This window comes from Numenius arquata, chromosome 11 (assembly GCF_964106895.1).
Source record: "Numenius arquata chromosome 11, bNumArq3.hap1.1, whole genome shotgun sequence".
Taxonomy (NCBI): Eukaryota; Metazoa; Chordata; class Aves; order Charadriiformes; family Scolopacidae; genus Numenius; species Numenius arquata.
The window spans coordinates 45,428,752-45,498,612 of NC_133586.1; the positions used below are offsets into that span (position 1 = coordinate 45,428,752).

Here is a 69,861-nt window from a genome sequence, read left to right on the forward strand (position 1 = left end):
AGTGAGCCATAAATAAAGCGGGATATTGGGCAAATGTCTTTCTCTGCAATAAACAAAGCAGCTGTTCGACATCAGAGATTGGGATCCGGTCCCACAATATAAAAATCCTCAGCAGAAGACCCCCCGCAACAGTCATTCCAAGCACAGTGATTTCCTCCTTTAATGATAAGGCTATTGGTTTAGCTGGATGGCAGCACGGCTCACCTGGGGGTGAAAGAACAGAACAGATGGCAGCTTCCAGGAATTGTGACTAATTCGTCAGGAGTTTTTGGCCAGGTCATTGGTCTAATAAAGTTGAAGAAAAGCCCAGTTTTATCTCTGATAAAACTCAGGTTTTTTGCAAGAGCCCTGTAATGGCCTGTACCTTTCTTGTACCACTGCCAAGGGTTCTCGAGGGCAGTGCTAAAATGGGTGAGTTCTTGCCAATGCAGGGCACACGTGGCCCATTTGCTCACTAATCTCGGGTAAGAAAGTACGGCACAGTCTGTCCAAGAGCCTTCATGCTCCACAGCCCCTGATGCCTCCAGGTTCATATTCTTTAAAATGTTAGGTTGGATGGGCTTCGGGAAGGACGCGGTGTGGAGCACGGCTCTTTCCAAACCAGCTGCAGGTAGAGACACTGAGCAATCAGGAAAACACGAGCCTTAAAGCTTGACCCCAAAGCTCAGGAGCAGCTCCCAGCGCTTCCCTCGCGGTTATTGGGAGCTGCTGCCCTGGTCTCCCCCCCGGAGCACCTGCCTCGGCCTCCTTGGCCCAAGTTGGTAATTTCCGAAGTGGGCTAATTTGTAAAACTTGTGGTTTATTTGAAGTGAATCATTTAAAAGATGCATCCAGAGCATGGCATGTTTGTGCTTGGAATATCAAATTCTTAGTAAGTCTTTATGATTCATATTTATGAAAAGAGCTCCCTAGAAAGTGGGATGAGAGCTGGAGATGAAAGCAAAAACAATGCAAGGACATAGAGGACGCATCCAGACAAGGCAGTTGTATCTCATTCTTTTCTCTCAAGTACTCCCCGGCGATTTTGCCCGGTCTTTAGTGTGCAGACTGGGAGAGGGAGGGCTGGTGTGTAGCGCAGCGTGAGCAGCCGGGACACACACGTGCTCTTGGCGCATCGGTCGGGTCCCGTGTGGGGTGGGGGGAGCTCTGACCCCTCGCTGGCTCTCCCAGCGGTGCCCACCGCTCTCCAGAGGGACCTCAGGTTTTCCTTTCTTCCTTCAAGCCCAAGCCTGGCAAACACTGCGGATTTGGTGAGGAATCTGCCTGGGGTGCGCTTTGCACCGTGGCCACGGCAAATACGGGGTGCGGGCATGAGGCTCCTGTGCTTCACACACCGCGCTATCGTTGAGGAGACACAGGCAGGAATGTGCTTTTAGGTGAAATCACAAATTCTACTTTTATTCCCCAGATTTTCCCATCTAGATCAGATACTTGCAGCAGGTGAACTTTTAGCACTGTTCTCGTGTAACAGAGCTATAGGTGCAATTGTGAAGATTTACTTAAATATTTCACAGCATCCAGACAAGACAACAGTTCATTGCCAAAGCATCAACTTCTAGGCATATAAAGGTGATCTTACTCTAACTCCCCAGCTCAAGCAGCAGTGAATTTCTGGCTGTTGAAGCTGACGACTGAGGGAAGTATTGCCACAGCGTCCCCATCTGCAGAAGGCACTTTGGTTTGATCTCTGTAGTTAGAGGAGACAACAGCGACTCAGCCCCCTCTGTTCCTGCAGAGGAGGGTGATGAGTCTGCAAAACACAACATCCAAAACATCTGATGCCTTTGATAAGGAGCCCAGCTCTGTCAGGGCTGAGCAAGTTCAGCGCCGGAGGAGAGGACGCGTGAGGTCAGGAGAAGACAAGACGAAGGGCGTTGAACAGGAGAATGAGGCTGAACCAACCCACGAGTGTCAAAGAAATTCACTTGTGTTGGTCACCTGTAGGGCTGTACAGGGTTGGTCTGCTCCCTGACAGGAGTTTAGTGAGTAAGGAATAATAAATTAACTGCTTGGGAAAAAAAAAAGCACCAGTAAAAGAGCATGCAGGAGGCAGGTGGAGGCATTTCCTTTCTCATCCCTGCAAGTCGCATCCACCTCTTGTTTGCTGTTCATTTTTCAGGCAGCAGTTGTGTGTATTGTAGCACTGGGAGCAGACACCGTTCCTGCCCCACAAGGGTTTTCATGATGTTTTAATTCCTTGCGCAAGGCTCTTTTGGTTGCTGCCAAAGGTATTTTGTTCCATTCTAGAGACATCCTCTAAAGACGAAAATGGAGAGAGAGCTTGGTACCTGGGGACATCAAAGAGCAAGTAGCTAGAAAGCAAAAAATATCAAGGATTTTATTTTTTTCCCAAAAACATAGTGGATTTTTTTCTGTGCAAAAAGTTCAGTTCTCTTTCCCCCCAAATTTATAGACTCAAAACAATCATCATTAAATAACTTCTTGGAGACCTCCATTTTTTGCTCCCCAAAGGGTAAAAAAGGGGATATTTGATGTAATGAGAAATCTCTAAGCAGCCTGCGAGTTGAAACATTTTCTATCACTTCTGGCACCAGAATGTTTTTTTCCTGGAAACTCCTTTCCATAGAGTATTTTAAGTTTCTGATTCAAAGCTGTTTCTCATGTGAAATTTAAGCAAACCAGGTTACACATTAACCTCTGTCTTTCAGGACACGTGCACATCACGGATTTCAATATTGCCACGATGCTGACTAAAGAAACGCAGGTCACCACCATTGCCGGCACGAAGCCCTACATGGGTAAGAACCGATGACAATTGTGTAGTCTTGAATTGCCGTTTTTTGGGCTTGGTTTGACAGCCGTGGTGGGGTACAGATGAAGCCTTTTTTGATGAGAGTTTGGACTCTTTTCTTCCTGGTGTGTGACATACCGTGTGTCTGTCTGAGGCGCGGAACAGTCTCGAGGTGCTGTGGGGGAGCACGGGGGCAGCCCCCCCAGTGACGCCCTGACCCAGCTGGAAAATGCTCATCTCTCTACTGATTCCACACAACAAACAAAGCAAGCGTACTGTAAACACAGATTTTAGAGCCATTATGCCATGCTGTACAGCATGTTCTTGATTATAAAATGAGATAGTTGCACTCCTGAGAGCTCGGGGCGTTTCACAAGCAGCAGCCGAGCCGCGTGGCGGTGACAAAATGCTCCTGCAACCCTTGAGAGGGAAAGTGAAGCACAAAGTGTTGTATGTGGTCCCCCTGAGCATTAGCACAAGTCTTACACTGCTGCAACACGAGCAACAATTTGAATTTTTGTATAAACTGGCTGCTTTAAAAACGAGCTTTACTCTGCGTTTAAGCCAAGTGAGTGGACTTCAGACTCGCCGTGTTCCTGGGCTGCAGCCTCCGCTCGGGGTGTGGGGCAGAGCCCTACCCTGGTGTCCGGCTGACATGGTCGGGAGCGTTGCCGTGCTGATGCCAGATCTGCATCAGGAAGTGGCGAGCGAGGTGTTGGCTCCAGTGGCCACCGCTGGGGACAGGGTGCTGGGGACAGGATGCTGAGCACAGGGTGCTGGGGACAGGATGCTGTCCTCAGACGGCAGGAGAGAGGGCAGTTGTGCACAGTGGTCATGGGTCTGCATTGCCCCAGGGAAAGGGAGGCACAGCTGGTGCAGAAGTGGCCACGCAGCCACTCGCTTACTCCCCCAATTGGGATGGGGAGAGAATTGGAAGAGTAAAAGTGAGAAAATTCATGGGTTGAGATAAAGACAGTTTAATAAGTGAATAAGTGAATTTAATAAGGGAAGCAGAAGCTGCGCACAAGCAAAGCGGAACAAGGAATTAATTCCCTGCTCCCCATGGCAGGCAGGGGTTCAGCATCCCCGGGAAAGCCAGGCTCCATCAGCGTAACTGTGACTTGGGAAGACAAAAGCCATCACTCTGAATGTCCCCCCTTCCTCCTTCTTCTAAATAATGCAGCCTCCCTACAGCTGCTGCATGGCCAAATGCCTTGGGGTGATCCCCTGGGAACCTCCTTTTTATCAAGATGACCAAACTGACCCTTCACCTTTGCACGACCGGTGCAATCCTTTTAAAAAGGAAAATATGCACAAAAAGAAGGCAATGCTCCCTGGTTTGGTTTTTTAGTGCAATTCTTGCCTCCCAGCTCACACAAAAATACTACAGTATTTTTTTTCCTTAATCTGAAAAGGGAAATTTCTTGGCTAAGAAAGAGCATTTCAGTCTGTGCCTCCACCCACTTCCTATTAGCCTGGAAACCTCCCCCTAAAAAGCTGTGTTTCTCAGGCTGCGTTCAGTTAAAATTTGCTTTTCCCTGCCAAGGGTGCAGTTGGCACTATATCTGCGTTTACACTCCATACTGATGTTCTCAAAAGCTGCTTTCATTCACTGTGTGAGGCTGGATTTAGGCTCTGCCAGATTGAAGTGCTTTAAATATGAACAGAGAGGTTTGAGTGGGACGGGAGCAGCTTTCTATGTGCAGATCTGCTGCGTCGAGGGCAGAGCGGTTTTTGGGGGAGGCGAGGAGATCTCGGGCCAATTTCACGCCCAGATTCAGTGAATTGGGGTTAGTCCTTGTTCTAAAGCTCATTTGCTGTGTGATAACAGGCAAGTCCTGCGTCAGCAAGAGGAGTTTATTCTTTTGTGGACAGAGCATCCCTGGGAGATCCTCTGGAGGGACCGTGGGGGTGCCGGTGCTGCAGGAGTGGAGCAGGGGGGGGCTCTCACCAGGACACTGGGGTTGGGGTGCTTTATACAGGGGAGGAGATTCACAGGGTCTGGGGAAGCTCTCAGTGATTATACAGAGCATTCTATAATCCAAATGAACTGGATTGTATCTACCGAACATTAAACATTCCGGTTACAAAGGTGATATCGCTCCTCTTTCTCAAGGCCATCCCATCATTTACACACTTTCATCAATTAAGTTTTGTAACTTTCTGCTCAAGTAGAAATGACTGACCGTCCCATGTCACCGGTGGGGAGAGTAAAGCACAGAGGAGCTGAAACAATTGTTTGGTCAGAAATCGTTTCATGCTGTGCTAATTGCACACGTTGTTACTCAGCAGGGTCAAGGCTTCAAGGTGTGTCTGTTCCGAGGGCAGGCAAATATCTGGGCTAAGCTTCGTGCTGGGAACTGGGTCAGCTCTGGCTCATACAGTGATGGTGCTCGGTGCCGAGTGGGACACGAGGGTGGACGGTGACAGAGCCTCCCCGCTGCGGGGTCTGCGCAGGGTCCTCCCTGCTGCGGGGTGTTTCTGCATCTCAAGGCGAGGAGCCTGACAGAGACCAAAAGATGAGTTGCTGCAGGGAAACCTGTGCGTTCCGATTCCTGTCTGCCTCAGCAGTGTTTTGGTAAAGGACCAGCCTACCAGCCATGTGCCATTGTTTCGAAGAAAAAAGCAGAAATTATCAAAAGATTGGTAATGGGTAATATGCTAATTCGTGTCGCCAGCAGAGCAGCAGGGATGCTCTCCGTGGCATGGATCAAGCACTCTGCGTTGCTCATTTCCACTTGAGATTGCAGCAAGGCAAACTTTCTTTTTTCTGTATTTTGCAGCACCTGAAATGTTTAACTCCACAAAACCCACCGCCTATTCCTTCGCTGTGGACTGGTGGTCACTGGGAATCACTGCCTACGAGCTGCTCAGGACACGGGTACTGCACAAGGGCTCTGGTCCCCGTCCCTCTCTTGCCTTAAACACACTGTTGGAAAGGTTACTGCTCTGTAGCAGGGGTGGAAGGGTCCAGCCAAATTCAAGGCCTTAAGGGTTATTCCAGCGTAGGAGGCAAAAACCTCATCTTCACCAGGGTTCTTGTGGTCACAGCTAAGAGCTCAAAGAGAAACCGTCGCGACACAGAACACGTTGCGACAGGTCCCCGCAGCGCCCTGGGCAGACGAAGGGTGGGGGAGGAAACAGGGCTGATGAACGAGTGGCAGCTCCTGAGCCTGGGCTGCAGCGTAGGTTACTTTCAGCTCCTGTCCTGCAAGGAGAAAAAGAAAACTTGAAAAAAAAATCTCATTGCTGTTGTAATAAGATTGAGCAGTTTGAGCAAAAGCAAATCGCAATGTGTAAATTATTAATAAAGCACAATCCCTGCCTCGCACGTCCGTGCTCTGCTGCTGACTCAGGTAAGGTTGGGGGCCTTGCAGACAGATGGTTAGATGAGTGGTTTGGAAGTGCTGTGCAAAAAAAGTGGGACAAAATTATTTAAATTACATTGTTCTAAGCAAAAGGTTGTTTAAAATCTTGTGAGTCTAGGAAACATCTTTCAGTACAAGCATGGGAAACACGGTTTTAAGAAAGTCATCATCAGTGTTTGCAGAATGCCTAAAAAAAATGTTTTCTTCAATATATTTTAAAGATCAGATTTTCTAGTGAATTTGAGTGTTTCAAATTGTGAGTGATCAAGTTAGTACACATTAAGGGAACCTGGTTGTGTGACCTGTTGGGAGACTGAAGCCATGTGCCTTCCATAAGCGTATTAATATCATATTTGAGTTTTCCATCTGTAATGTTAAACGAATTGCAGGACTGGTCATCACAGTGACTTTTGGCTTGATGGCACTCTGCTGCTGGGTGCTCAAACCCCAGGCTCAGCCACGGTGAGATGGTACCAGTGGTGGTACCGCATGGGGGAAGTGCAGGGAGACCTTGAGGTCCATCTAGTGTTGGTACACGTTAACCACAGCGCACCTGGCTGGATCTCACAATTTCTAGATATTATTTTTTAAATGTACCTCCCCCCCCAACGAAATACAGTAAAAATCTGGGAATCGAAAATCTTTCAAAATGGAAACACTCTACCATTGTCAATTCTCTTCCAAGGTAGGGCAGTGCTGCTGTGGGGAGTTAAAGGTGGAGGTGACTTTACCTGGTGGGTGACAGTGGCTGTGCGTGGCTCATCCTCTCAGGCTGCGTTCCAGGGCTCAGCTGGCGCCGTGCCCCCAGAACCGCTGAGAGATGGGACACGGGGGACGGGTCATCCTGAGCCTGATGTCACAGACAGGGCTTGTAACCCTTCCTGGACATCATTTTTTTCCATTTTTTCAGCCAATTTGTTAAGTGGGAGAAATCCTGCTCCTTTTTACTTTTGTTGTCTCCAACAGGAATGAAGAACTGAAAACAGCAGCACATTTTACAGCGATGCTCTAACCACGGCACTGTATAAAATCCTTTTTGATGGCCCTTTAAGATACAAATATTGAAATGTCTGGGCAAACACAGGCTGGCTAATTACTAGCTTTTGGGGTTTGCCTTCTATCTGTTATGCTGTTTAAATATCTAGTTACTACCGTTGTTCTTGCTGACATTATTATTTTGTTTATTTCAACTGAGCTCTGATTCCCAGGGAGAGGCTTTCAACGGGAGGCTTGGGGAGTGTACAAAGAGTCTTTCTTTGGAGCTTCTTTGCTCTAAAGATTTTTCACAAGGAGTAGATAAATCTGAAAGAGTAGATAAATTAAAATGCTTTCCTTGTGGCATTTTTCACAGAGGCCGTATCATATTCGCGCCAACACTTCCACAAATGAGATTGCTCACGTGTTCAGGACGGCCAGAGTGATGTACCCCGCCGCCTGGTCCACGGAGATGGTGTCGCTGATCAAGAAGGTGAGGGCAGGGTGGAAGCCATGGCCTGGGGTGGGATGTGTCGTGTCCAGCCCCCAGTCCTGCCACCCTGCCAGGTGGCATTCGCAGTACATTGTGGGGATTCGTTGCAAACGGTGTCCAGCCCTGGTGTGAGTGACCTTCAGGTGGCACCATACGACAGGCAGATTGTAACGCGGCAGCCGCAGTGATGTGGTGACCGATAGGACGCAGCTCCTGCTGGTGTGGAGCCAGCACAGCTCTGCCAAGGACACCTGCGGGCTCTGCTTCCAGAGTTTATCCCATAACTGTGTCTCTCTGGAGTGACACAACTTGGGAGTAGACATTAATATATGTGTTGGTAAATTTGGCCAAAAAACTGCATTTTTTTTTTTTTTTTAATTTTTAAAAAACATTATTCCCAATAATGAAAAGACATGCAAGAAGTGCTGACGCCGATGAAGTCCTTTGATGCCTGAGGTTTATGCACCACTGTAATTTTTTTTTTAACAAAGCTGTTTTCGAAATTGCTTCAGAATCATTGCTGGAATCATTCTGAAGCTGAAATCATGTTTGAAGTGAAGTCATAGCTTCAATAAACAAAACCATTGCCTGACAGTGTCAGACCCTGTTTGCGGCAGCGAAGCTGAAATGCTGAACCCTGCCAGCACCGGCTGCAAATTTTGAAAAGTGTGTAAGTTGTTTTCTCATTTTCAAATAAGTGTAGGCAACAAAGTAGTACTTAATGTAGCTTTCATCTATATATTTTTGTTACAAATACTATGTAGAAGTATTTTGTCCTCTCTAATGAAGCACTCTCAAACTTTTTAATGAAAATGAGACATCCCGGGCAGGGTGCCTGCGGCCCAGCCCAAACTGGAAACCATCACCGCAGCCCCCAGCGACCCCCGGCTCCTCTGACCGTCCCACCCGCCACGGGCACAACCGCCTCCTTCGCAAAGGGCAGCGGTGACAGATGCCCCCGTGTCCCTGCCCCAGCCGTCACCCACTGTAACGGCCACAGACACACTGGATGTTCCTCATCTCCTGTTTCGCATCTCGGGGTCTCCCTTTCTCACCCCCCCCCCCCCATTTAACTCTCGCTGCAGTTGCTTGAGCCAAATCCCGAGAAGCGTTTTTCTCAGCTGAAGGATATCCAGGGCTTTCCCTATCTGTCGGATGTGAACTGGGACGCTGTTCTGCAGAAGCGGATAATGCCGGAGTTCATCCCCACGGTAAGGCAGTTTGGTTTTAAAAGGCGCGTCCCGCGCGGCAGCCTGTCCCCGCGCCCGGCTCCAGATGAAGGGAGGTTCGGACGCATTTCCACAAGAGCATCAGCTGTCGTACGGGACAGGGGAAAGGGAGGCGAGGGCACAGTTTTCACTTTCCTGTGGGTGTAATAAAGAGTAGTGGGGGGTGGCTGCCCCAAAACTGATCTGCTGTGTTCATAGTATTCCCAGCATTTCTGGACGCAGGGCTGCTCTTACGCGCTCGGGGCTGTGTCACGCCGGATGCAGCCCGGGCGGACGGTGCCTGGAGCCCCCTGCGCTGAGCCCCCTTCTCCGCAGCCCTGGGCACGAGCTCCTCAAACGCAAAACCTAATGAACAGACAGAGGCTCATTAGCAGCCTGGAGATCACCTCCCATCTTACGATAATTGTTTCTTCCTGTAATGACTCTCTGTAACAAGCCCATTGTTCACAGTAAAATAACAAATACAGTAGGTTAGTGTTTCTGATCCTTTTTTAATTGGATTAAAGCAGCACAGAAGTAACGTAACCCTGACAGAAAATAGTCCAAGGGCTGTTGTGTGCGGTCTTACTCCAAATGTTTTTCAGCCAAATAAAAGTTGGGCTACACTATGAATATTTGTTAACTGTATGTATTTCCCTGCTCTGTTGCTGGTTTTCTCTGTGGTGGGTGTGTTGCTTGAAAACCAGTTTTGCAGGTTTCTGTGTGCCCCCCCCCCGGCAGAGGCACAGCCCAGCCAGACACACCATCCTCGCCGTCGCCGCGAAGCAGCCAAAGGGCTGAGTAGAAGCAGCGAGCACAAAAAGCGATTGTCACACCTTGGCAGCATCCCCTGGCTGCGGGCACTGATAGAATATGTAGAAGTACAGCAGGTGTTCTGGATCTGTGTGCAGGCATAATTATTTTTCACAAAATTCAGCTCCCAGATGCAGCCCAGTTTATGACAGACCCTTCAAGCTGGGCTCTGATCACTTACGGCCACCTCTCTCCCCTCCAGAAAGGCAGACTGAACTGTGACCCAACCTTTGAACTGGAAGAAATGATCCTAGAATCCAAACCTCTTCACAAGAAAAAAAAGCGCTTGGCAAAGAAGGAGAAAGACACCAGCAAAAGCAATTCCTCCCAGGTGAGAGCAAGCACAGCTTTCCCTTGGGACCAACTTATTCCCAGGACTCGGCATCTTCCCTTGGTGGAAGGAGCACATAAACACACCGGTTTTGTGTGAGAGGAGAGGAGAGTCTTAATGCCCTTCTCCCCACTGCAGTGCTAAAGATGCTCTGTAGCTAAAGACCTCTCTGTATCTCCTTGAAATTGTCCTTGTAATGTCTTTCTGTGTCAGCTGTGAAGGCTGGACTAGATGACCTTTAGAGGTCCCTTCCAACGCAAACTGTTCTATGATTCTATGGTTCTGTGATCTCTTTATTTTTCTATTCTAATGTGAAAGGCCTGCCACCTTCAAAAGCACCTAGAGATGCTCCAGAGGGACTTCATTGTTTTCAACAGAGAAAAGTAAGTACTGATGCCGAGGCAGCATGAGAGACCCTGGCCTTTGACAGAGGTGGGGGTCGGGCCATCTTGGCAAACGCTGCAGAGGGGGTTAGGAGCTGGTTGGGGTGAATGCCGGCCGAGCTGTCGTCTGCTGGGGACTGACGTGACGTTTCCGCTCCTGAGGTGCAGGGCTGGGCCCACAGCCACCAGCTGCATCCTCTGCCCCCTTTGTCCCCCACCCTGGTACTGTGGGGGCTCGGGGCTGCGGGGGCTCGTTGGACCCCTGTGGGGCAAGTGGCCACTCGTGCCAGGGATGGGGACACTCCCAGGCGGCCGTGTCACTGCGTGGGACACAGCACTGCCTGCGCTTCCTCTCACAGCTCGACCGTTCCTTTCTCTCCTGAAGGGTGAGGCATCGCCACAACGACACCCAGGAGACCATGGCACTGGCCAAAAGCAGAGGCACGTGCAAGGAGGACAACCAGAACAACAACCTCTGACAGCAGCACCTCCCCGGCTGGAGCGTCCTCGAGGGGCCAGCACTCACCCACCACCCACACACCGGCACAACACTGGCCCCCAGACTCGTCCCCCGCCGCCAGGACGCTGCCGACAGCCCGGGGCTGGGGCACCCCCTGCCTCTGCTCCCACCCCACCCCAGTGGGTCCTGGGCCTGGGGGTAGAGGCTGTGGGTCCTGCCCCCACAATTTGCCACAGCCAGTTGGACACCGATCCTATTATTTTACCTTTCTTGGTGGCGGGAATGTGACTGTGTGAAAATGGATGAGGCACGGAGCGTTCACTCTCTTGTCTGGGCAAGCCAGCGTCACAGCCCGCGGTGGCCACCAGCAGCGCAGCCCAAGGGCTGAGCCCGCGTCCTTCTGGCGGTGCCATCGCTGGTGTCACTCCGGGTGGTGGGTCCAGGCTCCGGGGAGCTCTGGCCTCCTGCAGGGGCTCGCAGCTGATGGCTCCAGCTGGGAGAGGCTGCTCTCAGCTCAGCATCTCCCCCAGCGCCTGGTGACAAAGGTGGCCTCTGCTTACAAAGGTGGCCTCCTGCGAGCGTCCCGTGAGTGTGGGCATGGGGGGCTGGAAGCAGCGATGATCTCTGTCCTTGGCTGGGAGGAGGCAGCAAAGGCTTCCCCTCTGGTTCCCCCTCTCCACGCTGGTTCCTGTACTGGATCTCGCAGAGCGGCGCTGGCTGGGGGGAAGTAAGAGCCCACAGATGTCCTGTGGATCCCTGTGGAGATGAAGGGTGACAACCAGGCACTGGCAAATAACTGGCATCCAGATGCTTTTCCAGGTCAGCCTGTAAAACCCGTTCACCATCACATTAAACTGCTGCAACTCACTGAATCTGATGGGGCCTGGCTTCCAACATGAGGTAAATTCAAATGTGTATTTTTAATTGCTCTGTCATTGAAATCACACTTGATTTAAGCAGCTACTCTTTGCAGCAAGAGCTGTGCTCTGGTGCAGTCTTTGCCAAGACTGAGATTGGCCAAAGCATCTCTATTAGGGTAATGCTGGGAATGATGCAATTATTTAAATGCTTTGGCAGACCTGATGTTTCACCTCCTTATTTGACATTTTTCCTATCCTCAGCAATATAATGAATGCATGATGAACTGTTTGCCTCCCTTTTGCCCAAAGGTGTTCCTTGTATCCCCTGTGCCTTCCTGTCTTTCTGGCTAAATCTGATCAACTCAAAAAAAAAAAAAAAAAAAAAAATCCAAATAAAACCAACAGCAAATGAAAGGCTCCTTCCCAGATGATCCAAGTCCATGTTACTCCTGAGGTCACTTGCACAGCAAGGCAGAATGGGTGTTCCTCCTGCCTAGAGCCAGCCAGGACTTCACTGGGCTCAGTTTTCCCCTGGCTGAAGAGTTTCAGACACCCTCTGCCTGTGGAGCTGTGGATACAGTCTGTTACTGACACACAAAAAAAACAATTTTTTGCAGTAGACTTCCCATTGGTGTTCACAACTGCTGCTGATAGAGGGACGCACGAATAATCCTCTCATTGATGTGATGGTGGCTGCTGGATCACATTGGGAAACGTGTGGTTTACACGAGTCGCAGCCATCCCTGTGACTGCTGGGAGCAGAGCATCCCAGTCCTCTGGAATCCGAGGCAGGGCATCATCTGTCCTGCCTGTCGGCTGGGGGTAGCATCGCTCTACACTGTCAAGATGGAAACAACCACCGAGCAGCACGACCCTTCTCTGTCTGGGGAGCTGTGAAGCTGGAGTGGAATTAGTTCACCACTGAGTGGTTATCAGAGTCCTCGAAGGGGGCCATTGCAGCGGGACAGCCTTCTCCTGCCAAGTCCCGCACACCCCCAGAGTATCACCTCATTCTTGCTCTCCCCTTCCCCAGCCATCGCTTTCTCACAGTGAGGCTGCTGAGCTGGGTGGGGGTCTCCGTGTCTCCCTGCCCTCGGATTCGGCATTCCCAGGGAGGGCAGCCAGGGCTCCAGCAGCGCTTTACATCCATCCTGTTCTTTGCCCGGTCCTACAGCGGGTCTGGGGCCAGGCACGGCCCAGAGGGACAGTCCCAGCAGCTGTACCTGTCCCCTGCAGGTAGCGGAGAGGTTCGTACACCATAAATGTGTTTATCTGGAGCCCCAGACAAGGAAACCCTGCTCCTTGCTGGGGAAATATCTATTGCTGCATAAATACCGTTGTACTGGCTGACCAAAAAAAACCCCCAAACTCGAGTACTTAAATGGTAAGAACATCACATCTTTAAAAATTCCCTGAAGGCTTCTACAACCATCTCTCCTTTCCCCTCTTTCCCTGTAAACAGAGGCACAGTCTCGGCTTAATCACTACCAGGCAACAGGAAAACATCTTTAATTACTTGATAGCAGAATCTCACTAAACGTGTAAGTACGAGCCACCTTCCCCACCCCTGGCACCACTATCCCGGCATGGCCCCTTAGGAGCGCTGCACGGACAACTTGTACTGTCTGAGCTGCAGGCCTGTGAAAATAAATATTTCAAGGTCAAATACTTAAGGAAGAAAAAAAAAGTGTACTTATTTAGCACAGCCTAAATCGACACTTAATGTTTGTAATACTTAAAATCCAATCAAGTTTTTTTTTCTTGCATGCTTTGCAAGCTTTAGAAGGCCGTGGCTCTTGGTTTGATAAACACGGCTTGATAGAAGGGGAGCGTTTAACTCACAGGTGCCCACAGAAAACAGCCCCCGTGTCCATCCCCAGGGGCTCAGACCCAACACCAGGGCCCGGCCGTGCCACGGGAGCCGGTCTCCGTCACCACACAGACAACAGGCATGGCTCCACCGGGTGTTCACAGCCCGTGACGGCTGGGTCCGGCTGCAGCCAGGGAGCAGACCCTCAGACCCAACAGACTGTCACCTGCAACACACTGTTCTGCCAACACCTCTGCTTTTGCCTGAGAAGCTACACCAACACCCGACACCGACAGCAGCGAGCACCGCACGGTCTCCCTCTGAGGGCCTGTCCCGGCACTGGGGCTCCTCCAGCTCAAACGCCACCCAAAGCCCCTCCTGGAGCCCATGGAGCCCCTCCTGGAGCCCCAGGCCCCTGAAGCCCCTCCTGGATCTCACCCACAGGGCACAGCTCCACGGCAGCCCTGCCCAGCAGCAGCTCGGGAAGAAAAGAGCCAACCAGCAACACGAATTGTTTGAAGGAACAACTTTTTTTTTTAATAAAGTGTACAAAGTAGTAAAACTCCTTACACGAGGTGCTGTGACAGCTGTTACAGAGATGATTTGGGCTCCCCCATAGGCCTTGTGGTGAAATGCCGATGAGCGTTGGGTGGAGATGAAGGACACGAACACGACACAGACCCACCTGCCCCTGTAGCTCCCGTGAACCTGTCCTCCCTGTCCCTCACTGTGGCCCCGGCCGGCCCCTGTTTGCCACCCCGGCCATTTGGCCGTCCCGCACCACGGCATCCCCCACACATTCAACACGAGTAACACACTGAACCGAGCGACCTGTCTGAGCGGCATGCATACACAGAAAGGAAGAGGAAAAACACAACCCAACCAAACCCACAACAACAACAACAACAACAGAATTTTAAGGCTATGCATAAAACAAAATGAAGCAGTATCTTTAAAGCTAGGTAGCAAGTAGCATTTGTGAAACATAAGGCTTGAGGCTTATTGATTCTTCAGAACAGGTTTATTTGCTTTTCCTTCTTAAACACCAATGTACCATTTTTCTTCCTTCGCTTGAACAGGGGTTTTGCTTCCTCCTGGGCAGGGACGTTTAACTCAGGGAGGTTATGTTGGAGCGGCCCCCCGGGGGCGCGACGATGCGCTTGCTCACGGAGCGCACACCTTCATCGATCTGGGTACCTGGGAGAGGACAGGAGAGCACAAAGGGGAGGGGGAAAGCAAAGTTAGAGCATTTTCTTCACAGGACTGAGCAGTCAGGCAAGCCTGGGGTCTTGTCGAAGGGCCTCCCAAGGCTGTCTACAGAAACCTGCTCCTTCTCCAACTCCAGTGACGACCCCGAGAGCAGCAGTGGCTCAAACGCCTCTGTAGACGCTCCTCCATGAACAGACCCAGCAAGACCAGGGTCTGATGCTGTGCTGGCACCTCCATGGCCACAGTCTGCCTTGTTTCTACTGCAAGGTGCCAGCTCCAGCCACATCCTTTAAGGGACACATGGTGTCTCACCCTGCCATGCTCCATTCCTGTGCTCAGCTTGCCCCAGGCCATCTCCCAGCTGCCCCCTGCCCCAGGCCAGGGGCTGGGACAGTGTGGCCAGTGGCCCTGTGGCCTCCCAGCCCAGCCACCGCGTGTCTTCACCTGACAGGCTGAATCCAGACTGATGGAGGTTCCTGACAGGGGGTGTCTGCCGTGTGGGGGACCCCCTGGTTGACCCTGCAGGGGTTCCCCCCTTGGGGGTGGTGGTCAGGTCAAACACAGGTCCATCGTACATGCCCCGGGGCACAGCATGCATGTCCGACATCTGTCACCAGAGAGAACAGGACAGTGACACTTCTCTGCTACCAGGGATCATCCTGCCATGGCAGCCCCATGCCCCAGCAATCCTCATCTCCCCAGTCCCACCGAGAGGCCATTCGCACTGGGCCCCTCCGTCCTGCATGCCCAAGACCTCCCTGTGGCATTGAGGCCCGGAGAAGCCCCATCGCCCACCTCCTGTGTGACGTCCTCCTCTCACGCCCACCCTGCAGAGCCCCCTGCAACAGCCACAGGTTTACACTGCAAGGATGGGGAAGGAGAAGCCCATTTCGCCCAGTCTCTTTGGTTTAAATTCAGCATTTCCCTCCAGACTCCTGCTGCAGCAGGACAGCAAAAAGGGCAGGTGTCACCCACTGCCAACCGGAAAACCAACCAGTTATTGGGGAAAAGGGTGATTTGGGCTAACAGTTTCCCAATTCTGTCTCCCGGCATCCCTGTCTCCTCACCTTCCTCCTGGCTTTGATGCGCTTGTAGACATAGTCAGGGAAGGGGCTGCAGGGCAGGAAGCGTCCAGTCCCCTGGGTCACATGCAGGTTGCCATCCTCCAGCATGATCTTCCCTTGGCATATGACAACCAGCGGGGCTCCGCGTAGCTCCATCCCTTCAAAGATGTTGTATTCGGCCGCCTGCAGCAACCGGAGATGACGGTCAGGAGGCACATGAGTGCTGCCTGCCCCCTCAGGTCTGTTCAGTCCCCACAGCTCGCTGCTGGGGTCACCAGTGCGAGGAGAGGACGCCTCTAACAGCCTTCCCTGCCCCAGAGGCCTCCTTTAGTCCACCTCACTAGTCCATCAAACTAAGAACCTGCCAGAGCTCCCAACATGAACCGGGACCTGCTGCTTCGGAGCTCGGTGTGAGCAAGGACTCCAAGAACAGAGGGGGGCAGGACCTAGGCTTGAGGTAAGGCATGAAAAAAGCACGCTGGCAAAGACAGGAAAAATTTGTACTTGGAAGAGGAACCCAAATAAGGAGAAATTTGTGTCCTTACACCTGTGTGGGCCAGGCTCAGGAGTGAGAAAAGCAGAGCCCAGGGCTCACAGCCACTCTACCCCACAGTCACGGCTGGCATTGCCCGCAGCCTGGACTCAGTCCCCCAAGCTCCCAGCAGCCAGGAAGCCTTTACACAGTGCTACTCGCCTCCCACACTCTAGCATTCCCACAGACGAGCAGAGGACTTACAGACTGATGGGTTTTTGCTGTGACGATCTTCACTGCATCAGGATCCCAAATAACCAGGTCGCTGTCTGAGCCCACTGCTATTCTCCCTTTCCGTGGGTACAGGTTGAAGATTTTTGCAGCGTTAGTGCTCGTCACAGCCACAAACTGGTTTTCATCCATCTTTCCTGTGGCCTGCTCAGACACAAAGGGAATTAAGAGCTCTTTTGGGGAAAGGGAGAGTAAGAGCCAGACTCATTCCCACACAAGCCATGGGCCAGCTGGGCCCAGGCCACTGCGGCTGGTCTCACTACTGGCCCCAGACAGACCAAAAAGTGGGGGCACAGTCAGAGCTCCTGGCTGTTCACCCTGAGCCTGTGACTGCTGCCTCTCCCGCTCTGGCTTGGTTGGGCTCTCAGAGCCAGCGAGGAGCCAGGCCGGGTGCCCAGCTCTGCGGGGGCAACAACAGGGGCGTCCCGTCAGCCCTGCCCTCTCCCCGGCCTGGCTCTTACCACTGCCTTGTCCCAGATGACAGACATCCGTTCCTCTATGCCATTGGTCCCTTCCGGGATTGCCGTGAAGTTGTCTTTTCCTATCGCTTTCTGCGCAGTGCTGAATGTACAGTGGGCGCTTCCCGAAACCTGCAGGTCACCACTGCAAGGTGGTGGGAAGAGAAGCGTCATCAGGGGACAGGCAGCCGCTGGAGAGCCATCGCTGCCGGGCAAAGGAAGAGGACCGGTGCAGGCCAGCTCCTGGCACTGCCCGTGTGAGGCAAGTGGTCTCGAGCACGTGGCTCCCAGCCTGGCTGCGCCTGAACCCAGCCCGGCGCGGACACAACGGTTCTGCTTGGGGCTGCGAATCGGCCCTAATCCACTGGTAATCTCCATCTTCCTCTGATAATTTCTGCCATATGTCTGACTGCCTGCACAGCCAGAGACCCAGGCTGACGACACAACATGCTCCCTAATCTCCACCAGATTTGTCCTGGTGGAAGAAAACAAGCCGTCCAGCCCAGCTGGAGCCTCGCAGCCTCTCCTCCTGCTGAAGCATCACAGAAAACGGTGTGGGAAAGGCGTCAGGACAGACACCTGTGGGCTGCAGGGACTCAGAGTGCTCTTGCCTCTCCGTTGAGGTCTGGAGTAAATTTGAAGTGGAAGGGAAGGGTTAGAAAGCCAATTCAGGAGGTGGATTCACTCCTCCCTGCCAGTCCGTAAGACCTGCACCTATTTCATACACCCAGACCGAGCAGAGGCACATCTTGCTCCTTGACAATGGTGAAATCCAGGGTGAGCTGCATATTCTGGCCCCAAATGCAGCAGCACCTCTCTTAGGCCAGCCATGGCACCTCCACGCTGGCACAACCCCGGTTTATCCTAATGTGCCCCTCCGCAGAAACACCTCTCACTGACCAGTCATCCCTTGCTCATCTAGTAGAGATGTTTCCAGCATTACCTCAAAGGTCATTTCCATTTACAGCCCCCTCAGTGTCAGCCCTCGCTGGCTAACACAGACCAGCTGCCGCGCATGCAGTTTGGCATACAAACACGGGGTGAGAGGGGCGTGCAATTCGCACGTGGCACGTGGAGAGCAACGAGCTCTGCGTCCCGAGCTGCTGCGCGTACCTTGCCAGTGAGGGGATGGAGTGTAACTGTGAAAGGTCAAAGCAAATTGCTGAAGCGCTTTTATTGTTTGCTATTTTCAACAAATCCCTTCCCCACCCCCTTGCCTTCAGAGCGAAACAATGACCTACCATCCCCGGCAGACGTGCGGGAGCTGCCCTTAAAGGCCTGGTGCGCTCTGCCGGCTGTACTGCTGCTCACCCAAACACATCACAAAACGACTGCTTTGTGTTCCACCGGGGGCCACCTGTAACCCCTCCACCTTCTCCTGCACATCACAACCCAGGCGGCCATTCTCACCCCTCAGGTGCAGAAGGGCTGCTCCAGTTTGGTGAAGACTTTTGTTGACAAGTCTGTGTTAGCTGCTCCTCATTTCTTTGCCTTCTCCAGGGCATTTAAAATGGTTCGTAACTACCCTGGTATTTTTCTCTTTACTGATGTTAAGCTTCTGGCGCTTCCCCTGTCCTCCCTCCGCTCTCAGGGAGAAGCCACCACGGCTCCGAGTCAGAGCCATTCCATCAGTCAGCCCACTACATGCTGACAGCCAAATGGCTTGGGTTGGACGAAGGCCCGTGCTGCCCAGGTGCTCCATAACCTCCTCCTTCCCTGCCCGAGGCCGGAGTCCGCTTCCTCCGGCGCACGGCGCTGCCCGGCAGAGCCACCACTCACCTGGCCAGGAGGGAGTTGATGTAGTCAGGGGTTGTTGGGTCTGGGCTCAGCGGCGGAGAGACCACAAACGCCGCGGCCTTGGCCCAGTTCTTGCTCCAGTAGTGCGTCCCGTCAGTCCCCAGACTGGCCGTGATGGGCTCACCAAACACCACGTTGCCTGGAAAGGGGGACAGAAAGGACTCCGTTTTGGTGGAGCCTGGAGGCGTTCTCCATTCCACAGCACTACCAACAGCCTGCTGTGCCCAGAGGACACCCAGGCCCACGCCGGGCTGTCCCACACTGCCTGATTGGACCTCAGGTGCTGTGGCAGGCAGGAGGGACAGCAAGGCACACAGCCCTGCCCGCCATCACCGTAGGGCACTGATCCTGCTGGCACAGCAAGCCCGGTGGGAGCGTGGTGCAGGAAAGCACGGCTGCAGAGCTATATGGGGCTCAAACCACTTGGACATGGACCGGAGGAGTCTCCTCAGAGAGCCCTTCACAGCCACAGACAAACTTTGGTGTTTAAAGCACTGCTCCTGTGACAACAGGAGGTGGCTCCATGCAGGCTGGTGCAGTGTCCCCGTGCCCCTCACAAGTCAGGTAAATCCCTGAACCAACCGCAGGAGGGGAAGCACTGGATGGCACTCAGGGCGCAGTGGTGGTCTCGGCAAAACAACCATGAGGACACAGGGACCACTGAACCCAGTTGCCCAGGATCCCAGCGGCAACAGCAAGGCTGGGTGCAGCAGCAGCTGCCACTCACCCTTTTTTCTGGCTTGCGAGATGAGGTCAGCAGCACTTTTGCTCATCACTTTAGTCACGTAGAGAGGACAGTTGGTCTGGCTGGCAATGGTGATGGCCCGGAAGACAGCTTCTGCTTCCAGCTGCAAGAGAAAACAGCACACGGCTGCAGAGGAGCACCGGGCGGGCAGGGAAGAGCCCCTGCTCCTCTCGGCACACCACGGATTGCTGCTGACTCCCTGTGCCCTGGCCCTTACCCATGGCTCCCTGAGGGCAGGTTCACCAGGGAGACCTGACGGGGAAGCTTCATTCTCCCTGGGGCCTGGCCCAACCCGCAGGATATGGCCCCGGGATGCTCAGCGGGGGAGCGCTGCCTGGACCGCACTCGGGGCCAGCACATAGCTGCAGCTGATTTTTCCATCGCCTGGTTCCAGCTCTCCTGACAGCCAGAGAAGCCCAGGGACTGCTGCCTGGACCTGGCAGCATGGGTCACAGGCTGACGCCAGAAAAAGGGTCTGCCCCTTCAAACCACGCACCGCTCCGGGCTCTCCTGCCGCTGCGCTCGGTTTCCCCAAAGGCCGCACTGCCTGCGGCGGGTGCAGGGAGGGTGCAGGGAGCCACGGAGGGTGCAGGGGGCCATGCGGGAGGCTGTTGGTGTCGGGGCCTGGCTGCCCTGCCATGCAGCTGCTGCTCGTCCTGGCCTGCTGACACAGCCCTGTGTTCCACCGTCCCGCTGTCAGCCGAGGGCGGGTTTCCATCACGAGGGATATCTTTGGACTATTACATCAGCCCGTGCTCAGCCTGAGCTCAACCCCAGAGTTTCTCCAAGTGTTTGCTCTACAGTTTGGCTTCAAGCTTTGGCATGAGAAAGTTCAGAACAGAAGCCTTAAAAAGACAATGTACCAATGAGGCTGCTCCCGGGGGAGGCCGGGGCTGCAGGGAATGCGGTGACTGCGGGCCAGGCAGCCGCCCGCGCCGAATGCTCCCGGCAGCGGGAGAGGCAGACACTGCACCCAGACACCTCGCACTTCTGCAGCCTGTTTGCTGCACAGTGAAAAGAGCTTTATCTCTTCTGCTTAAAGACTCTTTAAACAGAAATTTAAACAAGAAAATATTTTTATCAGCATGCTTATGGACTTGAGTAGTTGACGGGGTTTAATGTGGACGGGAGAAAACAGAGCCATCACACTCCACAGCACCTTACAGTCTGGAGCAGCACCATCCTGCCCTACCAAATCACCACCATCACCCGATAGAAGAGCATGTCTTTAATCCCCACTAAGGTCCCTCTGGGACAGAGCAGATCCACAGAGCTATGGACCACCCCCCCAGTGCTTCCCCATCGACCTGCAGGCTTTATGGGGCGTAGCAGGGTCATTTGTGCTCTACCTAACATTTTCCCAGGTAGAGGATGTTCTGGAAGAGGGACACTGTTTATTTTCAAAGGCAATGAGATCTGGATTTGTCTGAACAGACAGTATCTAGAGTGTTCTTGCACTGTTCTCAGTTGCCTTACACTTTAATGGCATTTCAAGATCAAACACTCAACAATGTTTTACTAGCTCTGGAGCAGAAGAACTGCAGTGCTGTCCTACAATAATAGGACGGTTCTCAAATCCTGGCACAACCACAGCATCCCATAATTGCAGGTTAGCTTGCCAACTAGTGGCAATGGGTCTAGAGCCATAAAAATAAATGGCAGTTTACACAGAGAGGGACTCTGATCTACTGTACTTGACAATGAGGCTCTTCCCTGTACAGAAAAATGCTTTACAGTCTCACACTTCACAGAGATTAAACACTGTATTACACTAGGCTATAGATGTTGTTACCAGCCATAATACAGTCAACTTCTTACACTCTCAATTTAAGCCAACTGATTTTACTTCCACAGACCCCGACATACAAATCTGTCCCTGTGCTCCCCTGCTCGGCTTTGCTGTTGTACCAAAGTCTATAGTTTTCCTCTCTCATGTGCTATGGAAAGTTAAAAGCCCCTCTCAGCAGGCAGCTATCTCAAGAAAACCTATCTAAAATTAGACTCAACTCAGATTAATGGACCAAACAGAAAAATACCCTGTGAGCTAAAATTAGAAGTAATCTAATTAGTGTCTTGACAATGATTTGTAACCAGGAAATTCCCCCACTCCTTCTACCAATGGCTTTGTCCGTCTGATTTTGAAACACACTTTAAACCCTAAGCAGAGATTAAGCAGGAAGAAGCTGGAATCTGTCTGCACTCAGATAGACACAAACAGTGAATTTTCAGAGAAACTAAAACTCACCATTCAATTCTTCTGAGGCCTCTTACATCTGTGGAGTCACCTATAAAAGACAAATGCCCCGAAACCAGCCCCAAATGCTGCTACAGCCATACAGATATTTTTGTTGACTGATTCATCTCTGGGAGACTCAGAAGCCCTTGTCTCTTGAGCCAGACTGAAAAACGTTTGTCGCACCTCACTCTTTCCTGGGCTGATGATGAACAGGACAGTGCTGCCTGTAAAAATGGATCCCCATGGATGCACACACACACAGACACATGACACTTGCTTGGCCCCAGTGCACACACTCAGTCCTACGGGGACTTGTGGGAAAAGCTCTGCAGTGCAAGGCTGGTGCTGTCCTTTGCACCTTACCTCCTCAGGTCTGCTCAGCACGTGGCCCTCGGGGCCGGTTATTCCCATCTCCAGCATCCTGGTTTGTTCCTAGGACATTGAAAGGACAGAGAGACGTTACAAGACTGTGAAACTATCAATCACACAGAAAAGCAGATCCCTCCTGCATCCAGCCCTTCACTTGGGACTGCCACCACCCTGTGGCCTGTGGGACCACCAGGCATGGTGAGAGGCAGCTACACCCTCAACGGGTTCGAGAGAGAAAGAGGGAGGATGGGGAAACGGGAGCGCTTGGAGGGAACGTGGACACCAACTGAAACCTCTTTGATGAAACAAGCATAGTGTGGAGGAAAAAAGGGTACAAAACTCCCCAGCTCCACAAACAGCACTTGATATATTTACAATTCCTTTCCAAGGCCCTCCCCGGCTCCCCTTCTGAAAAACAAGTAGTCTGAGTAGAAACTATGGAGAAAACAATCATGAAAGCCAATATAGACATTCTCCTCCTAAGGTTACTCCTGGGTCCCCACTGCTGTTATTTAGTCATTTGGATATCAGCAAGTGCTAAATCCTGTCCTGTATCAACTTCTATGAAGCTGGCGGTGTGGGATGTTGGTTCCTGTATTAACATTACCCAAATATTTTGCTGTTATAAATAAGGACCATGCATGATTGTGTGTGTGTGTGCTGCATGCACTGGCCTGCCCATCTCCCGTCTGTACCATGGAGATTTCTCTCGCATTCCATCATTTCAAATGTCTCCCTTTGAGAGAGGTCAAAGGAAACAAACAAGGGGACTTCATGCCATCCATTTGTGCACTGCAGCTCTAAAAAGTCCAAAGAAAAACTGATTCTTGTAGTCCAAGAGGATGTTTGACAAATGACCTCTTAGTTCACACTCCAACTCTCAAGAATAAGAGAGACAGGAAAAAACAAGGACTTGGCGAGCATAACTGAGCAACGTCTTCCCTGTCTTAATGAAAATCAAAACATTTGGACTTTCTCTCATCCAGCACCAAATACAACACAGCGGGTCAATACAGCCTACCCACTTAACACCAGCACCACCATTCCCCTGCAAATCCAGCTCCATCAGCCGCTGCTGGTTTACAGCGGGGAGAAAATTCCTCCCTTGCCGCGGGACTCTCCAATACCCTTGAACTCTCTGAGCCGATTGTGTGCAAGGCAAAGGTCTCTGTCCCTCCACACCACAGAGCTGCAGTTGGCATGAACACACAATACTTGGTAGTTCACTCTCTTCCATTTAGATAATTGCTAATTCACTATTTCAAATTCACTTATGCACCACATATTCACAACAGAAAATCTTGGTAAATTTGACGTTGCATCTGAGCACCTTGCAGAAGACACCTATGCAGCTTTAGACTCATTTTGTCAATGCCCCACACTGGGCTAGATTTTCAGTCCCCAGAAGAGTAGTTCGTTACCTGTGCAATTATATCTCCATTTTCAGCATGAACTTGAGCTATGGCACCCAGCTCTGCCAGGCAGCTGAATATCTCGTACAGCTAAAACAGAGACAAGAAACAATGATTACTGAGCAGACAGACCGCCCTCGGCACCCCGCACGACCCTCCAGCCGCGGACAGTAGCAGGGCTGGTGTGGGCGTCCCGGGACCAGCTCCAGCCATGCCGGGTGCTGCCCACCGAGGGCAGCGGATGGTGTCGGTGATGTCCAGGCCAGACCTCTGCCCTCCTGCAACGTGGGAGCCCGGATGGACCGCAGCAAGCACACCATCCTGCAGCCCTCTGAAGGCAGTGAGGGCAGAGGAGAGGAGCCGTGAGGAATGGTCAGGAGCAGCCGCTTGCCTGCCACCCTGGCCTCCCTGCGCCCAGCGTGGCCACCGTCCCTCGCATCAACACAACCAAGGCGGCAAAGGGGGGTCTCACCTCGGTGTTTGACATCTGGTACAAATCCTTGTAGGCCATGTACACCATGAAGGAGTTGACTCCTGGGGGCAGAGGAGAGAGGGCTGAGCTGGGGACTCTCCCCGCTCTGGGCTGCCTTCCCCCCCAGCCCATCTGCAGGGCACAACTCTCGCTTGTGCCCAGCAGGCACTCGACAGCGAGATGAGGGATGACGGCAGGGTCACCCCGTGCCCTGCTTCCCCCGGGACCACCCCGCAGCAAGGGGACCGCAGGGAGCAGTGGGCAGCAAACCTTTCTCTTGGACCATGGTGTGCAGCTCCTGCCGGACGCGGTCACTCCAGCGGGGGACGTCCACGTGCAGCGCGTAGTCGCAGCAGGCCTTCCCGTCCGCCCACTCTCGCCACCGCTCCAGCGCCTCGGCCAGGCTGGACTCGGGCTCCGGCACCACGTGGTCCACTGCGGGGGCACGGCAGTGTGAGGCATGGGCAGGGGCTCCCCAGCAGCCACCCCACCGCTGCCCCACATGCTGCTGGGCACCTCCGCAATCCCAGGTCACCTCTCAGCAGCCTCAGGGCAGCTCTGGAGGGCAGATCCCATCACTGCCGCAACGTGTCTGGGCTTCACCATGCACTTTTACCAGCAGAGGAGCACGCAGAACCTTTGCTTAATGGCCTTTGGCTCAGGACCAGGGGCTTTTACAGGCTTCTGCTGAGAAATCAGCTGAAAAATGAAGGGCCTTGTCCTTCCTCACTCCCGCTTCCACCCCATTAACACACAGCCTCCTCCCACGCGGCAATACTAATGCACCTTTTATTGCCCACCATGTAATCCCCATGCCCTGCCACAGTCCATTTCACACAACTTATTTTTTTGGCCCATGGGGCAAGGAGAACCAGTGAGGGGGAAGGCAAGAAACCCTCTGATCCTTTACTGGAAGGATCAACAGTTGCTCCTGCATCCCAAGAAATCCTGCTGTAAACACAGCTGTGACCACTGCACAGTAGTAAAAACTAGACCTCAGACCAGTGCACAACCGTAGCCTTCTCCAAGGAAGGGCCTCAGAATTCCCTTTCCTTTTTCGTTAGCACTGTTTATTTCCGAGCAGTGCAGGATGCCAGGACATTGCTCCGTTCCTCAGATGACTCTGAGCATCACGCTGCCCTATTTTTATTTAACAGGGAAAAAAAGTGATGCCATTGTTCTTTTTTGAGGGTCCCAGGGGCACCAGTGGCTGCTGCAGACAATGAAACACTGCAGAACACAGGATCTGCAAGGGCAAGGGGTCCTATGCAAATCTCCCGTCCCACCACTTCAGTGTTACTAAGGGTCCCAAAGATTCATACCACCTCTCACTCTCTAGACTGCATTGACAGAGACCGCAGGAAAGATGAGCACACTGACATGGACCTTTAAAACAAGGACAACTGAGAAAAGCAAAGAGAAAAAGAAATAACTGGGCAACGTTCCAAGAGTGCTGGGTTCTGTCACATACAGGACCTGCCTGCTGCACTCACTGATCATGGTGGTTCCACCAGCCAGAGCTGCTTTCGTCCCTTGGAAGAAATCATCCACAGCTGTCATCCCCTTGTATGGCATCTGCAGGCGAGTGTGGACATCAATTCCTCCAGGGATCACCATCTTCCCGTTGGCTTCTATGGTTTTGACCCCTCCAGGGACGATCAGATTGTCGCCAATCTGCCTGATGAGATCATACCAAGATGGTGAGCCACACACAAAGGAAAACCAGCCACAATGTCATCAATGATCAGTTCAGCTTGGGAGTAGCCAGGTCGCCTCCTCCCACTGGCAGGAATGTCCCACTCCCACAGCTGGGCTTGCAGGAGCCAGCAGAGTGAAGCCACCTCACCCTGCAGCAGGACTGTCTGGCTCGCTTAAACCTACGATTTGCACAGTCCAGGGGTGGCCACCATCTGTCCGACTGCTCTGTGGTGTCTATGATGGCACCTGCTGTCTGGGGAGCATGATCTGATGGGCAGGCAGATCTCTGCAGGGTATGGCGAGAAGCTGCCTAGGACACTCCACACCGCACAGACTCATGAGCCAGGCTCCCACAAGCGTTTCCAGCACAGCATCCTACCTGTTCAGGGGTGCACGCTCACAAAACCCAGCACCGGCCCTGCCTCCAGTAAGACGCACCCCTAATCTCTCCTCTCCCCCGTCCTTCTGCCCACCTTAAGTAAGGCTCAAGTCTGAGGCTTACTTACAGAGAAAGATGATTTCCCAGTGTAATGCCACAGCTGCCAGGCCAGCTCAGGGCTCCTCAGAGCACAAAGTCCCAAGGGTGTGGGGAAGCCTCCCTCCGGGGAGCTGGGGAGGAGCTGACGAAGGGCACAGCATCGGGGCTGCCGCCCGGCTGGGCTCGGGCACAGGCTGGAGGCACCGGGCTCACGCTCTTCCCAAGGAGTACAGAGTCCTCCCCTCCCCAGGACCCCCGCTTTGGCACTGTCTCCTTCATCGCCCTGAAGGGCATCTTTGCTATCAGCAGGGCCATGCTCTAGTGAAGGCAGCTAAAATCCCAAGTACCTAAAAATATCTTCTGAAAACAGGAAACCTAAAAAGTTCCAGTACACATCTACTCATAACCTAAAATACCGTTACAGTCCTGTGGAGTTTGTGCTGTTCTAGCACACAACATTCTCCTCCCCAGACATACCCAGTGCTCCTGCGGGCCAGGTCACCCGAACCTTGGGACTCCCTTCGCTCAGCCCCCCGCCCCCTCAATCCCTTTATCTGTCCATATGTGGCACTCAGCCTTCAAATCTCTTCTTTCAGAAATCCTATTTTCATCAAGCCCTCCTCAGTCTTTCCTGATAAATCAAGATAAAAGACAAGTTGGTTTTAATGGAAAACTTCAGATTTCCTTGGCACACTGAGGAAGTAAATGAGGAACAAATTCTATTTTTGCACTTCTTTCAACCTTAGTGACTTTGCAGTTTTTTTTCCTTAGAATAACAAAGGTTCTGTGGACAGAACTGTTTGCTTCAGTGCGCTCACAGCAATAAACCAGTAGCTCTTTCCACCATTTTTATTGAGATGAATCCATCACCAAAGGAACTGAACTGCTTACTGTGTTCTTACCAGAATTCACTCGCGAAAGCACTTCACTTCCAGGGCAATGAAATTCTGTAACCTCCAGGCGAGGACAAGTGATTTGCCCAAGGACGCCCAGAAAGTCTGTGCCACAGCAAGACCCGAAGCTGGCTCTGATCCCTGCCTGGGTACAAGTACTAGACAATCATGAATGCTCTTGTCCATGTGACTCATAAAAATACAGTCCCACTTCTTGAAGCATTTCTCTGCTGGTGGATTTTTAAAATACACCATCCTGGAAAGGATATTTTCCTCTTAACAAAGAGCAAGCGATGCCTTTTCACATCCCTGTGCTATAAACCATCCCAGTTCTTCCAATCCACCCAGCTTGGAGCTGGTCCCAGTGTGATATCTTTGCCACTTTGAAATGCAGCCTTTAAACAATGGAGTTTTTACTGCACCTCTGAAATACATGAAAAAGCTGGGGGGACCCAGAGGTTTGCCTGCAACTCCTGAAAATCTCAAGGATGCAGATGACCTGCAGCACAGCACTGTCCTTGTTAGTGCTGACAAATGTCATCTTGTGTGGGGTCACTCATGCTAATACTGTTAACTCAGGGCAAAACGGGCGTCAAAGATAAATCTTGTTCCTGGTGCAGTTACGTACAGCCTTGTTGTACAATGGATGCCGTGTCACGATGTCACCAGCCCTGCTGCGATTCAGTCTCTGGAGTTACTGTTGAACACGCCAGGCCATCACACGTGTGCTCACACACACCGCAGAGAGCTCAGCCTATCACCAGAGCCAGCTACCAAGCTGGGTACAGACTACATCCCCAAAAAGCCAATAGCCATCCAACCAGAAGCTGATTTAAGGGGAGATGGAGATAATACACTGTAATAGTTCTATACTTACTTTATGAGGCCATCCTCCATGTAAATGTCAGCATAGAATGACTGGTCATCATTGACTATTCTCCCTCCTTTAATAAGGAGACGATCACTCTGCGAAGGGAAGAGCACAGCAGTTGTCAGTAGCCGGTAACACACACTGCTTGGTGGCCAGAACAGTGCCCTTCTCTCAGGACTCTCTACTGCCCCGGACAGCTCGCCCCACAGCCGATACCGAGAGAAGGGACACTGTCCTGTGGGGAACAGACCCCGTCTGAGGAACTGGGGAGACCGAGGTCCTGCTCTTCTACCTCCCCCTGCACAAGTCCGAACACCAGCTGCAGGCAGGGCAGGGGCAAACAGACTCATCTCACATGTGGCGACCACGTACTCGGGTGGCATAAGCCGACGGTGCTGTTCCAGAGAATATGCAGTCATCCTGACTGCTTAAAATGCTGCCAACAGCCTCCCAGCTCTCGAGCTCCCCTTCCTGCCCTCTCTGCTCCCCCCAGTGCCCACAGCCCCCCTTCCACCGACCCAGCCTGGACCACGGCCGACCGGAGCCTTCAGTGGGGCTCACACACCAGCCTCAGCCCGTGAAGCTCTCGCACAATTAATTTCTCTGCAGGGAACTGGGTTTGTTCCTCATCCGCTGCCCCTGGGGTGGTTTCTGGAAGTATCACCACAGCAGTGGTAATTTGCAGCTTCCTCCCCGGCAACAGAAGGATGCGAGAGAATCCCCCCGTGTGCCTGCAGCAGCCGGAGCCCCGAGACCGGTGTGCGATTTTACTGCAATCTCATCCTCGCAGCCGAGACAAAGGAACTGGGTGGGGAAAGGCTCAGAACGCGTCGCGCTCGGCCCTGTCTGCGGCTCAGCGCCGGTGCAGGGGGAGAGACGCCGGCTCCCCTGGCTCCCCTCGCCTGTGCCGACGGCCAGCACCCCCACTCCCACCAGCGGGGGTTTACTTTCCCCTCTCAGCACCGACGGGGACCCTCGCCCCCCACCAGGAAGAGCTCAGGGCCGAGCGCTCCCCTGCTCCCGTCGCACCCACCACCCTCCCCGACACGCAGAGCCGGGGTCCGCTCCCCTTCCCCCCTGACGGTGGCCAACACGTCGGCAGGGGTCTAGCGGAACTTTGCTGTCTAAGGGGGGTCTGGAAACAAGGGCCCGTTGCTGGTCACGAACCTCCCCACACAGGTCCTTCACACAGCTGGCCTTAACAGACCAACACCAGCACACGGAGACGCCGGCCCAGGCTGGGGGGCCGGTACCACCTCCCGCTCGCAGCTCTTTCCCTCGGGCACAGCCGGCTGTCCTGGCCCGGGGTTCCCGTCCTCGTGCCAGCTCTCAGCCCACACCACAGCTGTCCCCGGTGGGCACAGCCCAGGCGACACTCAGATTTGGGGCCGAGGACCCCGAGCACAGACAGATGCTGCTGACGAGCCCCTGATTCTCCTCCTCCCGCAGTACAGGGCACTTGCCCTTCCTTTTGTGTCTGCCCAGTTGTCTCACCAACAATACTGTAATTTTAAATTCAGAAACCCCCAAAAGAGCGCAGTGTGATCACAGCCAGTTGCTTATAACCCTGTCAGTCCAGGGGGCAAGCAACTGAGCTGTGGCTCCCCTGGATGCCAATGAGGAGTACTTAATAACACTACAAGAAACGTGAACAGAAACCACCAAGCAACAGCATCGGGCATCAGCTATGGAAGAATCAGGGCAGGTCAGAAACAGAGAAGTTCTTGTTTTACATTTCAGTGAGCTGTACGCAGAGTTTCTCCCACATAACCAGTCCCCTGTGCCCTGGCAGATCCTCCTTGGCTTTACCTGCCCTACACAATGAGAAAAAAAGACTCTACTTGCCCAGATCCAGTAACACAACTGGGCCTCTGGTTTTTTTGTCTTGCCCATGCCCTTTAAACCTCCCCAGATTGCTTTCCCGAAGGCCCCGGAGTTCATTCTTGACAGAGTGCGAGCGCTCCAGCAAACACTGCTCCATCCTGTTCCTCCCTGCGCCTGGGAGAGGGGGAAGCCAAGGGAGACGGGCACAGGCGGCACGGGGGTAGGAGACTGCAGCACTTCACAATTACTGAATAAACTGTTAATATGAACTCAGAAAACATGCCTGCCCACAAAGACAAATGGTCGTTCTGTGGCAGATGTGAAGGGCTGCTCAGTGCTGGCTCTGTCAGCACACAGAGTTGTGAGGTCCATCGTGGCTGGAGCAGGAACAAGGGGTTCATTGAGGGGATGGGGCGCTGCCAGACACCCACGTGCCTGCGGGAGGGAGAAGGGGGCATCTGCACCCACCCACCAGCTACAGGGGAAAATGTAATAAAATAAAATAGGTAAAATCCAAGTGACACCACTTCCACAGGCTCTGGCATCGCCCAGGAGCGCACCCAGACGTCAAGAGGCATAGGAACAAGAAAGGAAGAGAACGAAGCAGTTACGAGGAAACAAGTCTGAGTGAACAGAGGGGATTCTGCAGCGCACGCTGCCAGAGCCGCCTCACACGACAATAAAATGCCTGTTGCCCTGCCAGGGCTCATTTCTGCCTCTCCACACCCACCGTCTCCCTGCCGGCCGGTGTCAGGCTGTGTCACCAGCCATTGTTGGCGATGGAAACTCTCCTGTGCCAGGAGCCGCAGCGACTCCACTGGCACCCCCAGCCCAGCTGAAGCGCCACAGGACGGGGCCAGTGTGCCCGGAGACCGGCCACTTTCACAGCCACTCATCCCTGCCTCGCGTGGCCACCGGGTCCAGCCCCCGTGCGAAGGGCCCAGCCCGGCACAGCGTGGGCGAGAGGTGCCACACAGACCGTGGCCACACGCAGCTCTTCCCATCGGCTGGCACAGGTCGGGCTTGCCGGCTTCATCTCCACTGCGGACTGCGTCCCAACAGGTCCCTGCGTGGGCAGGTACAGCCCGTCTGTGATGCCTTTCCTGAGCATCCCCCTCTGCAGGCACTGCCAAACCTGGGAGCATCCTGGAATTCCAGCACAGCCGCACCAGAGCCCAGCGGGACCCCCAACACCCCTGACACCCTGCCCTGCCGGGAAGCCTTTTTGCAGAACGCTCCCTGTCTCTCCACCTGCTGGTGTCTGGGATCAAGTGTTCAAACCATTACCCATTACCCATTCCCTCACACCCACGCTCTGCTCCTGATGCTCTTAAGCATCATCTGACCATTTGAGATTCCAGAATATCAGGGGGTTTCTTAACATTTCTGGGTGACACTGCAGAAGGAAAGGGAAGCAGCAGCTTCCAGAATCCAGCCAAGAACAGTGCTCACCTTGTTTACAAAGCACAAGGGCATAATTAGGGCAGCATGGAAGCAGGTGTATGGCTTTACTGCTCTTTCCCTTGTAAAAGAAGAGACACTAATTGCAGTGGTGTTTCATCAGCGGCTGGATGTCTCCTCCTCACCAATGCACCACAGCACAGCACGGGAAAAGCCCTGGCTGGACTCAGAGGGATGGGTGTCCAGCCGCGCTCAGTGACTCCCCACAGTCTGTGCCATGGTATGGAATGCCATACCGATAGCTGCCAGTTTACCAAAATCTGTCAGTAACCGAGGCTTTTGTCCCCACTTGCACCTGATACAAGACACTGGCCATCCCCACGCAGAGCCTGTTGTTTTCAGAAGTGCCAGAGACATCGCAGAGATGGTGCCCGTGGGCTGTGACAGGGTGGATGACGGGGATGGGCACAGCTCTCACCAAGAAAAACCACAGGAACTCCAGTCTGCCTGGGACAGGAAAGGGGTTTGCGATCAAAGCACAAACATTGAGCGATTTTGATTCAACCTACAGCTCCTTTAACAGTTATTTTGTGAAACCAGGACAAGGCATTTCCCCACTTCGGTCTTCCACCTCTTTCTGCAGGGACAGGAAAATGTACCGTGCAAAGCAGGAGGGGAAGTATTCTCATTATATCTCCAAACAACCAAAGAAAAGGAACTAATAAAAAGCCTCTCAAAGACACACAAGGTCTGAGATGACTATTCTCCTGAGCCGGGCACCCTGGCATCAGCACACATCTGGAAAGCAAGACTACGTCTGCTGGTCTCTGACGGTCTGTGCACAACCTCAGGCAGGGTGAAGGGCAACACCTCCACACCAAGTGGTGAAGCAATCACTGAGAAAGCCAAGAGACTCCGCTAACCTCCCCTCCTCACGTTTCCTCCACATTGCAGCCAACAGATATGCCCACTCTTCCCAACCTTCCTTCAACGGCTATGGTCTTGCCTGTCACACGCAGCTTCTGGCCAGGCTTTTCCAGTTCAGGCTGGGAGTAATTCCCACAGCAATTTATCTTGCACACACGCATGCACCCCTCACTCATGCTCCGGGCTTCTCCACCAAAATGGCTTTCCTAGAAAAGGCCAGAAATTGCTGGAAACAGCTACAACAGGCAAACTTCGGTTTTACAGATGGTATTGTCAGAAACTAACTACAAATTCTGACTGCAGCTCTGTTGAGCACGAGGGGAATCAGGAAGGAGTGTTTGTGCATCTCCAGAATTACTAGACATTTCAAACAATAGCTGACAGGAAGTAAAAATACCGCAATTTCCAATACATCCTTCACAAACGCCAAGCCTGGCTATTGCTTGGGTGCCAGAAGCAAGGCAGGCACTGCCTCCTCCGTCTGCGGGCTCCGTCATTCTTCAGCACTAGCAGCTTTGAGCTCTATGGGGAGGTACCCGTCAGCACACGGGGGCTCCTGTAACTCTCTGTATTCTCTCATGCGCCAGACCTCCCCCCACCGTGAGGCTTTCGATGCTTTAAAGGTCTCCGAGATATCTTATACCCTAATGGCACAACGCAGTCCCAAAAACCTCCCTCCTAACAGGCGCAGCTCAGCTGGCAACCTACCATCCCCAGAAGTCACTGTGTGTCCTGACACGCAAGAACAGATTCTGGGGCAGAAATCTAGGAAGGAGGAATAAACAATCAAGGCAATGCCTGGGGGACACGATCTGCAGAACGGGACAGAAGAGGCTTTGTGCTAGGGAACACACCGTAGATGAGATTTTCTTTCTGCCATTCCATTAAAATAGAGACGACCACCCAACACCTGCCTTCGCTTCATTGCTTCCCTCGGCCTCAAAGCACGGGCTCAGGACATGTGGGTCACTGGACCAGAATTCCAGAGGGATCTCCTCCACCCCACCCAGGACACGATAACGCTGCAAAACAGGGTAACGCAGTCCGGGAGGGCCATCACCAATCTCCAGAAGTCCGAGGAGAGAGGTACCTGTCATGTCAGCTGCAGAGACACCGCTCACCTGCAGCGTTCTCAGCTGAGGAAAGGATTTTATAGGGAAAAATAAAGCAACCTGTGACATTTTGTTACCACTGAGGTAAGAAAGTTCCTGATGGATCCCAGAGGAGCAGGAACAAACCCTGCATATTGGTAAAGCATATCATAGAGGTCCTTCTAGAAAAAGCCCCAGAGAATGGGAGAAATCCCACCTGCAGCAGTGATGTTGCTGTCACCATGGTGGTCTAAGGATACGGAAAAGGCAAGATGTGTAAAGCTGCAAAATTGCTTACTAGAGCAATTGAATGTGGGTTGACAAAGGAATTTCTCTTTACAGTGGCTAATGATCTTTGTGCTCCTTTGGGAGCATTCCGTTCACATCTGTACATTAAAAAGAATAATGAAGCTCAAGTGCTTTGTTTTTCCTTTTCCTTCAAGGAGCCAAACCTGTCCTCAGGAGGAAAAACAAGAGCTTTAGGAAGCCAGCAGCAAGCCATCAACAAGATGAAAGACCCGACTGCCTTCCCAGAAGAAAGCCCCACGCAGCCTGCGCTGGGGGGTCGGGGGGGGCAGAGGAAGGCACAAGCCGGGCCGGAGAGAGGTAGCGCAGAGAGCCCGGCTGGTAGCCCGCGGCTCCCAGCCCTCCAGAGCAAACACGCCGCCGGGCTCTCCCCGCCGGGCGGTGCGGGGCGGGCTGTGCCGGGCTCTCCCCGCCGGGCGGTGCGGTCCCTGCGCGGCCGCCGCACCTGATGCGGCAGGAGGGGAGCGGGGCCGGGGATGCGGCGGCACCGGGCGCCGAGAAGGCCCCGGGACCAGCCGAGGGGCTCGCCAGCCCGCACCCCCGCCCGCGCTCCCGGCCCCGCCGCGCACCGGAACGGCCGCCCGAGGCGGGGGCAGGCGGGGGCAGCTGCGGGAGCCGCTTCCCGCAGCCCCGCTCGGAGGGAAGCCCGCCCGGGCGACGGGCTTGCCCGGTCACCGCGCCCGCCCGGCCAGGTGGCTCCGCCGGAGGCTGCCCCGGGGGATGACGCGGGCAGTGCCCGGGGAGCGCGTGCCGCCGGCAACCGGAGCGGCTCCGGGCGGGGCTGAGCCCGGCGGGGCGCGGCTCTGCCCGGCCCGCGTTCGCCGGCGGGGCCCGGGGCACCTGCGGGGGCGGTGGGACCGGCCGCGGCTCTTTGTCTGCGGGGCGCCGCCGCCCCGGCCCGCAGCACCGGGCACCGGCACCGCCCCGGGCACCGCCGGCGCCCCCCGCCCCGCCCGCGGCACCCACCGTGATGCGCGGGATGTTCTTCTTGCCCTGGTACGACATGGCGCCGCCCGCCCGGCCCGACCCGCCGCCGCCTGCGCTGCCCTCCGCGCCGGCTCCGCACAAAGGCGAGCCCGACCCGCGCCCGCCGTGCCAGCCGCCACCGGGGACGGACCGCCGCCCCGCCCCGCCCCGCCCCCCGCCCGCCGCCGCCGCCAGGGGGCGCCCCGGCACCGGGAACCGCTCCCCGTGCACCGGTACCGGGCTCCAGACATCGGGTGCCGGGTACCGGGCTCCGGGAACCGCTCCCCGTGCACCGGTACCGGGCTCCCCGCACACCCAGCAGGGCTCGCCACCCTCCGCACATCAGGTGCTGGGCACCGGCACCGGGCGCCGTGTACCCGGCATCGCCCACCGGGCACCGGGCAGAGCCCAGCCGCCAGCCCCGGTTCCGGGGGGCTGCGGGGGGGCCGCACCGCCGGCCCGTGCGGGACCAGCCCCCAGAACAGGCAACGGCGGGAGCTGGGCACAAACGGGGCTTTTCTCAAGCTGAAACTTTTCCATGTAATAACAGCGAGTAAAAAGGAAAGAGATTTCTAAAGAACGGATATTTTGGTACTGAATCTGAATCCCCTTTAACTCTCTTTCACAAGCACAAGAATTGGAAACATTTACAAAAAATAAAATGCCCCAAGCATCTGGCTCCAGCAATCTTGTGTCCTATGTAAACACTGCGAGTGTTGGCAGGGGCATGGATTCCTGTGTTTCCCCAGCTGTGATCCTGGTAGGAAGGTTTGAACTGTGGAATTGGTCACAAGCATTCAGCGTGTGCTGAGATCCGGGACCCCCACTGACAGCGGGCCAGGACCGGGCCGGCTGGAATTGTGCTACCATGGGAAGAACTCGTCTGCCCTCTCCCGTCTGACACGATCCACGATGCTGCCGGCAGGTCCGTGGCCCTGCAGAGCCGCGGCCGGGCCGGAGTCTCCCCTTCTCTCCCAGGCCAGCTGCCACCGCTCTGACGTGCCGAGCTCCGAACACCATCAGCGAGATCCCCCTACAGATCCTGCTGCCGGGCAGCAGCTAACAGTGTCTCCTCCACCACCCAAATCTTACAGGCACACCTGCAACAGGCATCACTGTAAATGCAATTTCTAGCTCCTGCTGGAAAAACAAACCATCGGACCTGGGTGATCAACACCCAACGCTCCCTTCAGTTCGCCTTTGGAAGCAGAACCCAGTTACGGCCTGCAACGGCTGGGGGGGCTCTGTTCCCCCGTGCCCGAGCCAAGCGCCCCTCACAGCACATCCCCTGACGCTGCGGCAAACCTCGACCGCTGAGAGCTCTGGAGAAGTGGGCGCTGGCAGCGTGGACTGTCTGGAGCTGGTGCTCCGCCGCCGGGGTTCAGAGGAGGGTCACACTCGGCCGGGATAATTGTACGCTCTCCCTGCGGCGGGGCTCAGGCGCACAGACTGGTAGGGCAGCCTCCCCGGCCGCAGGCTTTGATGTCTCCTCTGGCTCAGCAACCCAGCCCAAGGCTTCTATTACTCACCCGGTTTGTTTTTCTGTGTGCGCTTCCACTGAAGCTCTTAGAAAGTTTTACTGGATACATATTTATTCTAAACCCAAAAAGCTTTCACCAGCTTAAAGCAAAAGCCAGTGGCTTCTCAATAACCTACTTATTACTGCCAGACTATGAGGATGTCTGCAAAATGGCCAGGGCTCCTCGGCCCAGCGGGACCCCTGCCCGCAGCCTGCGAGCACCCCAGAACTCGGCGGGTCCCAGGCACCAGGACAGGAATGAAGGAGCAGGGCCATGCCAGAGCCAGCCGGAGTGCGTGGGCAGCAGGTATGGTACCAAACCATACTGTTCTTGCTGCGATGCCTCAAGAACGGGTCTGGTGTCTACCAAAATTAGACTGGCTGGGGCTGGGACGTGAGAAAGACCCTCAACCCTTATCGCCAAACCTCCCAAAACTTCACTCACCCATTTTCCAGAAAGTTTAAGAGCATTCTCGTGCTGGGTGGTACCACGTTACTTTGTCTGGGGTCAGTAACAGAAAAACAGCAGTTAATTAGTTAATAATAGATAAATTACTATGTAGACAGATGCTGACTCGAGCACTTGGACAGCTTCAAGAGCTGGGCTTGCATCAGCCCCCTGGACACTGGCCAGCCACGGTGACTTCAGACCCTTCTTTTGAGGAGATGTGCTCTCTTCCTGGTTGCTATGTGACACTCACACAAATACACAGTAAAACATGCTGCCCTGGGCCCAAAACATTCAAAATGGAAAAAGATTTTTGTTTTCTGTAAGACCTCTCCCAGGTGCAGTCAGTGAGGTGTTACTCGCATGCTTTGAAATATCCTCAACAAGAAGCACGGTCAATTTGAAAGTTATTTAAAAATGGCAAATCTCTCACAGCTCATGGCCTCCTCAAACAGCTACAGGGATAACATGGCACGAGATGTTTCTGGCTGGCGACGATGGGTGGCAGGAGCATGGCGAGGAACACCAGTGGTGTGACCACAGAGCAGAAGGCACATGTTGCTGCAAGGACTTTGTCACCAAAACGAACCCAGCAGCAGGCTCAAGACATGTCCGTAAAGAGCAGGGTGCTGCTGACCCAGCTCCTGCAGAGAATGAGCAGATCCCGCGGGGGCGACACGTCTGCCACCAATGGCTCTTACCGACAGGCCCAGCCGAGATGCAGTGAATACAACCAGCCACGGAGCAAGCACAGCTCATAACGTCCAGCAGACCTGCCAGAACAGCCCGTCCCCACGTCTGCCGTCTCCTCCTCCCCATCTGCATTCTTTGCATAAAACTCTCCCCTGGTCTCTTCCAGAGGATGAGTTCCCAGGGGCTGAGCTATCTCGGGGCACAGGGAATCCAGGGGACAGAAACATGGCATCTGGTGCACCCTCTCCAGGTGGAACCTCTGGCAGAACACGGTGTCTCGGGAGGGTGGTCAGGCACCCTGACCCCAGCACACCAGGAACTTCCACCACACACAAACTTCATAGCAGCTTCTCTTGAGCCGGTGCGTGCCATGCCCGGAGGAAGGGGACCACTAACCCTGAGCTGTGGCTCTGCCTCCGCACTGCATCCCCTTCCATTGAGATCCACAGGGCCACCCTTACTTCTGCGGGGGGTCCAGCTCCAAGAGATGAGTGCTCACAAGCATCTGCCCGTCACGCTCTTCAGTGCTGCGGGCTCCAGCTCTCCCAACCTCTGATGTTCAACTTGAGAGCCAGAGCTGGAGGGCGCTGGGGAGGGAGCCCACTGGCCCCGTTGCTGAGGAACACTCACAGCCACACTGGCTTTCGCACCGTTCCCACCATCCACACCATGTCCCGGTGGCAGCACGGGGCTCTGCAGCCCTTCAAACTCCCGCTCTGGAGCAGACATGAACGGCAGGGAATCAAACGCAGCTGCAGCAGGAGACACATGGGGCACGAGGCAGGTCGGGGGCAGCAACACAAGCTTTTCCACAGCGGAGCAACTCTGCTTCATTTTCTCCTGGCAGTGGAAATGAGGAGGGAAATCGGCAGATGTATGGCCTAAAACATAGCTGGGGAAGCAGAATTTCACAGCACAAGCTGACAATCCTGCTCTTTAGGACACGTCCCGCAGCCACACCAGCACCGTGACAGGCAGCGGGGGTCAGGGTGTCACGCTGCCTGTAGCAACGGGGACAACGGCACACAGCACCAACCCGCCGGGACCCGGCTCCCACCGCAGGCAGCCACGTCTCTCCCTCCCTCCTTCCCGTCTCACCCCAAAACGCTAATGCCAAGGAGGGAGACGACTTCCACTTCACACCCAGCTCCCTCCGGGGGGTGAGCTTTGGCTTCGCAAGAGCATCTGGATTTCCACTGAAATGACTCAACTCCCTCTGAGCACGGAGGGGCCAGCCTGACTCTGTGCAACGCTGGCACCCGTCTCGTCCCCTTTACTGTGCAGAGCAAGGACCAGAAAGGACTGAGCTCTCTGCTCGGCATCACTTCTTTCCCCCCCTCAGCTGCACGGAAACACCCGTTACCGGATCCAAATCCGGGTGCTGTAAAATGGAGCTCTTCTGTTCCCAGCGGAGCAGTGGGGAAGATGCTGCTGGATCCAACCCACAGCCGAGAGCCAGCCTGGCTCAACAAGCCAAGGTCCAGCTATATTTTCCAGCTTCTCAGCCCTGTTTCCAGGAAGGCTGCCGGCATGTTTGGTTTTTGTTTCTTCCTCCCATTTCCTCCAGCCACCCGTAGCAACTGCTCCCCGGCAGAAAACCTAGCCTTCTCTGCCTTCCACCTCTTTGCAGAGGTGACGATGGAAGGGGTCTGTGTAGGGAAAGCTTTCACCCAAAGCAAAGCAACAGAGCAAACACAGATCCAGCTGGTCTCCACTGTGGTTTCCCTCGGGATTAGGGCTGACCATCAGTGATCAGCTCTGCACTCACCTGGACCATCTCTGGAGAGCAGGCCACATGTATGAAATGACTTTTCTGGGTCTCATCACAAAACCTCCTTGTTTTGATGCCACTTGCAATGGCATCTACATTTTATAGTCTTTCTCTAGGTCTGTTTGCTTGCACCTTTCAGAGCTGAATCTCTTTTTGTCATTCCCAGCTCAGGTTTCTGAGTCCCCAAGACGAGGTTGGGATCACTCCTCCCCAGCTGGCACTGACAACATCGCTGTCCTTCTCCTTCCAGGTCACCAGAGATACTGGAGAAGAGCCACTTTAACACAGACACATACAGCTTCCCACTATACAATCCATACACCCCCCTGCATGCCCCACACAACTGTCCTGTGGGTCTGTATCCTCCGAGCCCATTTGCCGGCTCCCGTGCAGCCCAGCTGAGGGAGTACGCGCAGCCCCTGGTCCTCACCAAGCCCCCTGCCTCCACACACGAGAGCTCGGTTTCCCCCGAGCTCCTTGATCCACATGGCTGGTGACTTTTCCTGCCCGGCCGGGGCTGACCCCAGCCGGGACCACCAGCAAAACCTTCTGCAAAGGGAAAGCAGCATGAGAGCCCCCAGCCCCGCTCGCCCTGCCCCGGGGGCGGCTGCGGGCACAGGAAGAACAGAGCCCTCACAGATGAGGGTCACAGAAAAGCTGCTGAGCTACAACCCCAGGACTCCACTGAATCCTCCTGGCAGCTGCCTGCCTGCCGCCAACACCACCCATTAGAAAATGAAAGCCCCCAAAGCCTAGCCCACCTTGCCGGCACGTACCAGAGACACGCACTGCTCCCACCCCGGGGACAGGCAGAGCTGGCCTCTTGGAGGTACTGACTTCTTAAATAAAAAGAGAAGGAAAAGATTATTTTGGATGGAGCCAACTATGCTGTGGCCAAACCACAATGTTTCGTTTCAATTTAAACCTACTGAAGTTTGTGTTTGACACTTTCAACTGTGTTCATAAAAAATGCCTAGAGGAGTTTCCAACACAACAAAGCCTCTTCCAAGTGAGAAAGCAGCGAGCTTTGCCTTGCAAGTCTCAAAACGTTTAGCTACTTCTCAGAATCTGTCATTGTTTCCCTTTCTTTCCTAAAATGGGCATCTCTCAAAAACCACACAGATTTGTGAGAACAGGAAGACATGTCCACGTGGCTCATGCAGTTTGTTTGGCTCCCAAAGCATGTTTGTCGATGGAATGCTACCTGCCATGGGGCTCCCGGGGACACCTCTCTCGGAGGCCTGGGAGTCAGCCCTTCCTCTCGGTGCCTGGTCCCATCGCCAGCGGCTCGGCAGGGACAGCTCAATGTGGAGAAAAATATCACTGGCTTTTTGTATTAAATGAAGAGTCTTTTGGGGTATCATTTTGCAAAGGTAAAGAGCATTATAAACCCTACCACGGGCATAGAAAAGAATTCCTTGCCCTGCACTCCAGCCCCTCGCAAACCTTCCGGGGTCACCACGCAGAAGGAAGGCACCAGCAGGAATGTTCATCTCACAGCCAGAGCCCCCTCTTTAGAGGAGAGAGACCTCCTTCAAGAAGGCTAAGAACAGGCTGGATCAACGTGGGACCGAGTGATCCATCAACCCATCTATTTTACACCTGGCTACAAAAACCCATTTCTTTTCTGCATAAGAGTTACATAAAGACCTACATGTTCCCAGGAACAGCATGAAGTTTTCAAGAACACATCACCCAGAACAACAACTGCAGCATCCTTCCAAAGCCCCGGCAGTGTGAGCTCGGCGTGTTGTCAGGGTGCCCTATGGATGCGGTGGCCAAGTGCCCCCAGCCACCCCTGGGGACCCCAAGGGACCCCCAGTGCCAGGCCCCTGCTCCCACTGCAGCCCCCGCGGCGCCGGGGCTGGCCCCTGCAAAGGCTGCACCTCCCAGAGCGGGCAGCAAGGACAGAAAGAAGCCAAGGACCGTTGCCACAAGGTAGTGCCATAAAGCAAACTACTTCCATGTTAGGGTGAGGTTTTTGGTAAAACAAAAGCTCTTTGCAGCAAGCAGGAACTCTTCGACTGAATCCGTGTTTTCTTTGGAAAACTAGCCCTACCGCCGAACTCCCATTGAATCCAATATCTGTGTCTTCTTACATGGCAGGTGGTTTATCAAACTTTGCAGTTTTGCTTAACTACTGGCAATAATCTGTATCCCAACATGAACAGCCAAAGAACTGACCTCTTATTGTTGTGGCATCAGATTTCTTAAAAAAACACAAACAAAAATGTGCAGGACTTTTTTCCATGAAGATCAGAGTAGTTAGCATCAAACTCCATGAATTATAATACAGGTCTCACTGTTGTCTTTGCATTGTGGGAACTAGTTCAGTGGCCTGGGTTTGTTCCTACTGTTTGTAGAAATACCAGAAATAATGTAACTCCAAATCATTCTCCTAAAAAAAAATAAATTAGAAAAGTAAAACCAAAACAAAAACCTGAGCTCTCTGCTGAGTGGGGCAATGCTGAGGTTATGAATTAATGTTATCAAAGTGATTTATGATCCCTTCCATAAATGCAAGATTTTAAACCATGCTAAAAGGCAGTGCACAACTGCAACTTTTAGATCACTAAGGTAAGGAAAAGACTGCTGCCAGTGCGGTGTTTCTGCTACAAATTACTGGCAATGGGAACAAACAAGCTGAATGCTGAAGTCACAGCCCACTTTACAAATGTCAGAAAAAGAACAAACTAAGAGAGAATCGAGTTAGTTCAAGCCTCCTTCTCCTGTCGAGGCCACCCTGCACGTCTGTCCAGGATCCATCACAAGCTGAATCTGAGTGGTGTCACCCAAACAGACAGGATGAGGCACGTGTGGCACGAGCCACCTCCGGGAGAAAAGCCAAGGACTAGCTCCAGAGGCTCTTCTGGCGGGGACAGACCCCTCACCTGCTTTCACTGCCCTGTAGCTTCCCTCTCACTCCTGGATCCTGCAGTGGGAGCCTGAGTCTCCTCCTCCTCCCCGGAGCTGCCCCAGCCTGCGGTGAGGCTGCAATCCCATGTTTGTGGGACCACAGCCAGTTGCCTTGGAAATGACGACTTCACTGCAGAACCACGCAGCAGGATGGGAGGACACGTCTGGGGCGAGCCTAATGAGCCCAGCGCTCCTGCCTCTGTTAATGAAGAGGAGGATGGAAAAGCGGGGTCTCTGCCGGGCTGAGCAGCAAGGAGGTACATGGAGGAGGCCACCGCAGGCTTCTGGTTTACCCTCTTCCCAGGCACGGAACAGAGGTGTCCCTTTGCTGGGTAAAGCTCCTTCCCCGCTCCCCAAGGCCAGCGGTGCCGCTCCCCAGCATCTGGGCATCCGATACTGGCCCTCAGTGAACATCCTGACCACAGGGATTCAGAGGTTTGTCTGCCACCCACAGAGAAACTCTTTGACTCCATCACGGTAAAACAAGCGTAATCCACCCTGGTCAGACAAAGGCACGGCAGCTCTCGAGGAAAGCTGTAGGAAACTTCCCAAGGGTAGAGTCCAGGCAGGCTATTACTGATGGAAACCCACACCAAATTAAATCACTCTTGTTAAATGAGGTCTCTGGGAACAGTCCAAATCAGAGCAGAATCTGCCCCCCAGCACTGTTCCTCCCGATCTGAAGTGTTCTCCAGCGACAGTCCTCGCTGCAGCAGACCCTCGTACAGGGGAAAGGGGGCTCCTGCTTTCAGCCAAGAGCCCCCAAGAGGCACCCCTCCGTTGGGGCGAGTCCTGCACAGAACTGGGCACCCGGGTGCAGCAGAGCCCAGGCAGCCCATCGCCCGCAGGGTGGCCACAGCCTCCCCGAGCAGCCGCCCCCAGCCCCTCTCCCTGTCCCCGAACCCAACGGCAAAGCTCCAATTCCCACCACGGAGCACCGAACCGCTCCCAGCCACATCCCTCACCGTACCCATGTCCAAACCACCACAACCGTCACTGGCTTCACTGTGCCCGATCCCCCAGCTCAGTTTTTGTCCTTCCAACAGACATTGTGATAAAGCAAAGTGGGGTTAAACACCAGCCTGGGCCTGTGTCACACCGACAGGCTGTACGAAATCACAGGTTATCACCGGGCAGTGACACACGGCAGTTGTCCTCCTGCAGAAATGCTGGCGCTCTAATTGTAATCAATGCCATTACAAACAAAAAAACAAAAACCAAACAGAAGAGAAAACGTGCGCTGGTCTGTTGTACTGCTCACTCCAAGAGACGCAACTCCGTCTGCTGCCCCCTCCGTGCACAGGCAGCCTCTCACTCCCAGCTTTCCCAGTAACTTGCCCAGTCAAGGGTAGATGACTTAACCTCTCTCTCTGTTTCTTAATCTGTGAAATTATTCAAAGAAGTTCGATTTGCCTTGACAAAAGAGCTTTTGTGTGCTCTGAATCCTGTTCAGAGCTCAAGCCAAGCAAACCCCGTGGCCGTGCAGGCTCAGCACACACAACGGGCTTTTCCCACCGGGAACGCCAGGCTCTGGGATGCTCCCAATCTTGAAAGTCATTGTATCCAGTCACATGAGTCCTCCGGCGGGGCAGGCTCAGGAACACTTATCTATGAAGCTTCCCACTGTCTCAGACAAGACATGCAGATAAAAAGGGTTCGGTTGCTGATGCTTATCAGGTGGAAGGCCTCAGAGGAAGAAATCTGGGAGCAGAAATGATCAGGAAGAGAGCAGCTGCTGAAGGAAAACCTCAGCTATGAAACTCCAGAGATAACTGTCTGCATAAGACCTTAAAAGGGAATGAGCTGTTCTGAGTTTTTGGTACGGCTAATAAAGAAAAGCTCACAGCAAAGCCCGCAGACAGGCCCTCCTGAGTTCTTGCTTCTTTTCCAAGAAGCAGCAGCATAAAATTGTTAATGCAGTGGTCAGTTCTGCAGCTGGTATTCAAACCACACGGACAAGGCTGGTGCTGATAAGAGTAATGTTAATTTTGTTTCTGACTGTAAAACAGGCTGTAAAGCAGGAAAGGTGAAGAACAGGAACCAAATAGCATGCCAATAAGAAACCAAAAAACAGAGGCTGAAGAAATTAAAGTGCGATGAAGAAACCTCAGAGCAACCCACAGCCTAGCTAGAGGCTCCTACAGAAGAGAGCAGACATTAAGGACAGTCTGATGCTTTTCCCCAAAACTGAGCGAGGCCGAGTCATCACATTTCACTGCTGCTGCTCCCACCAGGATCGAGCCGGTGAGGTTTGTCCTCCAGATCACAAACCCTGGCAGCTGATTGAGGCTCACACTCTGGACACGAGCTGAGACACCCACACCGCTGCCTCAGGCTAAGCTGCAGGAGCCAGTGATTTCTGCTTCCATTTCTAAAAATAGGTTTTATTAATTTGCCCTGTTCACCCTTGAAAACCAATGCCCTTAAGGCAACCATTTACTAAAAAGTTCAGCTCCAAATGAACTCACTGACCAGGCCGGCTAGTGGCCTTACTTGCTTCATATGTAAATGAGCAACAGGCTCACTGAAATCCCAACTGAGGAATTTACTCAACACTATTGACCTAATCATCTTCCTGCCAAAGTCACAGTGGTGTAAATGGGACCAGAACCCAAAGAAGCAACCGCAGTCTCTGGCGGAAGGATCCGTGCTGCGGAGCTGGAGGAATCTCCTTATTACCTTGAGTTTGGCATAAGTTGAGAAACTTTGTGCCTGACAATTCTGTCAGTGGTGCCACTTCCCCACCGACGTGCCGTCCCACGCTGCGGATGCGGGACTTGTGATTTGTGTCAACTGAGACAAGGATCACCCTGCTCTGGAGTGACAACTCCAAAATCCACCCTCTTTTTTTCGCGGGGAGTGTGCGTGCTTATTCTTTCACACAAGTATAAAAAGGGCAGCTGTAGCAGACCGAGCCAGCCGCGCTGCCGCTCGGATCTACCGGCCCCGGTGAGGCGGCAGGGACCCTCCCGATCGTGCCGGAGCCCCGCAGAGGCCCGGGGCTGCGCACACCGGGGGGTGACAGCAGAACCCTCCTTCCCAGGGGGGACACCACCGACACCCGGCGCGGACCTGCCACCGCCGACGGCTCCCCCAGCCCCGGCCGCGGGGCGAGCGGCGGCCGGGCCCCCCGAGCCCCCCGCCCCGCCGCGCAGCCCCGCCCGAGCCCCGGCCCCGGCCCAACCGCCCCGGCCCGGCCCGGCTCCTACCCTGTCGTCCGCGGGGGCCAGGTCCTGGGGCCGCTCCTCGCAGGGGACGGCGCCGAGCTCGCCGGCGCCCGAGCCGGGGCCGGGGCCGCGGGCCGAGTCGGGCTCGGGGCCGGGCTCGGTGGCGGTGCCGGGGCGGGCGGGGGTCGGGGCGCGGCGCTGCCCGACTCGCAGCGCCCCGAAGTCCAGGGTCTTGCTCTCGAAGGCGCCCTCGACGCTGCAGAAGAGCCCCCCGCGCTTCTGCCGAGGCGTCGCCGCCGAGCCCGGCCGCGCCAGGTAGACCGGCAGCTCCTCGCCGCCGCCGCCGCGCCGCCCGCCCGCCGCCATGCCCGCCCGCCGCGCCGACCGACCCGCCGACCCGCCGACCGACCGACCGCGCCGCCGGGGCCGGGCGGGACGGGGCCCCGGGCGGCTCCGCGCCGGGCGGGGCGGGGCGGGCGGCGGGGCGGGGCCGGGGCGCTCACCGGCCTCCCCCGGGCCTCCCCCGCGCCCTCCCCCGAGCGGGAGCTCCGGGACAGCCCCGGGCACGGCGGAGGCGGGTGGGGACGGGAGCAGCCGCCTCACTGCCCGGCCCCGAGCCCGGTGCCCCGAGCCCCCGGCGTCCCCCGGGGCGGGGCGGGTGCTGGTGAGGTGCCGCCGGCCTGTCGGGGCCAGAGGGAGGTGACGGGGGCAGGCGGGGCGCGGCCGCACGGCGCAACCCGAGGTGGCGGTGCGTCCGCCGGGGCCGCGGCGGGACGGGCCTGGTCGGTCACCCGTTACAGCCGCACGACGGGTGACCCGCGCGGGCGTGTGCACCGACAGCCGGGCACGGCGGCGGCAGCTCCCGGTACCGGCCAGCGCCGGGTGCTGCCTCGAGAGCCCCGCGGCCGGTTCGCCTCAAAGGCGCTGGAGGCCGAAGGGCCGGGACAGGCCCCTGGGTCCGTGGGGCCGGGCGGCACCGGCGGCGTCGCGCCCCAAGGGAACTGGAGCCCTGGCTGAACCTTCTGCTTCCAGGCGCTTGTTTCCTCAGAGAGAGCAAGCGTGCGCAGCGCCTGGGCCCAACGTGCCGTCAAGTAAACTCTCACACCACATATTTGGGTTATGAGGTGTTGTCAGTTACGGTTTTTCCATCCTTTTTTGTGGGAAAAAAAACCCAACCAGTGCCATTGTCTCTGCCCGTCCTCTGAGGGCTGGTGGTTCTCCCTCACGGAAAAATGCGCATGGAGCCGGACCATCCCAGAGAACAATGTCCCTGCGGCGGTGCCTGGGGAGGACTCCGGGCACCAGCTGGAGTTACGAGGGAGGAAATGGCCTGGGATCGTTTCCTTCCTCTTGCGCCCAGGGAAGCAGCCTGCTTCTGCAACTGGAGGCGTGCAGTGTCATTAGCTGAGTGGAACAATCTACAGGGCCTTGAATTTTTGACTAACTATTCAGGCCTGAAGGGTTAGGAGAAGAGGCAGTGCCAGCAAACTTGGATGAGGTACTTTGGCAGCGCTGTGTCACACAGCAGAGGAAAACACCCCACCCCTGCTTTCTCTAAAGCAACAGCAGGGAGGGTTAAATTGGGTTGTTCTCACAATCTCGCATGAACTTTAATATGCAGCTGCCCCGGCTTTGTGGCTTCACAGAACTGACCATTGCGGGCTCTGTGCTGGCACCAGAGCCCCCCCTGCTCGCCCCCCCAGGGACACATGCCCAGGGACGAGCCCTGTGCTGCTGCCAGTGTGATGGTCACTGTCACTGCAGGGGCAGCAGCAGCGCCCAGCAGCTGAGGAAGGAACTACCCTTTCAAATAGCCAGAGTGAGTTTGGTTTGTAGTTTCTTCTGCTCCTGGAAAATGCTCGCTCTCTGTCACCAGACGCTTGGCGGTGGGGCCACTGGTGCCACCCACACAGATGCACCCAGAGGGGCTGCCCACCAGGACCTTACCGTCCTATGGGACCACCTCAGCAGGAATGAATTTATCCTCCTCCTGCTGCAGGCTGGGCCCACTGAGCAGGAGCTGAAAACCATCTCAGCCAGCTTCTGCCCCTGGCATGGGGCAAAATTCACTCTTCTGCTGATCTCAGAGCCGGTGGCAGGAATACTGCAGAGGGTGAGCAGAGTCCCTGCTCGTTGCCAAGTAATAGCACTCGAGGAAGGGAGCCTTTCTGGGGACGAAAAGCGCGTTCCTGAGCCGCAGACTGACCCATGGCCTTGTGCACCAACCCCCGTCACGTTAGAGCAAACCCCTTGTTTTGGTTGGGACCTCTCCATATGGTTGTGAAGCCTCATGGGGAATTAATATTCCTTGGAACGGGGCCTGGCCTTGGTCTGGTTCTGCAAATGTGCAAAAGTTTCAGCATTATACTTTAATAGCAATATTTATTCAAATCCTGATTCTAATGTTTATCTTTCCTAGTGCCTTGCTGCATAAATGGTTGCACTGAAGTTTTCTGCACCAGTGAAGGAGTACGGGGGCTCTTCTGGGAAGTGAAGCCTTTAGAATCTGACCTTTACTAGAAATTATTCTCTGTGTAAGACAATTGCTGATTTTACTTCTAAGATTGCCTTTCACTTTTAAGATTCTTTTTGTTAGGTGCTGTAAGGCCTCTAGTTCAAGAGTGCCATGAGAACTGAAGTTGGGGTTCAGTGTTTTGGGTTCAGTGTGTTCACTGCAGTAGCCTTGCTTTTGAGCCCAGCAGAAAGCATTATTTATATTTCTGTATATGTGTGTCTCAGATCAGAGTTGAAGCTTTTAATTACACAATGACAAAATGCCTGTCCCCTGTAATTAAGGGCATTCTCTTTTCTTTAAATCACATGTTTGTATGCTAGTTGGCAAAAATGCTTTTGAGGCATGAGTGGTGTGTCTTCAAATGCTGGTGGCAAAGCAGACCTCCTCTCGCTGTCTGTGCAAAGTAGTTGGGAGATAGGGATTAGGGAGGGCATCCCAGTGAAAGGTTGGATCCCTGGGAGGATGGAAATGCCTTTGCGCTCCGGTGCGGGGGTGCTGCCGCGGGACCCACCAGAACTGAGATGTCAGCCCCATGGAGCATCCCCTCCGCTCTAGGACTGTGCGACCCCAGAACGAGCGTGGCTGAACCTGGTGGGTCAGTCTGAGCTGAGCCTGACAGATGGGCACCGCCATCATATCTTGGAAGAGAAGAAGTAGGCTGGTGTTCTGATTTAGGGAACGGCATTTATTTTAGGGGAAATTATGTTGTGACTTGACTGTGTCCTTCTTGTAGAGTAAGAACTGTTTTTATTAATCAGCACTCAGAAATGGGAATCAGACACATCCCAGGTGAACGGCGCTAGTTGTGAATGAGGACTGGTGCAGCCCTCCTGGCAATGGTCTTCAGGCAAATCCCCTTCTGCACACGGATTAGTTAATAAGATGGGACATAATCGCCCTGTCTGGGGTGGGTGTTTTCTTACTCTGTGCACTCAGGCCCCGTGTTGTTCCCTTTGTTGTCCTCATCATCTGCTCCAGAGCACGGGCTGCGGTTCCCGATAGTCCCCATGCAGGAATCACGGGCCCAAACGACTGCCCGACCTGCCGAGAGGCACGATCTGCGGTGTAACTTTCACAAGCATTTTCTCTGTGAGGCCGCCCACTTACTAAGGGTTATTTTTTAAATGTTTGAAGGGGAATTTAAATTGCCAACTAAATCATTCACATAGCAAAGGTATTGACAGAGAAGTCATATTAGGTCATCTTGCCTGCCGCTGCCAAGGCACCGTTGTTCTCTGCTGGGTATTTTCTGATCATTTTCCTAACTCATTTTCCATTTGTCAGGCTGGCAGGCCGTTTCTTAATTGGATAAACTCTGCATCCTCTGTTGGCAAAATTCTGTGCTGGTTCCCAGTTCCCAGATGCTCAACGCAGCATCATTCTGTCTGTAATAAAAACAGAAAAGGATTTTTAAAATGTGAGGCATGAAGCTTTTTATTCTTGCTTCTTTTTCTGGAGTTACTCAGGCCCTTAAAAGAAAGTTGAGGGGGTGGGAGGGAAGCATCTCGGGCACCATAGCTGTGACCACAGTGCTCATTAGACTTGGAGGATGTCATGTTATTTGAAGGAAACAGGCTGTTGACGTTAGGTGAGATTTGACACCCTCCTTCACCAACGCCCACCAGATCAACCAAAGGAGAGATGTGTCCTGAGTGAGGACATTTCCTTCCTTGATGTCAAATCAATACAAAATGGTTTTACACTGGTTTTTCTGTGGGCCTGGAGGCAGCAGATCTTTAATTGCACATGAAAGGGACATAATGACAGCGTAACTTTGTTAGCTTGATAAATGCACATCTGGTTTCATAGCCCATTCGCTTCTAAGGTCTGTAGGTTGAGCTGGAGAAGCCCTGGGAAGCAGCAGGGCAGTGCCAGCAGCAGGTTAACGCCGATTTATTCATCCCCATCTGCTTCCTACAGGGATCGATAACACTGCAGCCCTTTATTACATGCATGATAAGTAGCAATGGTGAAATTAGTTGGAGTTATCTTGTTTCATGTGAAGTTAGAGCTGCCCTCTCTTAGTCTGTGCTCCTGATTGATGGGGGTGTCCAGGGCAGGAGACTGCCAGACAAACAGGACTGTTGTGCTGATTCATTCTTGCAGCAACCTCGGGACAGCCTCCAGCACTGCATTTCATGTGCAGGCTAAGGACAAACACAGAAGAAATCGCAAAACAGCCAAACTTGACAAGAAAATCTGCTTGTCCTACTTAACATTTAGAGGCAGAGGTCAGAGATGGGTGGGTTCTTTCCTTCCCCAAGAAATGGCACGTTCAATGAAGGGCAGGAGGCTGAGGAGCCTGCTACCTCCATCGACCAGGGAAGGCCAGTGACTGATGCTTCTATTGCCATGCTCCAGTTTCTAAACTTTTGGACACAGTAAGTTAGAAGGTCAGAATAGACCTTTGTGATCCTTCAGGCTGCTCTGCACATCAAGGGGTTCTCCATCTCAACTCGGTTTATCTTTCAGAAAACCATCTGGTCTTGATTTACACTTTTAGTGCTGGGGAGTATGTGACAGGAACAGTAAGAGCCTCCTCTAAATGTGCTCAACTTTAGGTTCCAGCAACAGACCTCTCATACACATCTACCCATGAGCTTCACGGCTCCTGGATCAAGTATCTGCATCCCCATATTGGCACTTACAGACTGCGATCGAGTTCTGACTAACCTTCTCTTTTACATGACGATTGTATCATTGTCCTTGAGAATAAGCTACAAGGCATGTTTTCCTGTCCTTTTGCTGTGATTGTGGCTGGAGGGGTGGCAGTTTCGTCACCCACTGGAGACATCGGCAGCCAGACCTGAAGGCAGCGTGGCGACAGTAGAGCAATGTTAAACACATCCCAGGTGATATTTCTGCTTCCACATCCGAGGACTAGTTGTTGTTGCCACAGACTGATGCTGGAAGCTGATGTTCAGCTCATTTAAAATTGCAGTTTTCCAGTCCAGAGTTTCCTATGCCAATAGGTATGTCTTTGTTCCTGGAGGTGATGTGTGACCCTGTGAATGTGCCGTGTTGCGTGACCGGACCCAGCTTTCCACTGCCCTGCCCAGCTGGATGTGCTGCACTGCATGAGAGACGTTCACGGGTGAGACTGCAGGGACACACCTTGTGTTGTCATAAACTAGGAAAGATGGGAACGTGATGGTTGTCTAACACAGAAACTATGCTGGGGGGAAACAACCCTCTGTGTGGGGTTTGGGGAAGGGTTTCACCACGGGCACAGCTGGACTGCTGTACAGCGGGGTGCTGTCTTCCGTCAAACCCTCCGTCAAACCCTTTACCAAAGTCAAACCACTGCAGAGTTAGACAGAAAAAACATTTGACTCTGTCAAAAGCCTGCCCAGTATTTCATGTCAAAGCCACAAGCCATAGTGTGTTAATTTCTATTGCAAACTGCTGTTGTATTGTTGGAGGGTGTAACACACACAGACTGACTCCAGCGTGCTGTCAGTCCGTCGTGCTGACAGAGAGCACAACTCTGATGAGCAGTTGGAAGTTATAATCTTCTGTGCTGGGTTATTCCAAGAATATTTCTGAAATGGAGTAATGCTTTTTGTTCCCAGATTTGTTTAGTGCTGAGCAAAACCTCTGGGAAAGTCCAACATTTTAACATGTGGGTTTTTTCCTCCTGAAATGAGCTGATAGTCCAAATGTTAACAAATAATAATTGTGGAACAAGAGTTCTGAAAGTCTCCCTGTGGGGAATCTGTCCTCTCCTTCCTTCCCCCTCTCCTTGTCCCCTAAGGAAGGACCAGGACTACCTCTTCCTCGACACCCCCAGACTCTCGTGGCTCTGCAGGCACAAGCCATTGCAAACTGCGTCACTCAGTCATGAAGCTGTTGGCAACAAAAGATGCCAGAGAGAAAGCTCTCACAAGGCAACAGAAGTAATGTTCTTAAGAGGTTCAGAAGTACAGATTTGGCATCAGTACAAACCCCCAACTATTCCAACCTGAGTAGAGCCTGCGTAGCTGGCTGGGCCCACTCGAGCTGCCGAGGAGGAACACCTGGTGACCCAGGAGGTTCTGTGCATCAGGTCAGCTCCAGCCACCTTGCCTGAAGATGGAGATAGTTCAAGACCAGCCCAGAGATGCAACTCCAGACTGCCAGGAACTACCAAGTAAACCTGTAGACATCTTCTGTAGGCTGCAGGTCAGTGGGCATTTTCAGGATCATAGTTTGGGGAAGGGTTTGACTGTAGCCACTGGAAGAGCTTGGTGTGGAATGGACCGTTAGGACCTGCATGAGATGGATTTATGTAAGAAAACACCCATTCTGGATCAGTTTGAAGCCCAAAATATTCTGCCAGACTTGTGCCAGATTCACTTCAAGAGCAGTCAGCCCAGTTCCTCTGAGTCCATGTTCTGCCTCTCGAAATCAGTCTCTTCACCTGTTCTGTTGGTTCCTGCTTCCCAGATGGCATCATCCAGCATCTTCTCCCAAGCAGTGATGCCTGGTTTGGCCATTCTCACTGGAGAACTCCGCCTTTGGCCTTTGCTGTGATGGCAGATGCTGACTTGCCTTCAAATGCCAGCCTGCTGCTGTGGCTCCCTCTCACTCCAGCAGCTCCTCCCTCTGCCCGCTTTTATTCCCAGATAGGACTTTGAGGACTAAGCTGAGATTTCCTTGTTTCCATGGTGTTGCACTTGACCTAATCAAGCATTGCAGACCTCAAGTGTTCTTGCCTGCAGCCTCCCGGGCAATAGCTTCAGGAGAGACTGATGCTCTATAGCAAAAACAGGTGGCGTATCCAGAGATAATTAGTGATTACATGCCAGTGATTACATGCCTATAATCAGTAATTAGATGTCAACAGAGTAGAATTATAGTGGATTTGAAGGTACTATATTTGTTTGTTTGTTTATATGGTTTCTTGTAACTGAGGAAGCAAGCAGTGCGATGTATTTTGGCCGGGCTGGTGAAGGAGGCAGGGCTGCCATTTGTGCACATTCTCTGTCCTGGCCCTCTCACCTCTGGAATAACCCATGACATAAGCATCTTAGCTGTGTAAGTACCGCAGGAACCAGGCTGTAACTGAGAGACCCCAGTCTGCTTGCCTGCCAGTCCGTTTGCTGTCACTTTGGAGAAAAACTGTATTCTCTAAACCCCAGTGACTAATGTCTTGCAGGAACCAGAACCTCTGCTTGCTGTGTCTGGGACTACTTCTTAATTTTCACCAATTCAGATGAAAAATAACTGGGCTGGGAAAGGATTGTTATCCAATGATGTGTAAAGCCAGACTGTGCTAACTTGGTACCGTGGTCCTTATTGTGCCGAGAGAGATGAGGCCACTGCTTTCTGTCTAGCAGCAGTCCTGGCTTGGGCACCAGTGACAGCTGTGCAAAGCCTTACTATCTTAGAGATAGCACTGCTTTAGGACACTGCTTTTCCTGGTGAGTCGGGAATTTACTAGGATTGGAGACATAAATGCCCAGCCAGCGATGTACAGAGCCTGTGAGGAGGCACCATACTGGGCAGCTCGCCCCGGCATGACCAGCCCCCAAGAACCAGCCCCCGTTGAGCGGAGTCACGGCTCCTGGTGCTGACGCTGCTCTTCCTGTGCTCCAGAAGGAACTCGGGACACCAGGGAGGTCCCTGCAGAGGTGGACGGGGACTTCCTGGGCAGAGTGGCCCTGCACGGGGGTGTCCCAGGCAGCGTCACTTGCTGTGAGATGGGACGTGGCCAGGCAGGTCGAGAGCTGAGAGCTCTGTCCCGTCACAGTAGATTTGCCAAAGAGTCGTAATGGGCTGAGGTAATGGATACGGAGCCAGGACGGAGCTGCAAAGGTCGGAAATCTGCTAGTCCAGAAGCATCTCTGTTTCTCTCCCAGCTACATCAGGGAGCCATGTGCGGCCGCTACGGTTTTGTCTTCCATCTGCTTGAAAGCAGGGGCGGGGGGAGGAATCACGAGAGAGAGATTTATCCGTGTTGGCCAGAGGATGAACCCAAGTCTGAAATCTCTGGCTGAAATCTCTATTTGTTGAAGGAAGACACTGCAGGAATCTCAATGAAAAGATACATTTTGTAGATTTTGTTTAAACTAGAACAGTGTTTTTTGAAGTTTTATGCATCAAAGAGAGCAGAAAAAAGGCCCAAATGCAAAGGTCCTTGTTAGATCCTCAGACATCAGACATGTCATCCTCTGATCAGCTGAAGATCCTTTAGAAGTTTTCCAAAGGTTGTTTTCTCAGGTAAGCAGACAGCTCTGAGGATTAATAATAAGCTGCATTTGCTTTCAGCTTTAATATACTTATGTAATTTTAACCAGGTCAAGTAACAGCCAAAACACATTATGAAAATAATGTACATTCATTTAATTGTCATATTTCATATGACAGTTGCCAAGTTTCAGGAGACCAGTAAGTGCCTCAGGTACAGATGGGACTTGGTGACAGCAACGCAGAACCATTCCGGCATCGTTGTCCCTGTGCCCTGCTCCTGCCCACCCGTGGCTCTCCGGCCTCGGCACCGGGCTCCCAAGGACACCGCGGCAGGACGTGTCCGTGCCGTAGTCGGCTCCTGGATCAGAGAATCCCTTGTGTCCAGCTTTGGTTTGGTTTTCCACCCCAGTGTACGTTACACGCAGAGAGCAGCGAGGCACAGATGCGATGGGAGCATGGTCTGGGGGCTCCTGCTGCCGAGGGGGGGGGGCGCTGCAGCCCCCACGGCCACCTTGGTGCTGCAGCTGGTGCACAGGGGTGTCGAGATCGCGGTCCTGCTCCACAGGCCTGTGGCCAGTGACCTGGGCTGTCCCATAGCCGTGCTGCCAGCCTCGCAGTGTAGCTGTGCCGGCAGCAAAGGAAAGAGCCGGGTCTGACCTGAGGGGGCTGCGGCGCCATTCCTCTCCCACCACCACGGCAGAATGGGCTGCTGATGAGACCCGCGTCAGCCAGTTGTCCGTTTTCCTTGTGGTGGAGCCAAGATGAGAGGGCTCTGCATTGTTTTGCTCTGCAAAAGGGAGTGTAAAGTGTTAGCAGAGAAGGAGAACGCTCCATTCCACCCTCAGCCTGTGTATCAGTGCCAGCTGAAAGGGTGAGACAATAAAAATCTCACCACTTAATCTAAAAAAATTGTGGGAGAATAGTTTAGAGGCGGTAGATACTAGCTGGTTTTATGGGATTGCCATCATGCACAGACACTACATTAAAATCAACGTTTTGTGTTTATAATACATGTTCATACCCACCTTTGCTCAGGCCAAAGAGGCTTTTCCTGACTTCTGGCGTGGCTCTTCCATCTCAGCTGCTTTTACTCCTAAACCCATGGCTTGTGAGTGCCGTACCACGGGCAGGCTGCAGTGAAAGGAATTAAACTGACTCATCACACCACAGGCTCGTTCCGGTTAATACAGAACTGTGCACCACAACATACCATTGTGCTGAGTGTCACCACTCTATGAATTTCACTAAGTATGACAAAATAAAGAGCAGAGAGAGCCCAATGAGCATATAAAAAGCCAGCTGCTCTCTTGCTGGAGGGGCTGGAACCCAGCGTCCAAACTGCAGCATTTTGATGCAGGCCCTTTGTGGAGCTCAGGCGAGTTAAGAATGTTGGTGGCTGTGAACTTTCAAAACACAGTGAGATGTTTTGGATGGGAAAATTGAGAAAGGCAGCATATTAGTCATTTCCCGAGGAAAGCACACAAATGCTGTATCCGTTCATGATAAACTTCGAATGCCTGAGTTTGAAATCAATCTGCACCCCAGATGTGCTAAAGCCTGAACTGCAATGCAGCTTTTGCGCATCCCATAAAACATACAGTATTTTAAGAATTTCAGACCCATAACTGCCAAATGAACCACTCTCAGTCTGTGAAGTTAAAATCCTTTTGCTTTTTCCTATATCTGTAACTACAGATTTCTCTTGGCAGAAAACGGGTAAGCACACGGCAGGTTACTTTTGCAGTGTGGCCCTTCTGCCTCCCTGTGTTTGCTTTTTACCTCTCCACTGTTTGTGACATCTATGTTGTGCTATGGAAGTGAGGACCCGTGAGTGTCACACACAGAGACATGCAGGTGGGCAGTTTTACGTACGGTATCCGTGTTGTGTTCTTACAGGTTTAGACTAGGTCACTGTCGATCATTAGAGTATTCAAATCCTTCATTCAGTGCCTTGGCTCCTGATAAAAATCCAAGTAACGGATACCAGGGTGACCTCTGGAGGTTTCTGTGCTGAGAATGTAAAAACAGAGACTTGTCTTTCCTGCCAAGCTGGAATGCTTGAATTCTTGTCACAGCCCCTATCAGTTAAGCAACTGCAATTGTACTGGCTGCTTTACCTGGGGTTCAAAGAAGGCTCTTTGAGGAACTGGCCACATTAAAAGTTCCCTGTTTCATATACAAAGGAATCCAAACCGCTGTGGGTTGTTGTCTTTTTATTATAATACTTGGTGGATATTACCATTCTTATCTCCTTCATTCTCTTCATTCTCTGGAGTTACAGGGGAAGCACAGCACCAAGGCTTTCTAGCCTTCTAAAAACAACAGTCTGGTCTGAGAGTGTGTGCTGCTTCTGGATGAAGGGATTTACAGAGTGCTTTCTGAGCATCACTTCTGGAACTCGCAGTAGCTTGGGGGTACTTAACTCCAGCTCACAGAGCTGCCCACACGTTTCTCTGGCTTGCTTTAGAAACGTGTTGTATGTGTGCCTTAACCCTGTTAAGGAGTGTGTACTTTTCCTGTACTTTCCTTTGTTTGAAACTGCAATTTATTTACTTAGACTTGCACAGTAATAGTTTCATACTCATTAGCATTTTTCCTTTGATTGCAAAGCACTTTCCACGGTGATGAGGAGAGGAGCAGAGAGGTTCAGGTTTTCTCTCCAAGCTTTGACAAGGGCAGCTACGGCAGAAGCAGGAGGAGCGCTGGGGACAGAGCAGGCGTCAGCACGGCATCCTGCAACGCAGGAAGCCTGGCTGGGAACGTGGCAAGGAAAGCCCTAAAACATGCTGACTGAGAGAATTACAAGATACTATGGTTCTCATCCTGAAAAAATGTTTCATATGTTCTACATTGATGATTAATGCTATTTACATAGTTTAGCATGTGTCCATGTTTTTAAGTTAAAGATAGTATCACAGCTTGCAAACTCAGGACCTGAGAGATGACTGCAGCCAGTGCTACTTGTCAGAATGATCATGTAGAATTTGCTCAGGTTTCATTCATAAAAATATTTTTAGGTACCTAATGAAAACAGACTGGTTTTCCTGTGTGCTGAGTACTTCCAAATCTGCCATTTGCCCTCCTCCTTTTTCAGTGTATGCTCTCCATTAATCCTAAAAAACATGCAGTTGTCTTCTCTTCATGCCTGGACAGGAGTTCAGATCCCCAATTTGGAAACGGCTGTTGAAAAATGTTGTCTTTTGCCAGCAAAGTTTCTGGAAGGGCAGTGAGTTCCCCACTGCGGGGGAAAGGCAGTGCTTTCAGACTTTCCTTTATCTGTCTTCAGGAAGTGAAGCTCATTATGTTTCCCCCGGACCACGCGAAGCAGAAAAATAATCTTGTTTTGTAAAGCATGTTTTGTGTCAGGTTAACATCACCGATCTTCTGGGATGGTTGAAAACTTACAAAGAATGTACAAACAAAAGACTTCTAGTTCCAGAAGCTTTTCTATTCAAATCTCTGAATGCACATAACCTAACTAGGGCTATTATAAAGAAATAAAAATTAATGAGCCACTATTATATGGTCCTTACTGCATTTATATCGCAGTTTGTTCATAAAAGAAATCATCTCCTCAAGACCTGAGGCTTTACAGCAGCTGGCAGTCAGCAGCCACTAACGAGCAGCTCAGCCACACAGACGCTGACCCCCCGAGTGTAGTTTCAGTAGAGCTTGGATGGAGACCACAGCAGGAACGGCACCAAGAGCTTCTGCCATGGCTCCAGCAATGGAGAGAAGCACCTTCCCCTCCAAGAAGTACTGACAGGTGCCCTTACCCAGTCTTGGGTGTAGCTGCTGGACTCTGAGCTGATGCACTTCAGCACAACGTGTCTGTGCGAGGGATTGCACGTCCTCGGAGCACGGACGCTTTCCCTGCAACAGATGTCTTTGTGGGTGGGTACCGGGCTGCGCCTCTGCAGTTTAAAGGCATTCTAGAGCCCTTAGATCATCGCTGCGTGGCTGCCTGCAGGAAGGAAACCCGTGTCTGCCGTGGCCATCAACTCACACCCACTGCTGGTGGCTGAGGCAGGTGTCCCCCTGCGCAGACGCAGCAACACGCGTGCGGAGCAGGGAGCAGGGAGCAGGGAGCAGGCAGAGCTCGGGTGTCCCCGTCCGAGCCATGGTCTGTCCCACTCGTCAGTGAGACTGCAAACTTCAACTGATGTTCTCCTTTCTTCTGAATGGAGAAGGCTTTTCTGTAACTGCTTTTACTACTTACTATGTTGCATTTCTTTATGCTATGAATTGAACTCTATACTTAGACAATTGTTAGGAAACCAATTCCAGAACAATTTTTGGTGACTTTCTTTCAGTTTCCAAACTAATATCAGGTTTCTAGCATTTCGGTCATTTTACAAGTGCTAAAGCCAAGCATGGGCAAGTTTTGCCTTTCCCAGTTTTGGCAGTCAGGCTTCATATTTCTGCTATAATTTTAATCCAGCAGTTTTTGGTCTGATTTTTATCAAAGTAGCTCAAGATTTCTTTGGGTCTTGTGGTCATATTTTAAAATGGGAATAGGAGGTATCTTTTTCCTGTTCCATTATTGGTCTAAATTTGTGAAATCGCACAGAAGCCCTGGTGCTTTGCAGGAGGCCGGGGAGGGAGGAGTACGTGGGAGGAAGAAGCCCCTTCTCGGGGGTTTGCGAGGCTGTTTGTGTCGCTGCAGTGATGGTGAAATGCTAACCAGGGAGCAGGAACAGTCAGCTGTGCCTCTGGACTTAATAACACGATTTCATGTAGGACATCAAACAAGAATGCAATAACTCAGCAACTCTGCTTTAGGAGTCTAAAGGAAACCAGATGAAGCTACGCAATTTTTTCACAATATCCAGATTCTTTCTGCAAGTCACCTTGTTTTATAAGTATTCATTCTCCCCAAGTCCTCCTAGGATCAGAATCTAATAAGTGTGCATATTTTTGTGATTTTTAGTTCAGGCTTGGCATGAGAGCTTTGGATACTCTTTATTCACAGAACAAACACTGTCTTATGAGCCGATTCACTTACTAAATCTCAGCTTTTAACCCAGCTTGCCAAGATTCTTCCTGCTGGCTATGGCACGCAAGAATCGTCACCCATTTGCTGTGTGGCACTCACACCTGGAGACCCCGATCTCACGACTGCTGGCGCTCAGGTCTCAGACGGCGGGTCCTGCCTGGCGCGCTGTGTGTGAGCTGGGACTGAGCGCCCGCAGAGCACCCGCAGGGACAGGGCTGGGCTCGGCAGGGAGCAGGGCTGGCTACCCACGCCGGCGCGGTGGCACAAGAGCCAATGGCTTCCTTGAGCCAAAAGCTCACATGGGCAATTAAGTCAGGCTTATTGTTAAAGTCAGCATTTTTGACTGGAGGCACTGGAAACCTATTTGATGACTGCGTCTTGCCAGATCTCAGGTTTTTATTACTCATCTCTGCAATTGCCTTACATTTACCTCAGTGGGTAAGAGATGTCCCCAGGGCATGAGTATAGATGGTGTACTGGAGTATAAAGTTGAAGAGCTTGAATTTCTTGCTGCTGCTAGGCCCTTGGGGCTCAAATATGGGTGTTTTCCTGTGTCTGAGGCAGTTGAGGAGCTCAGGCAATGTACAGCATTAGGGTCCAAGCTGTGGTTCGTGTTCAGTTTAGCAATGGCTGTGGAGCTCAGTTAATTTCTGCATTTTACTAGATAGATTGGTATAGGGTAAGGCCAGAAGTAAACAACTGATTTTTCGTTAATTTGGGTAGGATGGGGAGCAGGGTGGGTGACTGCGCCTCGGTCAGGGCTCCAGCCCTAAAGTGCTGCTGGTTCTGGGCAGGCCCTTGGGTTCCATCTGCGCCGAAGCTGTTTTCTCTCCCAGCCGTTATCGTGTAGCTAAACCTGGAAATAACAAATGTCACAGGGACAGGCTGACAGCTTGGATGATGATTGTTCTTAGGGTTAGGGATCTGCAATAAAAGAGTCGATAACCTTAGCTTTTAGGTGACTCTTGTTTGGCCCGTGCCAATGACAACAGCGTCACCTGCTTGGCTGCTGATGGCTTTAGTTCTTGTGGCTCAGGTTCAAAGGTGTCGGTTAAGTGCAGTGCTAGAGTTAGTATCAGGGTTCAGTGGGATCTGTAGATCTTGGTGTATGGTTTGTTGTACGTTTGACTGGGACAGAATTAGGCACCAAGTAGCAGGAACAATCAGGTTTCATCTGTCCCAAGTCAGTGAGACAGGACCATACTGGGATTAATATTATGGCTAATGTTGAGGTTGGCATTTGGAGGTGCTGGAGAACTGACTGTTACTGGCTCTTACAGGCTCCCCTGTTTATTTTGAGGAACGCGTGGCTGCCCGGCTGACGGCTCCTGCGGGGGGCGAGTGCCGGTCGCCGGGGTCCCTGCCGGGGCCACGTCTGAGCACACCCACAGACTCCTGCACCTTTCCCAGCACCGCTGTCCTCTCTCCAAGCTCTGCGGGGACCAGGACTCTGTGCAGGAGTCAAAGACACAAATGAACAAGAGGTTGGTACAGGTACATTTCCCAGTCTCTGTTCGTTCCCCCATTGCCCCTAACATGGCGTCCGGGTGTTGGGCCCTCCTGGGGCTGGTGGTGCCTCTCAGAAATGGTAAGTGTCGGTCTATAATAAGGGAGTCTGTAATCCATAGATTAGTGGCTCCATGCTCTAAAGTCTCCATCTGTTGTACACACTGAAATCATTATATCTCTAGTCTCGGTCCTGCTCCAGGCTTCTAAAACGGTTTTCACGGGATTTTCTTTGTTGTGCAAAGCAGCTTGTTCATGGCTGTCAGTTGGCAGCCGGGCAGTAGAGCAGACATTGTACAATGGCTCTTGTCAGCGTGGCACAGGCTGTGGGGTGCTCCTCTGCCCAGGGACGGGCCTTTGGAATCCATTTTCCTGCCGTGTTGGGAGACGCGTCCCCCTCGACACAGCAGATGGCGCGTTGCCAGTTTAGGGCTTTTACTATGTTTAGACAATCTCCCAAACAATGGAAAACTACAGCCATCGAAACGGACTGCAGAGACAACGCAGAAGCCTTTTCACACGCAGCCATACCCCCTTTCACAGGGGAGCGGGCGCCATTTGGGGGCTCCAGCCCACGCGTCAGCTCTGAGCTGTGGAGGCCACGGCCGGGGCCCAGGCGCTGGCTCACTCCATCTTCTCCCCCGCGGGGCTCTGGAAGTGGGTGTCCCTGTGTCCCTGCGGCCACGTGTGGCCCCGGGTGTCCGGAGAGCCTCCCGCCGCTGGCTCCTCCCGGCCCCGCCGTGCTGCCCGCGCCGGGCCGCCATCTCGCTCCCGCCCCTGGCGCAGCAATGGCCGCTGGCGCCGTGAGGGGCCAGGCAGGGCCGCAACCTGTTAGTCGAGGGGTGAGGATTCATCTAATAACCCCGAGAATGCCGTGTGGTTCTACACCCCAACTTCTCTCATTTTACATCCTTTGCCGGTATCAGACTCTCCAGTTCTGGTATTTCAATGTCTTCCGCGAATGCCTGTGCCCTCACCGTGTTGGTGTCACTGGGCAAAACAAGTGCAGCTTATTCCACAGGTCCTGCGTGCACATCTGTTTTATATGCACATCTGTGCCCTTTGATTTGATTCTGAATTTAGTGCATTTTAATATTAAATGCCTTTTCCATGTTTTCTACCCAAAGGAAAAGGGACTGCTTGGCTCGAGTTCTCTGCTTCATTCATTATTTGAAGATTATTGTGCAAGGGGGTTGGAGATAAACACTTTTGAACTCTGTAACAGTAGAGACCTAAATGTAGATCCAAATTTGTGTGTCTTGGACTCCTTTAATGTGTTTCAGTCAAAGACACGAGCTGCAGTGGGTCTTGGGAAAGACAATTAATGTTTTATTCTTAAAAATAAAGAATACCTTCATGTACTGGGGTATTCCGTGGCAATAAAATATTCTTTAGCTTAGACTCGTTGGGGATTTGAGTGTAAAAAGATGGGATAGGTGTAAATACCTGGCTACGACTTTGCACTTTCAAAATGTGCTTTCCATTTCCCCTCTAAGGCTTTCCTTGGCAATTTTCTTCCAAAAGTTCTTTTTTTGTAGCGCTCGCAGCTCCCAAGAGCTGTGCTGCCCTTCACCTCTGCGATTACGGGCTTCCCGAGCAGCACTGCATAATATTTTGTCTCTCTGACAACAAACGCAATGAAGGAGCTGCTGTTCGCTGCTGCCCCGCTCCCCATCACAGATTCCTCCCGAGGAAAGCCTCGGCAGCAGCGGGACGAGCCCCATCTGCTCTCCCGACCGGGAGGCCGTGGGGACCCCCGAGCATGCCGCACGCAGGAGTTGTCATTAAACTGTCTCCCGAGAACTCCCGCTGCGGTGTGTGCCCGGGACCCCCGCGGGACACCTCCACGGCGGCAGCTCGGCCCCGTTCCGGGAACATCGTGGGGACATCGACGCCTGCGACAAGCGGAGTTTGAGGGAGGGCAGACGGGTGAAGGGGGCAGCTCAGCTCCGACACCTCTGACTCCGGGGAGACCTGGCGCCTATTTTCCAGAGCTGCGCTTGGTTTGCTGGGTGTCTGCGATTCGCCCAGCGCTTACAGGGGACTCCGTTACAGCAGCTTCGTTCTCTGTCATTACAGGAGTCATACTGTAATTAATGCCAACATTTAAAGCTCATTTTAAGATGAGAAATTGAACGGATTTTCTGGGGCGTCGGGGCGGGGGCAGGAGGAGGCAGAATTTCAAGAGTCTGAAGACTTTAAGAAAGCATGACCTGAAAGGTGAAACACATGCATTCAGTGCTTGGGAACAGCAGCGGGAAACACCAGCACCCGCGGGGGGCAAAAAAGGTCTGGAAAAAGGGCTGGAAATGTTTCCATTTTCCATCGCTATTGTCAGTGCTTTGGGTGTCTTCCTCACTTTGAGGAGCTTCTGGGGAGCGTTCTTCCCACGCGGAGCCTCCCATTTCACCGAACCCGCCCCTCCCCGCTGGCCCCGCCGCTCCCCCCGCGGGCCCCGCGCAGCGACCGCGCCTCCCGCACGGCCCGCCCCGGCCCGGCCCCGCCGCCCGCGCCCGCCGGGCGGTGACACCGGCCCCGGCCCCGGCCCCGGCCCCGGCCCCGGCCCCGGCCCCGGCCCCGGCCCCGGCCCCGGCCCCGGCCCCGGGCGTCACGGCGGCGGCGCAGAGCGCGGCGCTGCCCCCTGGCGGCTCGGAGCGGCTCTGCGGGCCCAGCGCCGGCCCGGCCCGGCCCGCCCCGCTCCGCCGTCCTCCCCGCTGGGGCCGCGTCGCCGGGCAGCGCGGCCGCGGCCGGCCCGGTCCCTCCGGCGCAGGGGAGCGCGTTGGCTGCCGCGGCCCCGGCGGCGCCAGCTCCGGTGGTGGCGCCGAGCGCGTCCCCGTGCGGCTGCGGGGGGGACACGGAGCGGCCCGCGCCGCCGCGGCGCCTCAGGTGGCGGCGTGGCCGCCGGTGCCCGGACCCCGGCCCGTCCCCGCGGCCGTGCAGAGCTGCCCGTGCCCTCCCGGGGCAGAGCGCGAGCCCGCGGGTGCCCGGGGAAGCGGTGGCGGGTTCGGGAAGGGGGACGCACCCAACCTGCCGGGGCCGGGGGAGCCGCGGCGTCCGGCCCCGGTCGTTGGTAACCCCCGCCCCGCGGTACTCACCGACACACGGAGCCGGCGGTGCCTCCGTCCGGTTCCTGCAGCGACGGGAACTGACCCGATCCCCGCTTTACCGGTGACGGCGCGTGCGGCACCGGGACGCAGAGCGAGAGGAAGGTTCCCCGGACACTCTCCTCACCGCAGCCAAGGGCAGCAGCTCCCCGTCCCCTGCTGCTTCCCCTTGCCCAGCAAAAAACCATTAAATTCCATCTTGGGCCCGCGCTGGGAAAGCTGCCGCCCGCCCCGGAGCAGCCGGTCACCGCGGGGTGGCCAGCGAGGCTGCCACAGCTCCCGCCCCGGTGCGGGGGAGCCGGGCCGTGGCTGCGGCTCTGCTCCAAGGCGATTCCTCCGCACAGATCCCGCACAGACGCTGACTATCTCCGTGAATGTGAAGTGAGTGGGTTTTTTTTAAAAATGCTGTTTTATTTTTTTACAAACTAAAACACCAGAGGTCATTGAATCCTATATTAAATACATAAATTAAAAAATAACCATTCATAAAACTTTACATACAATAAGGATTCTCTTCTACACGTTAATACATATAGTACAGATACATGTCCAGTGTTTATCAAAGGGTCATTCTGCCAAGTCATTTACAATTCTGTTCTGGAACAGACACCAAAAAAATTGGGAACAAAAAGTATCCATAAAAACACAGAGGTGCTGATGTGAGGGAGGGCTGGGGAAAGACAAATCCCTTGGAATCAGCCGCAGCTGCGTGGCCGTTGGCCCAACCATACCCTGGGGAGGAGGGGCGCCTGGCCTGCTCAGTCCTCATGGGATGCCACGGAATGGAAAGCTTCGGGGTTCAGAGGATGTTTCCCACCGAGATGAGGGCAGGGAGCTGGAAAATGAAGCACATGGACAGGCAAAGTCTCCATCGTCCTCCGGGCAGATCAGGGAGGGAGGCGTGAGCCGGGCTGGTAACACTGCGAGAAGCCCTATCTCCTCTGCAGCCCCCAGTGCCAAATTCCTCTCGGCCAACCAGGCCTCCAGCTGAAGTGCCAAAACGGAAAGAATAGTCTTCAAAATCTCCTGGCTCGGCCAGTGGAGGGAAAGCAGCGAGTCAGGTCCTGTTCAGGGTATGGAGGGCCTGGAGCGCTGGGACCCCGGGGGCGGGAGGAATCCAGGGCTGTGCCTGCTGTCCTCCAAGGCTGCGACCAATCAATTTTTGTTTTGCTGGTTGGTTTTGGGGAGGGGAGGTTGGCTGCAGTGACCACCAGGTTGAGGGAGGATTCTCAATACTTTGCCTCAGTGAAGGTCAGGAGCAGCAGAAAGCCCTGGATAAACAGCGTCAGGAGAGAGAAGGGGGAAGAGCCCAGAAAAACAGATCCAAGAACCAGTTGCCCATGAGATGTAAAACTAAACCGCGAGGAGCAGAGCAGCTGTGGCAGCTACACAAGTCTAGACTCAGTTCCCCGTACCTAGATTGGAAGTATATTTCATAAGCTATAGCAACAATTTACTATATACAATAGGGGATAGATATATGCATATAGATGTATATATATGTACATATACATATATAGATACATGTATATATATATACACAAACTTCAAACTCATTTTGATCTAGCTGACGGCAGGACGTTTGCATTACTCGTACCAGCAAGTGTGTTTTAGGCATGGCTGATGTTCTGCTGCGAGGACGCAAAGCGGCGGCTGTTCCTCTCTGGAGCGGATACAACAATCTTTTAAAAGTTTGCAGACCAAGGTGAGCTGTGGATTGTCACCCCCAGCCTGAGCCCCCGCACACAGATGTGTGTGTAAGAGTAAGGGAGGGGGAACTGGGCAAAAGAGAGACATGAAGTAAGACACGCGCAGCACAGCTCAGAGGGGCTAAATGAAGCAGCCCACCACAGGGTCAGTCAGTGGGCTCCGAAACGGGGTATTTCGGTCTGTGCCAGGAACCTTCCCTGTGACTGCCTCAAACAAACGTTTCTAGTCCTCCTCGCTTTTTGAGCCGAAGCAAAGGTGGAAGTTACTGCACCATCACGGAAAACAGGCGTTGCTCATTCTTCTGCAAGAAGAGCTCAGTGATTTAATTGCTGGCCCTAATGCCAGGGAAAGCGGTTGCCAGCCTGTATTTACTTGCAGAACACTGCAGCCAAGTGGTACGAAATGAATCAGTGCAAGGGAGAAGAGGGAATACCCGGAGAGGGAACCCCCCTTTTTGTAGCTAACCAGTGACATTGTTCAGGGATTGAGAGGTGTCACTGGTGTGGGAGGAGACTCTCGAAGGGACCGAGCTGCCAGCAGCACAGGTCGGTCTGGGCCAACCTTATCCATGGAGTCTGCTGCGAGGGAAAAAGAATTTGAACAAAGAGCATGCAACACACCTGTATTCGTTTCCCATATCTGCCTACAGGCCTGTTCTAAGAAAACGAATCAACAAACATACAGCTGGTGCAGAATTTGGTAAATCCCTTGACTGAAACAGACTGCTTCAAGAAGCTGTGGTCATACTGCAATTTAAATTAATTTTAAGGAGCAGGAAAAAAATCACTTGCTAATAGCTTCTAACCTGTGATGGGAGGTTTAACACAATCTGAGGGCATGCAAGAAATGAGGATGTTAGGAGTCTTTGCTGGGAAATGGAGCCCAGCACTACAATCCAGTTGGGTGAATGGACATTAATGATCCAAAGCTATTCTGGCCAAAAAATATCTGCGAGGGGCAGGCATCCTCGACACCAGAGGAACTTCACCTCTGTGATGGCTGAGGAACTGCTTTTGACCTGCTGCGTTGCTGAGGAAGTTACTTCACTGCTTTGTGCCTCAGCTGCTTCGTCTGTGGAAGTAAACAGCAAACAAAGGAGAGACTCTGGGTAAAGCACTTTTAAAGCTTCTGAAGGGCAGAGGCTGTGTGCGTAAGATGTCGGTACTCGTGAGCCCTGTTTTGAAGGTTTAAGTAAAGCACAGGCTGTGTTCTGGCCCTTATTTTTCTATTTTGTAACACAGACATCCATTTCTCCCAGCTAAAATTAAGGCTCCATCATGGAAGACACCGCTCAGAGGAGGAGCCTGGCCCCAGGAACCTCAACAGGCACGGCTCCGCTCCGGGGGGATGAGAGCGGAGGCGCAGAGAAGTGCACTGTCACACACGGTGATGAAGGGGACAATGGGTGCAGGCTCAGGCCTCCGCGGCGCTTCTGCGGCTGTGCAGCTCCTCAAGGCTGTTTCTGCCCAGCTCGGGGCACGGACCAGTGATGCCTCCAGGAGGCACCAGAACAGGGTTCCAGGTTTGTGATCAGAGAGGTAAGAAACGCTTTGAAATGCAAACTACTACCAGTTATTCCTAACTGTGGAAAAATCTAAACAGACTAGCGATACTTCTCCTTACTGCTAATAAGGATGTGCTCACACAGCTTTTCCCCATTTTTGGGGGGGGGGGGGTGTGTGTGTGTGGTTGATCAGGAAGCCAGCTATCAAAATCAGTTTGACAAGCCAAACCAAGACATTTGTTCCAAGCTGGGACAGAACACTTGGAAGCTGATGCTTTGTGGATCTTGCCACATGGACAAGGGGGTTGGCGTTTGTCCCCTCTGTCCTCCAACACGTTTCTGTTCTTTCTCAGAAGCTACTCTGCAGGTCCAACCCAGCGATCCTCGGTGTACTATTCAAATAGTAAAACCAAGTATGGTCATTATTACCTCAATGGCAGCCTGTAAAGAGTATGAGAAGAGTCAGACAATAGACAGGCTGTTCTTCATGCAGGGAGTGTGAAGAGAGATAAGGCGGTGAGTGTCAGAAATCCGCCTTCCATGGACATCCTCCTCTTCCCTCCTTTTGCCCAGTCGGGTGGTGCTCTGTGATCGTAAGCATAAATGTGGTGCCCTGTCCTGCCCCTCCCGCAATAAGCCAGATTTTTTCCTTTCTCCCCCCCACATCGCAGCTGTCACTTGTTCCTGAGGTGAAAACCAAAGAGGGAGAGGAGGAGTCCCTGCAGCGAGAAAGCCAGACAGTTCTGGGCGAATGCCTTGCTGTCAGCATCTCCCCACAGCTCAAAAGCATTTCTCCCCCTCGTCCTGTCAACTCTGGATCCGTTCCTGGGATGACGGTGTCACATTTAAACAATTGCCCTGCACAGCAGGGATAGATTTTCTGTTGTAACTTTGGTTCCATGCCCAAGACACACTGACTTGATCAGCTGAAAGTGGTTCCTTCCCATTAAGTTCTTCCCACGTGATGTAGGTTCACAGTTCATTTTTCTTCCCCTTTTCTAATTTCAACATACAGAATTTCACTAGATGCAGCATATATCATAGCTTTAGACAGGAACTGTCAAGTAACAAATCTTGAGTGATGGCTTTAAAATACAAGGTGGTTGCAGTCTTGGCTACAGGTTGTTCATTTTTATACTTTTTAAAATAGGTGTAAACAATGTTCTCTTCATCGGGGGGTGGAAGCATTTGCCTTTATAAGGACTTATCTGTGTGGTCAAGCACTCTAAAAATAAAAAAAAAAGAAGAAGGTCTGTATGAGATAAGCAGTACGTTCCTCTGCCCACTCACCCCAGCTGACGAGACGCAGTCCATCAATCAGAGAGCTGGAAAGGTCTGTACTTACAGTTATCAGCTTAAACTGTTTCCGTTTGTCTGTATGAAAGACATTTGTGAAAACTCTGGGTGTTTTGCCAAGCCTGTCCAATTAGCACTACAAACTACAGCCCTCTGGTCCATAAACGTCCCCGTGGGCACGTTCAGACGAATAGTTATGTACCAGTTTCAGTAACTCTTGAACCAAAGCTGCCCAAAATTCACCAGTGGCAGGAGACACGGCGGCCAGTGACAGGCTTTTATCCTGGGACTAGGGATTTCCTATTCTAAGTTCAATTACAGGTGAATTAAAGTTTTCATGTAAATCATCTTTTTCTTTTCTAATGAAAAATGTCGTATGTGTAAACAAAAATTATTTTTATGCATTTTTGTGGAACTTTTTGCCATTTGCATCTACCACTGAGTTTTCATCTGAAAAAAAAAAAATCTTTTCAACTAAAACCAATTAAAATCAGGAAGACAACATTTTCTGATGAGTTCTAATTTTAATGAAAATTTAAATTTGTATTCTCAGGATGCATGCTCTACTGCAAAGACTCTACTGGATGCTCCATCTTAAAAGAGATGGGATTAGGAAAAGCTGTTCAGTAGTTTGATGTCATGAATGCATTTTTAGTCAAGCTGACCTAAACTGAACAAGGGGTATCTTTTGAGGCATGTTTTCAAAGAAATAAGAAACACTCCAGTTTCTTATTTTTCTCCCACTATAGCTGACACCAGCATTGGTCAAAGTAGGATGTATGAGCTTCTTACCAATTTTGTAGCTGTACCAGAAGAGGTAAATACTCGATAGAAAACCAATTCCATACCTATACAGGTGGAAAATATAGGGGCAAACTATATATACAGAAAATTCTGAACCTCTTATTGCCCTGGGTTTTTTTTCTTGTGCTTTACAGGAACTTTATCATACCTGTGATAGAAACTGAAAGAAGGACAAAAGTACAGGCAAATGGGAAAAACTCGTACAGACAGGCTCTTGCAAATGTCACTGTCAGTTCCTGTGAGTTTTCAAGGTACACCTTAGATCCAGGATTCCCCCTTTTTTTTTTTTTGACTCTCCCTCTAGGTTGGCTGCTTGTTCTGAACTCATGATTCTGGGGCACAGCAAAAGACTACTGTGTACTGTGAAAATTTTGGTTTCTTAAAATTAGCCTATACATAATTTGGCTGTTTCAGAAGACTTTCTGATTTTTTTCCCCACTATGAATAAGCAATAAACTGTAAAATCAAATTTTCACCAGTCACGGCTGCTTAAAATATCTCAGCTGCTGTGCTGTGTCATGGTTCCCAGAAATCCTGCAGCAGGAACATCAGTGAGTGTGCAGTCATAATTTAATCTGTTTAATGTTTACTGGATCAAGGCAGTTTCTTTTAAACAGCAGCAATTCTATAATGATATTAGTCATTGTTTACAACAGCCATGATCACGGATCTGTCCACGTTCCTCTGATGCTTCCCTAGACTTCATTCCCCGTTCAGCCCAGCCTCCACATATGTTGCTGCCTCAGCCCATGGAAACGTTCATTTTGAGGTCTGGCCAGACGAGGAGGCAGTGGATTCCAGATGATGTGGCTAATTCTGAGAGTTGTCTCTGCCTCAGCACAAAACTGCAAGAGAAATCCTTTATCTAGCTGAAATGAAGCACAAAGTAGGGGGCTTTTCCTTAGAGGGAAAAGGGAAAAGCCACCAAAACTGGACCCGTGCCACTGAGTTATAATCAATACCAGAACTGCACCTGGAAACAAGTTCTGAGCTGGTACAAATGGTGGCAAGGCATGGCAAAACACCTTCCACATACAACCATGTTCTCAGCTTGCCTCAAGCGCAGGGCAGAAGAATTTATTCACTGACATAGCTCAAGCCAGATCCAAGAGATACAGTGAGAAATTTAATGGTATGGTCAGTCCCCAGATCAGAAAATTGAGTCTTTAACATAACATTACCTAGGCTATGTTCTGCTTCTGTTAACCTGGACCAGAACAGAGACCCTCCCCAGCACCCTGCTTCTGACAGTGGCTGGGCACAGAGGGAAAAACGTGAGGGCCATGCACCTTATAGTTCCCTGATTTA

General features: G+C 52.8%; 2 protein-coding genes across 3 annotated transcripts in view; one reads left to right on the forward strand and one right to left on the reverse strand.

Annotated features, from left to right (window-relative positions):
• The window catches only part of STK32A (serine/threonine kinase 32A), a 26,051-nt gene extending 15,249 nt beyond the window's left edge, over positions 1–10,802 (forward strand). The window contains exons 6-12 of the mRNA XM_074155899.1: positions 2,670–2,759; positions 5,536–5,633; positions 7,472–7,588; positions 8,674–8,799; positions 9,812–9,940; positions 10,259–10,323; positions 10,709–10,802. Of these exons, the coding sequence (XP_074012000.1) occupies positions 2,670–2,759; positions 5,536–5,633; positions 7,472–7,588; positions 8,674–8,799; positions 9,812–9,940; positions 10,259–10,323; positions 10,709–10,802 (719 nt within the window). The remainder of the gene's footprint in view (positions 1–2,669; positions 2,760–5,535; positions 5,634–7,471; positions 7,589–8,673; positions 8,800–9,811; positions 9,941–10,258; positions 10,324–10,708) is intronic.
• Positions 10,803–13,966: 3,164 nt separating this feature from the next.
• DPYSL3 (dihydropyrimidinase like 3) lies at positions 13,967–45,313 on the reverse strand. Of its 2 annotated transcripts, none has more exons than XM_074155803.1 (14): positions 44,990–45,313; positions 27,925–28,013; positions 25,472–25,656; positions 24,249–24,413; positions 23,979–24,040; positions 23,516–23,596; positions 22,089–22,157; positions 19,472–19,592; positions 18,727–18,883; positions 16,951–17,092; positions 16,463–16,633; positions 15,730–15,909; positions 15,107–15,269; positions 13,967–14,650 (listed from the first exon to the last, which is right to left on the reverse strand). In XM_074155803.1, exons 1-14 carry the CDS (start codon positions 45,311–45,313, stop codon positions 14,562–14,564), a joined length of 1,998 nt encoding a protein of 665 aa, XP_074011904.1. In that variant the 3' UTR covers positions 13,967–14,561. The 2 variants fall into 2 exon arrangements, with proteins under 2 accessions (XP_074011904.1, XP_074011905.1); XM_074155804.1 differs by lacking the exon at positions 44,990–45,313 and adding an exon at positions 34,434–34,527.
• Positions 45,314–69,861: the final 24,548 nt, after the last annotated feature.

What these genes read in the sequence shown, in the direction of transcription:
- DPYSL3 (XM_074155803.1), bottom strand. Translation starts at nt 45,313, where the DNA reads ATGGCGGCGGGCGGGCGGCGCGGCGGCGGCGGCGAGGAGCTGCCGGTC. An exon ending in CACCATGGTCCAAGAGAAAG is followed by an intron (nt 24,041 to 24,248) that starts GTTTGCTGCCCA and finishes CTCTGCCCCCAG; the next exon opens with GAGTCAACTCCTTCATGGTG. An exon ending in TGCTGAGCAGACCTGAGGAG is followed by an intron (nt 19,593 to 22,088) that starts GTAAGGTGCAAA and finishes TTTCTCTTGCAG; the next exon opens with CTGGAAGCAGAAGCTGTCTT.